The sequence below is a fragment of the Amblyomma americanum genome, chromosome 4, assembly GCF_052857255.1.
Source record: "Amblyomma americanum isolate KBUSLIRL-KWMA chromosome 4, ASM5285725v1, whole genome shotgun sequence".
Taxonomy (NCBI): Eukaryota; Metazoa; Arthropoda; class Arachnida; order Ixodida; family Ixodidae; genus Amblyomma; species Amblyomma americanum.
The window spans coordinates 81,046,159-81,118,247 of NC_135500.1; the positions used below are offsets into that span (position 1 = coordinate 81,046,159).

Sequence of the window (72,089 nt, forward strand, 5' to 3'; positions counted from 1 at the left end):
GAATCACCCGCAGAGGATTCCGCAGCATCGAAAACCGGAGACTCCCGTGTCACTAAAGGCCGAGAGGAAAGGAAAGAAGACCGGAGTTCTCGCAACGCAGGCGAGAAAAAAAGGGCTAGCGCTGCCAGCGGAACTTCCAGGCAAGGCTTCCATTTCAATTTTCGTGTGGCACGTACGCGCACGATGCCCTGCGCAGTGCCCAGGAACTTTCCTCTTTTCTCATGTCGTGTATTAGGGAGCGCGATGACTATGACATACTGCAGGACAGGCCAGATTTGAAAGATCACTCAGCCACAGTTTTTAAATTGGCATGCTCAAGCAATAACATGTATTATACCTTTCAAGAAGGGACGCCTTAAATTGAGTGCTTGTTGGCGACACTCGATGGTACCAGTAAAAGATGGCGTCCTTCGGCTACATGGCAGGTGGTGGTTGAATTAATGATTGTTCGCTCGAGGTTTTTAGGAAAGAGCAACCTGAATCGCACACATTCTACTGGTGCCAGCGCCTGCCACCCCATGGCAATGACGCACCGCTTAACCGCTGCACTACTGCGCCAGGAGTGGTATGAGGACTGCGAGGGATCTATGAATATTAAGTACATAAAGACCAATTCTGCATATATGGGCGATAACTTATTAGTGATCGCGTCATACCCCTCAGCCAGACCGCAGGTTGCGGTATAGAGTGGCGACCGCCTTCACGAAGCTAGCGCGCAGATCAGAAGGAGTGCTCCGGTGTAGCTGCGGCGAATACGCATATGGCCATACAGACGTAGAGCCGCCAGCTGCGTTGAATTCGGTCACATCGCTACGCAGCGTGCAGTGACTGGCCTCAGAAAGTGAGCAGGCAAGTTTACGCCTTCTCAAACATAAGAATTCTTAAGCCTCTCCGCCGACTCTTAGACAGTAAGCATTCGCTGTTATCAATTCTGCTAAATGTCGACAAATGTACATGGAGAGCTGCCCCGCACATAAGGCGCCACTAGCCCCTCTGCGATCATCAGAACCATGGCCCACTAGTCAGACTCGTGATGCACCCGGCCAGGAGAACTGGCAGGTGGCGAGCCCACCATCCTGGCGACAAGGCTCAAAATAGCCACACGATGATGTCGCCCATGTAGGCACTATTTCTGTGGGTGTTTCCTCCTCCTGTAGCCGACAGGATATGATTTGAGAACCCCACAGGGGGGTGGGGGAAATGCACAGTTCTTTACACACAGGGTTAGAAAGGAAGAGTGTGTGAACCGGATAGTTTCAAGGAAAATATAAAGCCATTAGGCCTGTAAAGAACTCGCAAAACAACTCTAGAAGGAATTGTTTTCATACATTAAAAGGGCCACCGCAATAATGCTTTAAGCGATATCAGGTTGCCTTACAACACATAGGTGCAATAATGAATGAACCTTAGATTACACATTTGCAGTGCAATGCTAAATCAAGGAAACAGCAGAACACATTTTGCTGAAATCTGCCAGAATCTATTCATATGGAACGGCTTGCACAATCATATGTACACACACATTCTTTATTTCCCTGAGACAGAAAGAGGCTCCTTGTCAACCAGCACTGCGCCAGTGGCTTGACAAGGCCCGAAGTCCATAGGTTGGGAACAGAGAGCATACATCACTCGTAAAAATAACAAAGTATAAGGTAATGCTACCTCAGCCATGAAACTTCAAAGGGCAATGGAGACGAGACATCTGAAGTAATTCTACCAAATAAATCAGAGTGAAAAAGCACAATGTGACAGGAAAAAGCGACATTACAGGACATCATTATCACACATCATTTACACAATGCAACTAAGCACTTTTGAATAATATAGACCTTAGGACTAAATATCATAAATGATCTTTTTGAGATACTACAGATAGGAGGAGGAAATTCTGTATTCAACGGTGATGCATTCAGACAGGTAGATGAGTACACCACACAGAATAATTAAGAGAAAAACTGTCATCGTGCAACGTACGTCTGAGAGGATTCCTCATCAAGACATTCCTCTTATGGCCGTTATTTTCGCAGCACCATCATTATATTCGATGTCATATAGTACCATCATAACGGGTGTGTTGTCAGTGCATCTGCACTAGTAATACGGCTGCAGAATTGGTGGGCTCAAAGCAGAGAATGGACCCAAAGTCACTAGTTTCTGATCAGATGTTGTTGTAGCATAAAAGTATTAGGATTGTGTATTTAAAGTTTGTGAACTTGTTGATTGTATTTGTATATTTTTCTGACCACGATTTCTGTCTTACTGATACGAAATACCCAGCCTGGCGACACCCGCCACTAGCCCGCCTGAAAGGGTAGTGCCCTAACGTCCATCAGTGAAACCATACTGTGGTACTCTGCTTTTGAGAGAATGGAATCATGCCAGCCAGATGTCTCACTGGGTCCGGGTACTGGACCGTGCTGGTCCCAATTAACTAGCTTTGGTTATTCAAATCCTAATTTTGCTGAAGTCTTCAAGCCATTTTAAAATCTGAGAAAGTTTCTCACTAAAGCTTTGTGGTTTGAATATCTAAAGGCAAATCAAAATATTTGTGCACTTTCTTCCTTCTCCTGCTCCTCCTAAAATGTAACCGGTGTGCCATGGCTTTGTTATATTTCTTTCGATCTGTGGAAGCAGTATGATGAAAAGAATAAAGAGAACAGCGATGGTTGTGTGGTTTAAAGTGTCACTCAAGCAAGCTCCAGGCTCTGCAATGGCAAAGTTCGAATGTCGCACAGAACAGACTATTTTTATGTCATGCGTGCGTAAGGCGTAAAATATCCGCCTCCTTGAAGCGGTATTTTTTGTATAAAAAACCCTAAATAAAGTGTTAGTACCAATTGTGCGGAAAAGGGAAGCGCTTTATCATGGGTCTTACAAATATAATTTAACTGCGGATTTATTAGCGCCCGCCCTAAAGACGGCGTTGAACGATTTTAAGCAACTTGCCAAAGAAAATTAGTCATTTTGGACCCGGTTTTGCGCAACAAGCATGTACCTCTTTGCGTATATTGGCCAATTGGTGCGCATTAATGCACCTTTTTGCCGAAATCTTGAAGCGATATTAAAGTGTGAGAAACTTTTTCACTGTAGCTTTGTGATTTGGATATCAAGATGCAATTAGCAAAAGATTAGAGCGCTTTTAGTTATCGCGCACATCAAAAACACTGCAGTGGCAGAAAAGATTTCATGAAGCGGGCGGCCACCTCATCCTCACTCGTGTTTAAGTCGCCGGACACTATGCTGCGTTAGGCTTCAAACCACAGCCGGTATCCCAGCTCAGAGGCATGCTTTCCGGTCCTTCACAGGTCTCCCGTGGATGGAGAATCAGCCGCAGAGGATTCCACAGAATCGAAAATTGGAGACTCCCAGGCCACTGAAGGCCGAGATGAAAAGAAAGGAGCCCGGAGTTCTCGCAGCGCAGGCGAGAAAAAACGTCCTAGCGCTGCAAGCCGAACTTCCAGGCAAGGTTTCGATTTCACATGTCACATTGCACGCACGCGTACGATGCACTGCGCAGTGCCCAGGAAGTTTCCTCTTTTCACATGTCGTTGTTTTAGGGGGCCTGATGAATATGACGTATTGCAGGACGGGCCAACTTTGAAAAACTACTCAGGCATATTTTTTTAATTCACATGTTCAAGCAATCACACGAAGTAATTTATTTCAAAAATGGACTCGTTAAATTGACTCCCTGTTGGCGACACTCGATGGCACCCGTAAAAGATGGAATCCTCGTGCAACCTGGCAGGTGGTGTTTAAATTAGTGATTGTCAGCACGAGGTTGTTAGGAAAGAGCAACCTGAACTGCACACATTCCACTGGTGCCAGCACTTGCCATCCCAGGGCAATGACGCGCCACTTAACCGCAGCACCACTGCGACAGGAGTGGTATGAGGACTCCCACGGATCTATGAATATTAATTGCGGAAAGACCAATTCTGTATATATGGGCGATAACTCATTAGAGATCGCGTCGTACCCCTCAGACAGAGTGCGGGTCGTGGTAGGGTGGCGACTACCTTCAAGAAGTTTGAGCACAGAACAGAAGGGGTGAGGCGATGTAGCGGCGGTGGATACGCATACGGCCATACAGACGTAGAGCCGCCAGCTGCGTTGAATTCGGTCACATCAGAGCGGAGCGCGCGGTGATCGGCCTCACATAGAAGGCGAGTTTACGCCTTCTCATGCATAAGCAGTATTAAGCCTCTCTGCCGACTTTTAGACCGTAAGCATTCCCTGTTATCAATTGTCTGCTAAACGCCGAGGAACGTACATGGAGTGCTGCCCCGCACATAAGGCCCCGCTAACCCTTCTGCGATAACCACAAGCATGGCCCACTAGTCAGACTCGTGATGCACTCGGTCAGGGTAGCTGGCAGGTGGCAAGTCTTCCATCCAAGCGACGAGGTCCTAAAAAACGCAGGTTGACGTCGCCCATGTAGGCACTATTACCATGGATGTTTTCTACTCCTGTAGCCGACAGGATATTATTTGAGAACCCTCACAGGTGGGGGATGTGGCAGCCGTCCGCGATCCAGCAGCACCGCGGTGCCAGGTTGGCTGAGCCGAGGTTGGGCCTCGGGGTCGGAAATGCATGGCTGTAGAACATGTACTTGTGGAAGCAGCTCGGAACCTGGCCCCAGTCGAGTCGATATGAAGCGAGGCCAATCGCTGGAGTGCAAAGTGGGGATAATTGGAGGTTGTTACGTGTGTGATCTCTCTCCGCACTTTTTATTTTGGTTTCGTAAAAGCATGTTGCATCGTTTCATTTATTTTAAGAGTCGGCTCTGCGATAGGCTTTCTACTATTAATGGCCTCGTCATTATAACATGGCTGTTTACTGCGCATTCTTCGCCTTTGTAGTGCAGCTCTGAACCCAGGTATTTTGTGCCATTTTTCCGACCCTCATTCTTATTCTATTTTCGCTCCTTCTTGCTACGATAGCGATAACAATAACAAAGCATAGGGTGAGGCTATATAATCCATTTCACTTCAATGGGCAATAGAAAGTAAAGTATTTCGACCAAATAAATAGGGGTGAAAATAGCGCAATACGACACCACAGAGAGACAATACAGGGCATCATTAGCAGACATCAATAACACAAGCATTTAAGCTGTTTTATATAATAAAGACCTGAGGACATAATAAGATAAATGATCTCTATGAGATACTACAGTTAGGAAGGTGAAATTTTGTATTCAACTGCGATGCATTCAGAATGCTAGAAGAGTACACAACACGCAATGATTATGAGAATGAACTGCCATCAGCCACTATACCTCTGAGAATATTCCTCATCAAGACGTTCCTTTTACGGACGGTATTTTTGCACCACAGTCAATATACCCAATTTCCGATGGTGCATCTATGACAAAGGTGTATGCAGTGCATCTGCACTAATAAAATACGGTACCAGAATTGATCGATTGAAACGGAGCATGGACCCAAAGACACTGTTTGAGGGTCAGATGTTGATATAGCATACAATCATTGGAATGTATATCTAAATACTGTGAATTTGTAGATAGTATTGGTAAGTTACAGATAGCGGTTACACAACCATGCAGAAACAAGATACCCAGCCTGGCGACATCCGCCACTAACTCGCCCCAAAGTGTACGCTCCTAACGTCCATCAGTGAGATCACACTGTGGTACTATGCCTTTGAGAGAACGGTGTCCTGCCAGCCAGATGTCTCACATTGGGCGGAGTACTTGGCTGTGATGGTTTCGAATAACGAGCTTTAATCGTGCAAATCCTCTGAAATGTGCCCGGTCTATCCTGGACTTGTTATGTTGCTTTGGATCTGTCGAAGCCATGTGATAAAGCGAAAATGAAAAATAGCGATGCTCCTGTAGTGAAAAGCATGACCCAAGGAAGCTCCAGGCTCTGTTGGCAAGGTTCTAATTGTATCATTCGTGCGTAAGGCGTAATATATCCCTTCCTTGTAGCGATATATTTTTTCAGGAAACACTACAATAAATTCTCTTCCTTTCAACAAAAACTTTACTCTATGAATATTGCAAATCAGATCGTCCATCCTTTCTTTCAACCCTCCGTTCAAGTGCTGCCAGCAACCCTGACCCTGTACATGACAGGAAGTTGCCTGCTTTTTCAGAACCTTAAAAGCCAGGTCATGCGGTGAGGATCGTGCGTGACGCTCCTTCATTCTTACCAAGCTTTAGATTAGATTAAAGCTAAGGCTTCCTATTTTTAATATGTAGGGCGGGCTAGCAGTTTTGTACTTTCAAGAGTTTGGAATAGAAACTGGTTCCGTAAGCATGTCGCAGTACCAACTGGGTTGAAAAAGAAAGCACTTTATTATAGGTCTCGAAAAAAAGTTTTTAACTGCGGTTTCAATAACATCACCGCTAAAAACGTTGTTGAACAATATTAGGCAAATTGCGATGGAAATTCAATCATTTTATTCCTCATTTTGCGCTAAAACGCGTAATTTTTAACGTATTCCGACCAATGGGTGCGCATTAATCCTCCTTTGTGCCAAAACCTTGAAGCAATCTTGAAGTGTGAAAAACTTTTTCAATGTAGCTTTGTGGTTTAGATCTCTAGAGGCAATTAGCATAAGATTAGCGCGCTTTTGGTTACCGCGCGCATGAAAGACATTGTAATGACAGAAACGATTTCATGAAGCAGGCGGTAACCTCACCGACACACGTTGTTAAGTTGCCGAACACAATCCGGCATTAGACTTCAACCCACAGCCGGTATCCAAGCTGAGAGGAATGCTTTTCGGTCCATCGCAGGTCTCCCGTGGATGGAGAATCACCCGCAGAGGATTCAACAGCATCGAAAACCGGAGACTCCCGTGCCACTAAAGGCCGAGGTGAAAGGAAAGAAGACCGGAGTTCTCGCAGCGCAGGCGAGAAAAAAGGGGCTAGCGCGGCCAGCGGAACTTCCAGGCAAGGCTTCCATTTCATTTGTCGTGGGGCACGTACGCGCACGACGCCCTCCGCTGTGCACACGATCTTTTCTCTTGGCTCTTATCGTGTTCTAGGGGGCGCGACGACTGTGACCTGTTGCAGGAAGGGCCAAATATGAAACATTGTTGAGCCACTTTGTTGAAATTCAGCTGTTCCAATAATTACTCGCAATACACCCTCCATGAACGGTCGACTTAAATGACGTTCTCGACACTCCATGGTACCCATAAAAGATGTCGTCCTCGTGCTACCTGGCAGGTGGGGGTTATATTAATGATTGTTCGCTCGAGGTTGCTAGGAAAGAGCAACTTGAATCGCACACATCTCACTGGTGCCAGCATCTCCCATCCAAGGGCAATGACGCACCGCTTAACCGCAGCACCACTGCGAAAGGAGTGGTATGAGGACTCCCAGGAATCTATGAATAATAATTACGGAAAGACCAATTCTGTATATATGGGTGATAACTCAATAGAGATCGCGTCATACCACTCGGACGGAGTGCGGGTCGCGGTACGGTGGCGACTACCTTCAACAAGTTTGCACGAAGATCAGAAGGGGAGCGGCGGTGTAGCGGCGGCGGATACGTATACGGCCATACAGACGTAGAGCCGCCAGCTGCATTCAATTCGGTTAAATCGGAGCGCAGCGCGCGGTGACTGGCCTCACATAGTGAGCAGGCGAGTTTACGCCTTCGCACACATAAGTAGTCTTAATCCTCTCTGCCGACTGTTAAACCGTAAGAATTCGCTGTTATCAATTGTGTGCTAAACGCCGAGGAACGTACATGGAGAGCTGCCCCACACATGAGGCCCCACTAACCCCTCTGCAATCACCAGAAGCATGCCCCACTGGTCAGACTCGTCATGCACCCGGCCAGGAGAACGGGGAGGTGGCGAGTCCTCCATCCTGGAGAGGAGGTTACAAACAGGCACACGATGACGTCGCCTATGTAGGCACTATTTCTGTGGGTGTTTTCTCCTCCTGTGGCTGACAGGATATGATTTGAGAACCCTCACAGGTGGGAGATGTGGTCGCCGTCCGCGATCCAGCAGCGCCGCGGTGCCAGGTTGCTGAGCCCAGGTTGGGCCTCGGGGCCTGGAGTACACATGTGTAGAACATGTACAGGTGGAGGCAGCTCGGAACCCGGTCTCAGTATGCAGCGAGGCCAATGGCTGGAGTGTAATGTGAGGAAGAATTGAGGTTGTTACGTGTGTGTTCAAAGTCCGCCCTTTTTTCTTTTTGCTTTCGTAAAACCAGGTTGCTTCGTCTCATTTATTTTAAGAGTCGGCTCTGCGACATGCTTCCTACCATTATTGGCCTCGTCATCATAACGTGGCGGTTCACTGCGGATTCTTGGCCTTCGTAGTGCAGCTCCGTACCGATTCATTTTGTGCCATGTTTCCGACCCTCATTCTTATTTATTTTTTTGATTGAAAGTTTATTTGGCCATATTACAATATGCCCCCGGGGAGAGGCAAAAGGAGGCAGACAGAGCGTGCTTCCTGACGAGGCCTACACCCCGGCTTACACATCTGGGCACTGGTGACTAGAGGGCAAATCATGTTTACAAAAAAACAATCATTTTCAAGAAAATAACAGCACACTTAAGGGTATCAAACCTCTTCACGAGACAAGAGAGAAAGACATTAGTATAATGTTAAAAAAACAAAAACATGACATCGTTATCGCTCCTTCACCCTACGACAGCGATGTTCTAATGCGTAACCGCAAATTCCCTCAATATGTCAGGAGAATTCTGACTTAAGGCACTTTTCCTCATTCAGCACCATGAAACCCACATCAATTTCTAAAACGTGAGGCAATTTTGGTAGTTAAAATTTCCTTAAACTTCATAGGAAACCTTTTTCTGCCAAATATTACTCCTTAAGTTCTCTAACGAGACGAAATGTCCTAAACAGAGCATATACCTGCCCTGACTGCTTGCAAAAATGCTGTAGTCGCCCGACGAAGGAGTTTCATACTGTGGGCCAATTTTATTTGCGGTTCCGCACAGCGACCGCTACGAACCGCGCCGGTTCTGCTTTCAACAGTTCAACGCACTTGCTGAATTGCTCACGCAGAGCTGCGTCAATAAAGTAGGGTAATGCAGGGTCGCCGTTGCATTACCAGACGTTGGAGCTATGCAGTACAGTAAGCAGCTTCACCTCCTATGAGCATTTGAATCCAGTCTCCGCTGCTAGCGCCGCCTCTTGTCATCCACCCACGGGACGTCACTTGGGCAGCGATTAAGATCGAGGAACAAAAAAATAGCTGTCGATTTAGCATTGAAAAGCTCAAAATATTGAACGAAAGCAGTTTTTTCGCAGGTATACACAACCACAGCATACATAAAAGCGTGGTTGAGGTGTCCACTGACAGAGGAAGCGAGTTATGCGCGTCTTCACGGCTGACTGGATATTAGCACTAGGTCACCAGGGCAAAACGGCAACTACGGCAATCAGAGGGAGGATGGACACAGGCTGGACATTGTTTGGAGTGCGGGAAGCACATTGTAAAATATCGTATGATGAACAGCTAAGAAAAGAGAGCACAAAATAGCGGCGCCTCAAGCACTAGCACGGAAATACCGATACTCACAATGGAAGAATAAAACCAGATAACTAACAAGTAGCTTACATGAACGAGAACCGGGAGATACAATTCTTTGCACACAGGGCCAGAAAGGCAGGTGTGAACCGGATTAATAAGGAAAAGATACAGTCTTTAGGCCTGTAGACAACTCAGAAAATAAAAATGTCGAAGGAATTGTTTTCTTGCAGTAAAAGAGCCAGCGCATTAATGCTTTAAAGGGACACTGAGGAGAACCCTATCAAAATTTTTTTATTAGCAATATCTGATAGTGCGGCATTTCATGGCTTTGTAAGACGCTTGTCCGGGAGCGAAAGATGCATTGATTTCAAAGAAATTCGGATTCGAAGTTGAAAAAATTTTTCCCGCCGCTCCGATTCAAACTCGAGAACTCTTATGACGACACGGAGAACTCTTATGACGACACAGAATGGAGTGACGTGAAACGTGACGTAAACGGAGACTCCGTGATTTCTAGTGGCTAGCGGTGCGGTCTAGCAGCTGCCGAAATGAAAGCTACCGCCGCCGCACGTTGAAGGCATCTATCGGGGGTCGCCACCATTGCTTCATTTACGTTTGCACCGGCGTCTTGCCAGCGTTACGATGGATCCCGTTCCCGAACCCGACGACGTAGTTCTCGCAAAAACCCTGGCCTGCATTTCAGCGACCTCTGCCCCACAGAGCGTGCGATGCTTTTGAGGGAACACGGTTAGGTTAGGCGCCGGCAGGTGGTTTCCTGCTTCCTCAGAGAGCAGCCGTTGCAAACTAAATATCATAACCCCAGTGCGGGGTGTCGCGAGGAGTGCGTTGCGCCCATCGGAGGCTGGCCGGGGCTTTGGGGCCAACGGATTGTGATTCCTTGAACGGAGCGGTTGCACGGCGCAGCAAGCAGCGTCGAGGTCTCCCACGGTTGCAAGAGCCAAGTTATTTATTAATTTTTTTCCACAAAAAAAATGGATGCTCGAGGGCGGTCGCGATTAAAGTCGGCGGCGTGAAACCAAAGCCGGCGCATGGCGCTTCAACGACTTCCGCTAGATCCAACGGGTCCACTGGCTCTGGCTCTCTCGCCAACTTGCATGTACCTTCAGATATGTACTGTCAATAGATTAAAATAGCCGAGCTCGAAAAGAACAGCTCCGCCGAACTGCCGCAGCTATTGAATATAACGCGCACCTCGCCGCGGAGCCAAATCAGTCTGGCGGGGCCGGCGGCGGCTGGCGCACTCGGCGCGTAATAGATACATGCTCCAATCTCCCCGCCAATGCGGTCAGAGTGCGCCGAAGCCGCCGAACGCGTCGGCGGTCAAGCGCAGTTGGAGTATAGAGGGTCTCGCTTTGACCGACGTGACTTCGCCGTGCAGGGAGCGCGCGCCTCGCCGCGGCATAAACGCGCCTTAACAGAGCCTGCGCTTAACCGCTAACCAACGTATTCAGCGGCGGCATCCATGGGAGCCACTGAAACCCCCCCCCCCCCCCGCCCACTCACTAAATAAAAGAAAAAGAAGTCCGGTGCCGAGGTTCGGAATCGAACCAGGGCTTTCGGCGTGTGAGGCGGAATACGCTGCCGCTCCGCCACGACGGCTCATGATACAGCCGTCAATAAAGGCGCATCTAGTGAATGCACTCTTCTGATGCATAAATCTCCGCGTTTTCGCTAGGTATATCCTGGCCTAATAAAGCTAGGCAATCACCAATTTTTCTGAACTGCCTTGTACCTTGTCTCCCGTCCCTAATAAACAGTTTCCGTTAAGTAGTTTGAACTCTACTGGCACAGGCGCGAATGTGTCGCCGGGCAAGCGTGCGAATACACAAGTGCTGCCTTGTACGATCACCGATCATCGTCTCATCACAGGTTTTCATCAACCGTGGCGATCATCTGACAATCCTTAACAGGCTCTTTCAAAGGTTAACCAGCAATTGAAGCGGCACTTGGAGTTCCTCTGCTGTTCGGCGCTTGTAAATCGAAGCGCGTCAAAAACAAAACCACGGGGCATGCAAAGCTCATAGACGCGAAGCGCCATAAAAAATCGAAACTCTCCTGGCCGCTTGTGGCGCCGCCAAGCATCCGTTTTCTTTGCTTCCAACATTCAGGTTGTCTTTTGCGTGCCTTCCTTGTGTCATAAGAGTGCTCTATTGGTTTTAAAACAAAACTTACTTCAATATTAATATGCGCAACCTACCTTTTTCAGCCTCAGAGATACGTGAAGCCAAGTAGGATGGAAAATTCCTCCAAGGTAGCGTCTCTTGTCATATGGCGTGACCACGCTTGTACTTGCGAGATTGGCCTGTGGTGGCGATACCTGTATTTTGGTTCTTGCTATTTTCTACCTTACAAGAGCTTTGTTTTAAGTAAGAGCGGCGTTTTTGTGATTAGGAGCTGGTACTCTATCGATACAAGCCAACTTCAATTTCTCCTCAGTGTCCGTTTAAGCGATATCAGGTTGCTTACAACATGTAGCTACAGCTATAAATGAACATTAGATTACACATTTTCATTGCATGGTAAATATATTAAACAGCAGAACCCATTTTAATGAAATGTGCCGGTATCTATTCATATGGAAACGCTTGCACAATCATGCGCACACACATATTCTTTATTTCCCTCAAACAGAAAGAGGCTCCTGGGCAACCGACAACTGCAGCAGTACCTTAACTTGGGCCCAAAACCCTTTGCTTGGCAACACGGAGCATGCATCACTGGTAAAAATAACAAACATAAGTAAAGGCTATATCAGCCATGGAACTTCAATGACCAAATGAGACTAGACATGCGAAGTATATTTACCAAATAAATCGGAGTGAGAATGGCACAATGTGACAGGAAAAAAGATATTACAGGACATCAGCACATCCGTAACACAATGCAACTAAGCAGTTCTAAATAATAAAGACTTAAAGATATAATAATTTAATAATATCTATTATATACTACAGATAAAAAGGTGAAATTTTGTATTCCACTGCGATGCATTCAAAATGGTAGAAGAGTACAACACACAGAATAACTAAGCGAAAGATTGTCATCGTCCACAATACGTCTGAGAGGATTCTTCATCAAGACATTCCTCTTATTGCCGTTATTTTCGCAACACCACCATTATACCGGATGTCATATAGTTTATCCACAACGGGGGCGTCGTGAGTGCATCTGCACTAGTAATATGCGGTAACAGAATTGATGGGTTCAATGCAGAGCATGGACCCAAAGACTCTCGTTCACGGTCAGGTGCTCGTATAGCGTAAAATTATTGAAATGTGTACTTAAAAATTGTGAATTTGTTGACAGTATTTGTAAATCTGAAATAGGCATTAGAAAGATATACAGATAAAAAATATTCAGCTTGGCAACCCCTGCAACTAACCCGCCCCAAAGGGTATGGTCCTCACATCCATAAGTGAAGTCGTGCTGTTTTACTAGGCCTTTGAGAGAATGGAATCATGCCAGCCAGATGTCTCGCTGGGTCCGGGCACTGCACCGTGCTGGTCTCTATTAAGGAGCTTTGGTTATTCAAATCCCACTTTTTGCCGAAATTTTGAAGCCATCTTAAAATCTGGGAAAGTTTCTCATTGGAGCTTTGTCCTTTTAATATCCAAAACCAAAGCAAAAGATTCATGCGCTTTCCTCTTTCTTCTGCTCCTCCTAAAGTGTAACAGGTGTGTCCTGGCTTTGTTATATTCCTTTTGATTTGTCGAAACAATATGATGAAATGAAAAAAGACAACAGCGATGGTCGTGTGATGTAAAGTACCCCTCAAGCAAGCTCCAGGCTCTGTAATGGCAAAGTTCAAATGTCGCGCAAAACACTTTTTTTTGTGTCATTCGTGCGTAAGGCGTAAATTAACCGCCTCCTTGATGCGGTATTTTTTGTATAAAAACCGCAATAAACTCTCAACAAAACCTTGACTCCATGCATAATGCAAATCAGATCGCCCATCCTTTCCTTCCACCCTGCGTTCAAGTGTTGCCAGCAACTGCGACCCTGTACATGAAAGGAAATTGCCTGCTTTTCAGAACATTAAAAGCCAGGTCATGTGGTGAGGATCCTGTGTGACGCTGCTTCATTCTAACCAAGCATTAGATTTGGTTAAAGCTAGAGCTTCACATTTTTAATATGTAGGGCGGGCTTGGAGTTTGTACTTACAAGAGTTTAGAATAGGGCCTTGTTCCATAAACCGGTCCCAGTGCCAGTGTGGCCGAAAAGGGAAGCCCTTTAAAATGGGTCTCATAAATATATTTTAACTGCGGTTTGATTAACGTCCGCCCTAAAGACGGTGTTGAACGATTTTAAGCAGCTTGCGAATGAAAATTCAGTCATTCTGGACCTCGTTTCCCACAGCCGGTATCCAAGCTGAGAGGAATGCTTTTCGGTCCATCGCAGGTCTCCCGTGGATGTAGAATCACCCGCAGAGGATTCCACAGTATCGCAAACCGGAGACTCCCGTGCCACTAAAGGCCGAGATGAAAGGAAAGAAGACCGGAGTTCTCGCAGCGCAGGCGAGAAAAAAAGGGCTAGCGCGGCCAGCGGAACTTCCAGGCAAGGCTTCCATTTCAATTTTCGTGTGGCACGTACGCGCACGATGCCCTGCGCTGTGCCCAGGAAGTTTCCTCTTTTCTCATGTCGTGTTTTAGGGGGCGCGATGACTATGACATACTGCAGGACGGGCCAGATTTGAAAGATCACTCAGCCACATTTTTTTTTAAATTGGCATGTTCAAGAAATCACATGTATTATACCCTTCAAGAATGGAAGCCTTAAATTGAGTGCTTGTTGTCGACATTCGATGGTACCAGTAAAAGATGGCGTCCTCCGGCTACATGGCAGGTGGTGGTTGAATTAATGATTGTTCGCACCAGGTTGTTAGGAAAGAGCAACCTGAATCGCACACATTCCACTGGTGCCAGCACCTGCCACCCCTGGGCAATGACGCAACGCTTAACCGCTGCACTTTTGCGCCAGGAGTGGTAGAGGACTGCGAGGGATCCATGAATATTAAGTACAGAAAGACCAATTCTGCATATATGGGCGATAACTCATTAGTGATCGCGTCATACCCCTCCGCCAGACCGCAGGTTGCGGTATAGAGTGGCGACCGCCTTCACGAAGTTAGCGCGCAGATCAGAAGGAGTGCTGCGGTGTAGCTGCGGCGAACACGTATACGGCCATACAGACGCAGAGCCGCCAGCTCCGTTGAATTCGGTCACATCGCAAAGCAGCGCGCGGCCACTGGCCTCACAAAGTGAGCAGGCGAGTTTATGCCTTCTCGCACATAAGCATTCTTAAGCCTCTCCGCCGACTCTTAGACAGTGGGCATTTGCTGTTATCAATTCTGCTAAATGCCCACAAACATTCATGGAGAGAAACCCCCTCACATTAGGCCCCACTAGCCCCTCTACGATATCAGAAGCATGGCCCACTAGTCAGACTCGTGATGCATCCGGCCAGGAGAACTGGCAGGTGGCGAGCCCATCATCCTGGCGACAAGGTTCAAAATAGCCACACGATGATGTCGCCCATGTAGGCACTATTTCCGTGGGTGTTTCCTCCTCCTGTAGCCGACAGAATATGATTTTAGAACCTCCACAGGGGGGGAGATGTACAGTTCTTTACACACAGGGTCAGAAAGGAAGAAGGTGTGAACTGGATTAGTTTCAAGGGAAAGATAAAGCCATTAGGCCTGTAGAGAACTCGCAAAATAACACTCTAGAAGGAATTGTTTTCTTACATTAAAAGGGCCACCGCATTAATGCTTTAAGCGATATCAGGTTGCCTTACAACACGTAGGTGCAATAATAAATGAACCTTAGATTACACATTTGCAGTGCAATGCTAAATCAAGGAAACAGCAGATAACATTTTGCTGAAATCGGGCAGTATCTATCCATATGGAAAGGCTTGCACAATCATACGTACACGCACTTTCTTTATTTCCCTGAGACAGAAAGATGCTCCTGGGCAACCAGCACTGCGCCAGTGGCTTGACTAGGGCCGAAGTCCGTAGGTTGGCAACAGAGAACATACATCACTCGTAAAAATAACAAAGTATAGGGTAATGCTATATCAGCCATGAAAGTTCAAAGGGCAATAGAGACGAGACATGTGAAGTATTTCTACCAAATAAATCACAGTGAAAAAGCACAATGTGACAGGAAAAAGCGACATTACAGGACATAATTATCACACATGAGTAACACAATGCAACTAAGCACTTTTGAATAACATAGACCTGAGGACTAAATAACATAAATGATCCTTTTGAGATACTACAGATAGGAAGGAGAAATTCTGTATTCAACGGTGATGCTTTCAGTCTGGTAGAAGAGTACACCACACAAAATAATTAAGAGAAAAACTGTCATCGTGCAACGTACGTCTGAGAGGATTCTTTATCAAGACATTCCTCTTATGGCCGTTATTTTCTCAGCACGATCATTATACGCGATGTCATATATTTCCATCATAACGGGTGTGTCGTCAGTGCATCTGCACTAGTAATATGGCTGCAGAATTGGCGGGTTCAAAGCAGAGAATAGACCCAAATACACTAGTTTACGATCACATGTTGTTGTAGCATAAAAGTATTAGGATTGTGTATTTAAAAGTTGTGAACTTGTTGATTATATTTGTATATTTTTCTAACCATGATTTCTATCTTACTGATACGAAATACCCAGCCTGGCGACACCCGCCACTAGCCCGCCTCAAAGGGTAGAGCCCTATCGTCAATCAGTGAAACCATGCTGTGGTACTCTGCTTTTGAGTGAATGGAATCATGCCAGCCAGATGTCTCACAGGGTCCGGGTACTGGACCGTGCTTGCCTCGATTAACTAGCTTTGGTTATTCAAATCCTAATTTTGCCGAAGTCTTCAAGCCATTTTAAAATCTGAGAAAGTTTCTCACTGGAGCTTTGTGGTATGAATATCTAAGGGCAAATCAAAAGATTTGTGCGCTTTCTTCCTTCTTCTGCTCCTCCTAAAATGTAACCGGTGTGCCATGGCTTTGTTATATTTCTTTTGATCTGTCGAAGCAGTACGATGAAAGGAATAAAGGCAACAGCGATGGTTGTGTGGTGTAAAGTGTCACTCAAGCAAGCTCCAGGCTCTGCAATGGCAAAGTTCGAATGTCGCGCAGAACAGACTTTTTTTATGTCATTCTTGCGTAAGGCGTAAAATATCCGCCTCCTTGAAGCGGTATTTTTTGTATAAAAAAACCTAAATAAAGTGTTAGTACCAATTGTGCTGAAAAGGGAAGCGCTTTATCATGGGTCTTACAAATATAATTTAACTGCGGTTTTATTAGCGTCCGCCCTAAAGACGGCGTAGAACGATTTTAAGCAACTTGCCAAAGAAAATTAGTGATTTTGGACCTGGTTTTACACAACAAACATGAACCTCTTTGCCTATATTGACCAATGGGTGTGCATTAATCCACCTTTTTGCCGAAATCTTGAAGCGATATTAAAGTGTCAGCAACTTCTTCTCTGTAGCTTTCTGGTTTGGATATCAAGAGGCAATTAGCAAAAGATTCGAGCTCTTTTAGTTACCGTGCACATCAAAGACACTGCAATGGCAGAAACGATTTCATGAAGCGGGTGGCCACCTCATCCACACACGTGTTTAAGTCGCCGGACACTATGCGGCGTTAGGCTTCAAACCACAGCTGGTATCCCAGCTCAGAGGCATGCTTTTCGGTCCTTCACAGGTCTCCCGTGGATGGAGAAGCAGCCGCAGAGGATTCCACAGAATCGAAAATCGGGGACTCCCGTGCCACTGAAGGCCGAGATGAAAGGAAAGGAGCCCGGAGTTCTCGAAGCAGCGCAAGCGAGAAAAAAAGTGCTAGCACTGCAAGGCGAACTTCCAGGCAAGGTTTCGATTTCACATGTCACATTGCACGCACGCGTACGATGCCCTGCGCAGTGCCCAGGAAGTTTCCTCTTTTCTCATGTCGTGTTTTAGGGGGCCTGATGAATATGATGTATTGCAGGACGGGCCAGATTTGAAAGACTACTCAGGCACATTTTTTTAATTTATATGTTCAAGCAATCACACGAAGTACATTCTTTAAAAATGGACTCGTTAAATTGACTCCCTGTTGGCGACACTCGATGGCACGCGTAAAAGATGGAATCCTCGTGCAACCTGGCAGGTGGTGGTTAAATTAATGATTGTTCGCGCGAGGTTGCTAGGAAAGAGCAACCTGAATTGCACACATTCACTGGTGCCAGCACTTGCCATCCCAGGGCAATGACGCGCCACTTAACCGCAGCACCACTGCGACAGGAGTGGTATGAGGACTCCCACGGATCTATGAATATTAATTGCGGAAAGACCAATTCTGTATATATGGGCGATAACTCATTAGAGATCGCGTCGTACCCCTCAGACAGAGTGCGGGTCGTGGTAGGGTGGCGACTACCTTCAAGAAGTTTGAGCGCAGAACAGAAGGGGTGAGGCGATGTAGCGGCGGTGGATACGCATACGGCCATACAGACGTAGAGCCGCCAGCTGCGTTGAATTCGGTCACATCAGAGCGGAGCGCGCGGTGATCGGCCTCACATAGAAGGCGAGTTTACGCCTTCTCATGCATAAGCAGTATTAAGCCTCTCTGCCGACTTTTAGACCGTAAGCATTCCCTGTTATCAATTGTCTGCTAAACGCCGAGGAACGTACATGGAGTGCTGCCCCGCACATAAGGCCCCGCTAACCCTTCTGCGATAACCACAAGCATGGCCCACTAGACAGACTCGTGATGCACTCGGTCAGGGTAGCTGGCAGGTGGCAAGTCTTCCATCCAAGCGACGAGGTCCTAAACAAACGCAGGTTGACGTCGCCCATGTAGGCGCTATTACCATGGATGTTTTCTACTCCTGTAGCCGACAGGATATGATTTCAGAACCCTCACAGGTGGGAGATGTGGCAGCCGTCCGCGATCCAGCAGCACCGCGGTGCCAGGTTGGCTGAGCCGAGGTTGGGCCTCGGGGTCGGGAATGCACGGCTGTAGAACATGTACTTGTGGAAGCAGCTCGGAACCTGGCCCCAGTCGAGTCGGTATGCAGCGAGGCCAATCGCTGGAGTGCAAAGTGGGGATAATTGGAGGTGGTTACGTGTGTGATCCCTGTCCGCACTTTTTCTTTTTGGTTTCGTAAAAGCACGTTGCATCGTTTCATTTATTTTAAGAGTCGGCTCTGCGATAGGCTTTCTTCTATTAATGGCCTCGTCATAATAACATGGCTGTTTACTGCGCATTCTTCGCCTTCGTAGTGCAGCTCTGAACCCAGGTATTTTGTGCCATTTTTCCGACCCTCATTCTTATTCTATTTTCGCTCCTTCCCGCTACTACAGCTATGTTCTAATGTGTAACCGAAAATTCCCTCAATATGACCGGAGAATTCTGATTCCTGGCCCTTTTTTCATTCAGAACCATGAAACACATCAAGTTCTAAAACGTGAGGCAATTTTGTTCCTTAAAATTTCCTTAAACTTCGTAGGAAGCATTTTTCCGCCAAATATTACGCCTTAAGTTGTCTAACTAGACGAAATGTCCTGAACAGAGCATCACGGTGCCGCGACTGCTTGCTAACATGGCGTAGTCGCCCGACGAGGGAGTTTCATACTATGGGCCAAATTTATTGGCGGTTTTGCGCAGCGACCGCTACGAACCTCGCCGGATGTGCTTTTAACAGGTCAACGCACTTGCTCACGAATGTAAGCCGCAGAGCTGCGTCATTAAGTTAAAGTAATGCAGGGTCGCCTCTGCATTACCAGACGTTGAAGCTATGCAGCGCAGTAAACAGCTTCGTCTCCTATGAGCATTTCCTTCCAGCGTCCGCTACTAGCGCCGCCTGTTATCATCCAGCCCCGGGACGTCGCGTGAACAGCGATTAAAACCGAGAAAGAAAATGGCTGGCGGTTTAGCATTGCAAAGCTCGAAACATTAAGCGAAAGCACAGTTTTTTTGCAGGTGGACACAACCGCCGCGTACCTGAAAGCGTGGTTAAGGTGTCCACTGATCCAGGAAGCTAGTTAAGCGCGTCTTCGCGGCTTATTGGAGACAAGCACTAGGTCCACGGCAAAACAGCAATTAAGTTAGCCCAGAGGGAGGATGGAAACCGGCTGGACATCGTTTGGAGTGCGGGAAGCACATTGTAAAATATCGAATGATGAACAGCTAAGAAAAACACAAGACAAAATATCGGCGCTTACAGCACTTAAGCACTTGTGCAGAGATTGCGATACTCACAAGGGAAGAAGAGAACCAGGAAACTACCAGTAAGCTTAGAGAAAACCAGAGCGGGGAAATGCATATCTTTACAAACAAGGTCAGAAAGGGAGAAGGTGTGAACCAGATTAGTTTCAAGGAAAAGACACAGGCTCTAGGTCTCTATAGATCTCGTAAAATAAAAATCTATATTGAATTGTTTTCTTACATTAAAGCTTTAAGCGATATCAGGTTGCCTTACAAAACGTAGCTACAGTGATAAATGAACCTTGGATTACACATTTGCAGTGCATGATAAATCTAGGAAACAGTGGGACACGCTTTGCTGAAATGTGAAAGTATCTATCCAGATGTAAACGCTTGTGCAATCATACGCACACACACACACACACACACATACACACACACACACACACATACACACACACACACACACAATTTTTTATTCCCTAAGAGAGAAAGAGGCTCCTATGCAAAACGATACCGCGACAGTAGCCTGACTAGGCCCGAAGCCCTTTACTTGGCAACAGACATCATACACAACTGATAAAAATAACAAAGCATAGGGTGAGGCTATATAATCCAAGTAACTTCAATGGGCAGTAGAAAGGAGGCAAGTGATGTATTTCTACCAAATAAACAGGGGTGAAAATAGCACAATACGATATCAAAGAGAGACAATACAGGGCATCATTAGCAGACATCAAACACACAAGCATTTAAGCAGTTTTATACAATAAAGACCTGAGGACATAATAAGATAAATGATCTCTAGCAGATACAGCAGATAGGAAGGCGAAATTTTGTACTCAACTGCGGTACATTCAGAATGACAGAAGAGTACACAACACGCAATAATTAAGAGAATGAACTACTATCAGCCACTATGCGTCTCAGAAAATTCCTCATCAAGACATTCAATTTACGGCCGGTATTTTCGCACCACTATCTATATACCTGATGTCCTAAGGTGCATCCATGACAAAGGTGTAGGAAGTGCATCTGCACTAGTAAAATCAGCAGCAGAATTGATTCGCTCAATACAGAGCATGGACCCAAAGATACTAGTTGAGGGTTAGATGTTGACATAGCATGCAATCATTAGAATGTATATCTAAATATTGTGAATTTGTAGATAGTATTGGTAAGTTACAGACAGTGGTTACACAAACATGCAGAAATAAAATACCCAGCCTGGCGGCATCCGCCACTAACCCGCCACAAAGGGTATGCCCCTAACATCAATCAATGAAATCAGACTGGTACTATGCCTTTGAGAGAACGGTGTCCTGCCAGCCAGATGTCTCACACTGGGCGGGGTACGTGGCGATTCTAGTCTCGAATAACGAGCTTTATTGTCCAAATCCTCTGAAATGTGCCCGGTGTATCCTGGATTTTATGTTGCTTTGCATCTGTCGAAGCCATGTGATAAAAGAAAAATGAAAAATAGCGATGCTCTTGTAGTGAAAAGCATGACCCAAGCAAGCTCCATGATCTGTTGGCAAGGTTCTAATTGTATCATTCGTGCGTAAGGCATAACATATCCCCTCCTTGTAGCGAAATATTTTTGCAGGAAAAACTACAATAAACTCTCTTTCTTTCAACAAAAACTTTACTCTACGCATATTGCAAATCAGATCGTCCATCCTTCCTTTCCACCCTCCGTGCAAGTGCTGCCAGCAATCCTGACCCTGTACATGAAAGGAAGTTGCCTCCTTGTTGGCCAACGTAGAAAACGATGAAAAATATTAAGCGAATTGGGATGGAAAATTCAATAATTTTATTCCCTATTTTGCGCTAAAAACGCGTATTTTTTACGTATTTCGACCGATGGGTGCGCATTAATCCTCCTTTGTGCCGAAACCTTGAAGCGATCTTGAAGTGTGAGAAACTTTTTCAATGTTGTTTTGTGGTTTGGATATCTAGAGGCAATTAGCATAAGATTAGCGCGCTTTTGGTTACCGCGCGCATGAATGACATTGTAATTGGCGGAAACGATTTCATGAAGCGGGCGGTCACCTCATCGACACACGTTGTTAAGTCGCCGAACACAATCCGGCATTAGGCTTCAACCCACAGCCGGTATCCAAGCTGAGAGGAATGCTTTTCGGTCCATCGCAGGTCTCCCGTGGATGGAGAATCACCCTCAGAGGATTCAACAGCATCGAAAACCGGAGACTCCCGTGCCACTAAAGGCCGAGGTGAAAGGAAAGAAGACCGGAGTTCTCGCAGCGCAGGCGAGAAAAAAGGGGCTAGCGCGGCCAGCGGAACTTCCAGGCAAGGCTTCCATTTCATTTGTCGTGTGGCACGTACGCGCACGACGCCCTCCGCTGTGCACACGATCTTTTCTCTTGGCTCTTATCGTGTTCTAGGGGGCGCGACGACTGTGACCTGTTGCAGGAAGGGCCAAATATGAAACATTATTGAGCCACTTTGTTGAAATTCAGCTGTTCCAATAATTACTCGCAATACACCCTCCATGAACGGTCGACTTAAATGACGTTCTCGACACTCCATGGTACCCGTAAAAGATGTCGTCCTCGTGCTACCTGGCAGGTGGTGGTTATATTAATGATTGTTCGCTCGAGGTTGCTAGGAAAGAGCAACTTGAATCGCACACATCTCACTGGTGCCAGCATCTCCCATCCAAGGGCAATGACGCACCGCTTAACCGCAGCACCACTGCGAAAGGAGTGGTATGAGGACTCCCAGGAATCTATGAATGATAATTACGGAAAGACCAATTCTGTATATATGGGTGATAACTCAATAGAGATCGCGTCATACCACTCGGACGGAGTGCGGGTCGCGGTACGGTGGCGACTACCTTCAACAAGTTTGCACGCAGATCAGAAGGGGAGCGGCGGTGTAGCGGCGGCGGATACGTATACGGCCATACAGACGTAGAGCCGCCAGCTGCATTCAATTCGGTTAAATCGGAGCGCAGCGCGCGGTGACTGGCCTCACATAGTGAGCAGGCGAGTTTACGCCTTCGCACACATAAGTAGTCCTAATCCTCTCTGCCGACTGTTAAACCGTAAGAATTCGCTGTTATCAATTGTGTGCTAAACGCCGAGGAACGTACATGGAGAGCTGCCCCACACATGAGGCCCCACTAACCCCTCTGCAATCACCAGAAGCATGCCCCACTGGTCAGACTCGTCATGCACCCGGCCAGGAGAACGGGGAGGTTACAAACAGGCACACGATGACGTCGCCCATGTAGGCACTATTTCTGTGGGTGTTTTCTCCTCCTGTGGCTGACAGGATATGATTTGAGAACCCTCACAGGTGGGAGATGTGGTCGCCGTCCGCGATCCAGCAGCGCCGCGGTGCCAGGTTGCTGAGCCCAGGTTGGGCCTCGGGGCCAGGAGTACACATGTGTAGAACATGTACAGGTGGAGGCAGCTCGGAACCCGGTCTCAGTATGCAGCGAGGCCAATGGCTGGAGTGTAATGTGGGGAAGAATTGAGGTTGTTACGTGTGTGTTCAAAGTCCGCCCTTTTTTCTTTCTGCTTTCGTAAAACCAGGTTGCATCGTCTCATTTATTTTAAGAGTCGGCTCTGCGACATGCTTCCTACCATTAATGGCCTCGTCATCATAACGTGGCGGTTCACTGCGGATTCTTGGCCTTCGTAGTGCAGCTCCGTACCGATTCATTTTGTGCCATGTTTCCGACCCTCATTCTTATTTAATTTTTTTGATTGAAAGTTTATTTGGCCATATTACAATATGCCCCCGGGGAGAGGCAAAAGGAGGCAGACAGAGCGTGCTTCCTGACGAGGCCTACACCCCGGCTTACACATCTGGGCACTGGTGACTAGAGGGCAAATCATGTTTACAAAAAAACAATCATTTTCAAGAAAATAACAGCACACTTAAGGGTATCAAACCTCTTCACGAGACAAGAGAGAAAGACATTAGTATAATGTTAAAAAAACAAAAACATGACATCGTTATCGCTCCTTCACCCTACGACAGCGATGTTCTAATGCGTAACCGCAAATTCCCTCAATATGTCAGGAGAATTCTGACTTAAGGCACTTTTCCTCATTCAGCACCATGAAACCCACATCAATTTCTAAAACGTGAGGCAATTTTGGTAGTTAAAATTTCCTTAAACTTCGTAGGAAACCTTTTTCTGCCAAATATTACTCCTTAAGTTCTCTAACGAGACGAAATGTCCTAAACAGAGCATATACGTGCCCTGACTGCTTGCAAAAATGCTGTAGTCGCCCGACGAAGGAGTTTCATACTGTGGGCCAATTTTATTTGCGGTTCCGCACAGCGACCGCTACGAACCGCGCCGGTTCTGCTTTCAACAGTTCAACGCACTTGCTGAATTGCTCACGCAGAGCTGCGTCAATAAAGTAGGGTAATGCAGGGTCGCCGTTGCATTACCAGACGTTGGAGCTATGCAGTACAGTAAGCAGCTTCACCTCCTATGAGCATTTGAATCCAGTCTCCGCTGCTAGCGCCGCCTCTTGTCATCCACCCACGGGACGTCACTTGGGCAGCGATTAAGATCGAGGAACAAAAAAATAGCTGTCGATTTAGCATTGAAAAGCTCAAAATATTGAACGAAAGCAGTTTTTTCGCAGGTATACACAACCACAGCATACATAAAAGCGTGGTTGAGGTGTCCACTGACAGAGGAAGCGAGTTATGCGCGTCTTCACGGCTGACTGGATATTAGCACTAGGTCACCAGGGCAAAACGGCAACTACGGCAATCAGAGGGAGGATGGACACAGGCTGGACATTGTTTGGAGTGCGGGAAGCACATTGTAAAATATCGTATGATGAACAGCTAAGAAAAGAGAGCACAAAATAGCGGCGCCTCAAGCACTAGCACGGAAATACCGATACTCACAATGGAAGAATAAAACCAGATAACTAACAAGTAGCTTACATGAACGAGAACCGGGAGATACAATTCTTTGCACACAGGGCCAGAAAGGCAGGTGTGAACCGGATTAATAAGGAAAAGATACAGTCTTTAGGCCTGTAGACAACTCAGAAAATAAAAATGTCGAAGGAATTGTTTTCTTGCAGTAAAAGAGCCAGCGCATTAATGCTTTAAAGGGACACTGAGGAGAACCCTATCAAAATTTTTTTATTAGCAATATCTGATAGTGCGGCATTTCATGGCTTTGTAAGACGCTTGTCCGGGAGCGAAAGATGCATTGATTTCAAAGAAATTCGGATTCGAAGTTGAAAAAATTTTTCCCGCCGCTCCGATTCAAACTCGAGAACTCTTATGACGACACGGAGAACTCTTATGACGACACAGAATGGAGTGACGTGAAACGTGACGTAAACGGAGACTCCGTGATTTCTGGTGGCTAGCGGTGCGGTCTAGCAGCTGCCGAAATGAAAGCTACCGCCGCCGCACGTTGAAGGCATCTATCGGGGGTCGCCACCATTGCTTCGTTTACGTTTGCACCTGCGTCTTGCCAGCGTTACGATGGATCCCGTTCCCGAACCCGACGACGTAGTTCTCGCAAAAACCCTGGCCTGCATTTCAGCGACCTCTGCCCCACAGAGCGTGCGATGCTTTTGAGGGAACACGGTTAGGTTAGGCGCCGGCAGGTGGTTTCCTGCTTCCTCAGAGAGCAGCCGTTGCAAACTAAATATCATAACCCCAGTGCGGGGTGTCGCGAGGAGTGCGTTGCGCCCATCGGAGGCTGGCCGGGGCTTTGGGGCCAACGGATTGTGATTCCTTGAACGGAGCGGTTGCACGGCGCAGCAAGCAGCGTCGAGGTCTCCCACGGTGCAAGAGCCAAGTTATTTATTAATTTTTTTCCACAAAAAAAAATGGGTGCTCGAGGGCGGTCGCGATTAAAGTCGGCGGCGTGAAACCAAAGCCGGCGCATGGCGCTTCAACGACTTCCGCTAGATCCAACGGGTCCACTGGCTCTGGCTCTCTCGCCAACTTGCATGTACCTTCAGATATGTACTGTCAATAGATTAAAATAGCCGAGCTCGAAAAGAACAGCTCCGCCGAACTGCCGCAGCTATTGAATATAACGCGCACCTCGCCGCGGAGCCAAATCAGTCTGGCGGGGCCGGCGGCGGCTGGCGCACTCGGCGCGTAATAGATACATGCTCCAATCTCCCCGCCAATGCGGTCAGAGTGCGCCGAAGCCGCCGAACGCGTCGGCGGTCAAGCGCAGTTGGAGTATAGAGGGTCTCGCTTTGACCGACGTGACTTCGCCGTGCAGGGAGCGCGCGCCTCGCCGCAGCATAAACGCGCCTTAACAGAGCCTGCGCTTAACCGCTAACCAACGTATTCAGCGGCGGCATCCATGGGAGCCACTGAAACCCCCCCCCCCCCGCCCACTCACTAAATAAAAGAAAAAGAAGTCCGGTGCCGAGGTTCGGAATCGAACCAGGGCTTTCGGCGTGTGAGGCGGAATACGCTGCCGCTCCGCCACGACGGCTCATGATACAGCCGTCAATAAAGGCGCATCTAGTGAATGCACTCTTCTGATGCATAAATCTCCGCGTTTTCGCTAGGTATATCCTGGCCTAATAAAGCTAGGCAATCACCAATTTTTCTGAACTGCCTTGTACCTTGTCTGCCGTCCCTAATAAACAGTTTCCGTTAAGTAGTTTGAACTCTACTGGCACAGGCGCGAATGTGTCGCCGGGCAAGCGTGCGAATACACAAGTGCTGCCTTGTACGATCACCGACCATCGTCTCATCACAGGTTTTCATCAACCGTGGCGATCATCTGACAATCCTTAACAGGCTCTTTCAAAGGTTAACCAGCAATTGAAGCGGCACTTGGAGTTCCTCTGCTGTTCGGCGCTTGTAAATCGAAGCGCGTCAAAAACAAAACCACGGGGCATGCAAAGCTCATAGACGCGAAGCGCCATAAAAAATCGAAACTCTCCTGGCCGCTTGTGGCGCCGCCAAGCATCCGTTTTCTTTGCTTCCAACATTCAGGTTGTCTTTTGCGTGCCTTCCTTGTGTCATAAGAGTGCTCTATTGGTTTTAAAACAAAACTTACTTCAATATTAATCTGCACAACCTACCTTTTTCAGCTTCAGAGATACGTGAAGCCAAGTAGGATGGAAAATTTCTCCAAGGTGGCGTCTCTTGTCATATGGCGTGACCACGCTTGTACTTGCGAGATTGGCCTGTGGTGGCGATACCTGTATTTTGGTTCTTGCTATTTTCTACCTTACAAGAGCTTTGTTTTAAGTAAGAGCAGCGTTTTTGTGATTAGGAGCTGGTACTCTATCGATACAAGCCAACTTCAATTTCTCCTCAGTGTCCGTTTAAGCGATATCAGGTTGCTTACAACATGTAGCAACAGCTATAAATGAACATTAGATTACACATTTTCATTGCATGGTAAATATATTAAACAGCAGAACCCATTTTAATGAAATGTGCCGGTATCTATTCATATGGAAACGCTTGCACAATCATGCGCACACACATATTCTTTATTTCCCTCAAACAGAAAGAGGCTCCTGGGCAACCAACAACTGCAGCAGTACCTTAACTTGGGCCCAAAACCCTTTGCTTGGCAACACGGAGCATGCATCACTGGTAAAAATAACAAACATAAGTAAAGGCTATATCAGCCATGGAACTTCAATGACCAAATGAGACTAGACATGCGAAGTATATTTACCAAATAAATCGGAGTGAGAATGGCACAATGTGACAGGAAAAAAGATATTACAGGACATCAGCACATCCGTAACACAATGCAACTAAGCAGTTCTAAATAATAAAGACTTAAAGATATAATAATTTAATAATATCTATTATATACTACAGATAAAAAGGTGAAATTTTGTATTCCACTGCGATGCATTCAAAATGGTAGAAGAGTACAACACACAGAATAACTAAGCGAAAGTTTGTCATCGTCCACAATACGTCTGAGAGGATTCTTCATCAAGACATTCCTCTTATTGCCGTTATTTTCGCAACACCACCATTATACCGGATGTCATATAGTTTATCCACAACGGGGGCGTCGTGAGTGCATCTGCACTAGTAATATGCGGTAACAGAATTGATGGGTTCAATGCAGAGCATGGACCCAAAGACTCTCGTTCACGGTCAGGTGCTCGTATAGCGTAAAATTATTGAAATGTGTACTTAAAAATTGTGAATTTGTTGACAGTATTTGTAAATCTGAAATAGGCGTTAGAAAGATATACAGATAAAAAATATCCAGCTTGGCAACCCCTGCAACTAACCCGCCCCAAAGGGTATGGTCCTCACATCCATAAGTGAAGTCGTGCTGTTTTACTAGGCCTTTGAGAGAATGGAATCATGCCAGCCAGATGTCTCGCTGGGTCCGGGCACTGCACCGTGCTGGTCTCTATTAAGGAGCTTTGGTTATTCAAATCCCACTTTTTGCCGAAATTTTGAAGCCATCTTAAAATCTGAGAAAGTTTCTCATTGGAGCTTTGTGCTTTTAATATCCAAAACCAAAGCAAAAGATTCATGCACTTTCCTCTTTCTTCTGCTCCTCCTAAAGTGTAACAGGTGTGTCCTGGCTTTGTTATATTCCTTTTGATTTGTCGAAACAATATGATGAAATGAAAAAAGACAACAGCGATGGTCGTGTGGTGTAAAGTACCCCTCAAGCAAGCTCCAGGCTCTGTAATGGCAAACTTCAAATGTCGCGCAAAACACTTTTTTTTGTGTCATTCGTGCGTAAGGCGTAAATTAACCGCCTCCTTGATGCGGTATTTTTTGTATAAAAACCGCAATAAACTCTCAACAAAACCTTGACTCCATGCATAATGCAAATCAGATCGCCCATCCTTTCCTTCCACCCTGCGTTCAAGTGTTGCCAGCAACTGCGACCCTGTACATGAAAGGAAATTGCCTGCTTTTCAGAACATTAAAAGCCAGGTCATGTGGTGAGGATCCTGTGTGACGCTGCTTCATTCTAACCAAGCATTAGATTTGGTTAAAGCTAGAGCTTCCCATTCTTAATATGTAGGGCGGGCTTGGAGTTTGTACTTACAAGAGTTTAGAATAGGGCCTTGTTCCATAAACCGGTCCCAGTGCCAGTGTGGCCGAAAAGGGAAGCCCTTTAAAATGGGTCTCATAAATATATTTTAACTGCGGTTTGATTAACGTCCGCCCTAAAGACGGTGTGAACGATTTTAAGCAGCTTGCGAATGAAAATTCAGTCATTCTGGACCTCGTTTCCCACAGCCGGTATCCAAGCTGAGAGGAATGCTTTTCGGTCCATCGCAGGTCTCCCGTGGATGTAGAATCACCCGCAGAGGATTCCACAACATCGCAAACCGGAGACTCCCGTGCCACTAAAGGCCGAGATGAAAGGAAAGAAGACCGGAGTTCTCGCAGCGCAGGCGAGAAAAAAAGGGCTAGCGCGGCCAGCGGAACTTCCAGGCAAGGCTTCCATTTCAATTTTCGTGTGGCACGTACCCGCACGATGCCCTGCGCTGTGTCCAGGAAGTTTTCTCTTTTCTCATGTCATGTTTTAGGGGGCGCGATGACTATGACATACTGCAGGACGGACCAGATTTGAAAGATCACTCAGCCACATTTTTTTTTAAATTGGCATGTTCAAGAAATCACATGTATTATACCCTTCAAGAATGGAAGCCTTAAATTGAGTGCTTGTTGTCGACACTCGATGGTACCAGTAAAAGATGGCGTCCTCCGGCTACATGGCAGGTGGTGGTTGAATTAATGATTGTTCGCACCAGGTTGTTAGGAAAGAGCAACCTGAATCGCACACATTCCACTGGTGCCAGCACCTGCCACCCCTGGGCAATGACGCAACGCTTAACCGCTGCACTTTTGCGCCAGGAGTGGTAGAGGACTGCGAGGGATCCATGAATATTAAGTACAGAAAGACCAATTCTGCATATATGGGCGATAACTCATTAGTGATCGCGTCATACCCCTCCGCCAGACCGCAGGTTGCGGTATAGAGTGGCGACCGCCTTCACGAAGTTAGCGCGCAGATCAGAAGGAGTGCTGCGGTGTAGCTGCGGCGAACACGTATACGGCCATACAGACGCAGAGCCGCCAGCTCCGTTGAATTCGGTCACATCGCAAAGCAGCGCGCGGCCACTGGCCTCACAAAGTGAGCAGGCGAGTTTATGCCTTCTCGCACATAAGCATTCTTAAGCCTCTCCGCCGAATCTTAGACAGTGGGCATTTGCTGTTATCAACTCTGCTAAACGCCCACAAACATTCATGGAGAGAAACCCCGCACATAAGGCCCCACTAGCCCCTCTACGATATCAGAAGCATGGCCCACTAGTCAGACTCGTGATGCATCCGGCCAGGAGAACTGGCAGGTGGCGAGCCCATCATCCTGGCGACAAGGTTCAAAACAGCCACACGATGATGTCGCCCATGTAGGCACTATTTCCGTGGGTGTTTCCTCCTCCTGTAGCCAACAGAATATGATTTTAGAACCTCCACAGGGGGGGAGATGTACAGTTCTTTACACACAGGGTCAGAAAGGAAGAAGGTGTGAACTGGATTAGTTTCAAGGGAAAGATAAAGCCATTAGGCCTGTAGAGAACTCGCAAAATAACACTCTAGAAGGAATTGTTTTCTTACATTAAAAGGGCCACCGCATTAATGCTTTAAGCGATATCAGGTTGCCTTACCACACGTAGGTGCAATAATAAATGAACCTTAGATTACACATTTGCAGTGCAATGCTAAATCAAGGAAACAGCAGATAACATTTTGCTGAAATCGGGCAGTATCTATCCATATGGAAAGGCTTGCACAATCATACGTACACGCACTTTCTTTATTTCCCTGAGACAGAAAGATGCTCCTGGGCAACCAGCACTGTGCCAGTGGCTTGACTAGGGCCGAAGTCCGTAGGTTGGCAACAGAGAACATACATCACTCGTAAAAATAACAAAGTATAGGGTAATGCTATATCAGCCATGAAAGTTCAAAGGGCAATAGAGACGAGACATGTGAAGTATTTCTACCAAATAAATCACAGTGAAAAAGCACAATGTGACAGGAAAAAGCGACATTACAGGACATAATTATCACACATGAGTAACACAATGCAACTAAGCACTTTTGAATAACATAGACCTGAGGACTAAATAACATAAATGATCCTTTTGAGATACTACAGATAGGAAGGAGAAATTCTGTATTCAACGGTGATGCTTTCAGTCTGGTAGAAGAGTACACCACACAAAATAATTAAGAGAAAAACTGTCATCGTGCAACGTACGTCTGAGAGGATTCTTTATCAAGACATTCCTCTTATGGCCGTTATTTTCTCAGCACGATCATTATACGCGATGTCATATATTTCCATCATAACGGGTGTGTCGTCAGTGCATCTGCACTAGTATATATGGCTGCAGAATTGGCGGGTTCAAAGCAGAGAATAGACCCAAATACACTAGTTAACGATCACATGTTGTTGTAGCATAAAAGTATTAGGATTGTGTATTTAAAAGTTGTGAACTTGTTGATTGTATTTGTATATTTTTCTAACCATGATTTCTATCTTACTGATACGAAATACCCAGCCTGGCGACACCCGCCACTAGCCCGCCTCAAAGGGTAGAGCCCTAACGTCCATCAGTGAAACCATGCTGTGGTACTCTGCTTTTGAGTGAATGGAATCATGCCAGCCAGATGTCTCACAGGGTCCGGGTACTGGACTGTGCTTGCCTCGATTAACTAGCTTTGGTTATTCAAATCCTAATTTTGCCGAAGTCTTCAAGCCATTTTAAAATCTGAGAAAGTTTCTCACTGGAGCTTTGTGGTATGAATATCTAAGGGCAAATCAAAAGATTTGTGCGCTTTCTTCCTTCTTCTGCTCCTCCTAAAATGTAACCGGTGTGCCATGGCTTTGTAATATTTCTTTTGATCTGTCGAAGCAGTATGATGAAAGGAATAAAGGCAACAGCGATGGTTGTGTGGTGTAAAGTGTCACTCAAGCAAGCTCCAGGCTCTGCAATGGCAAAGTTCGAATGTCGCGCAGAACAGAATTTTTATGTCATTCTTGCGTAAGGCGTAAAATATCCGCCTCCTTGAAGCGGTATTTTTTGTATAAAAAAACCTAAATAAAGTGTTAGTACCAATTGTGCTGAAAAGGGAAGCGCTTTATCATGGGTCTTACAAATATAATTTAACTGCGGTTTTATTAGCGTCCGCCCTAAAGACGGCGTAGAACGATTTTAAGCAACTTGCCAAAGAAAATTAGTGATTTTGGACCTGGTTTTACGCAACAAACATGAACCTCTTTGCCTATATTGACCAATGGGTGTGCATTAATCCATCTTTTTGCCGAAATCTTGAAGCGATATTAAAGTGTCAGCAACTTCTTCTCTGTAGCTTTCTGGTTTGGATATCAAGAGGCAATTAGCAAAAGATTCGAGCTCTTTTAGTTACCGTGCACATCAAAGACACTGCAATGGCAGAAACGATTTCATGAAGCGGGTGGCCACCTCATACACACACGTGTTTAAGTCGCCGGACACTATGCGGCGTTAGGCTTCAAACCACAGCCGGTATCCCAGCTCAGAGGCATGCTTTTCGGTCCTTCACAGGTCTCCCGTGGATGGAGAAGCAGCCGCAGAGGATTCCACAGAATCGAAAATCGGGGACTCCCGTGCCACTGAAGGCCGAGATGAAAGGAAAGGAGCCCGGAGTTCTCGAAGCAGCGCAAGCGAGAAAAAAAGTGCTAGCACTGCAAGGCGAACTTCCAGGCAAGGTTTCGATTTCACATGTCACATTGCACGCACGCGTACGATGCCCTGCGCAGTGCCCAGGAAGTTTCCTCTTTTCTCATGTCGTGTTTTAGGGGGCCTGATGAATATGACGTATTGCAGGACGGGCCAGATTTGAAAGACTACTCAGGCACATTTTTTTAATTTATATGTTCAAGCAATCACACGAAGTACATTCTTTAAAAATGGACTCGTTAAATTGACTCCCTGTTGGCGACACTCGATGGCACGCGTAAAAGATGGAATCCTCGTGCAACCTGGCAGGTGGTGGTTAAATTAATGATTGTTCGCGCGAGGTTGCTAGGAAAGAGCAACCTGAATTGCACACATTCACTGGTGCCAGCACTTGCCATCCCAGGGCAATGACGCGCCACTTAACCGCAGCACCACTGCGACAGGAGTGGTATGAGGACTCCCACGGATCTATGAATATTAATTGCGGAAAGACCAATTCTGTATATACGGGCGATAACTCATTAGAGATCGCGTCGTACCCCTCAGACAGAGTGCGGGTCGTGGTAGGGTGGCGACTACCTTCAAGAAGTTTGAGCGCAGAACAGAAGGGGTGAGGCGATGTAGCGGCGGTGGATACGCATACGGCCATACAGACGTAGAGCCGCCAGCTGCGTTGAATTCGGTCACATCAGAGCGGAGCGCGCGGTGATCGGCCTCACATAGAAGGCGAGTTTACGCCTTCTCATGCATAAGCAGTATTAAGCCTCTCTGCCGACTTTTAGACCGTAAGCATTCCCTGTTATCAATTGTCTGCTAAACGCCGAGGAACGTACATGGAGTGCTGCCCCGCACATAAGGCCCCGCTAACCCTTCTGCGATAACCACAAGCATGGCCCACTAGACAGACTCGTGATGCACTCGGTCAGGGTAGCTGGCAGGTGGCAAGTCTTCCATCCAAGCGACGAGGTCCTAAACAAACGCAGGTTGACGTCGCCCATGTAGGCACTATTACCATGGATGTTTTCTACTCCTGTAGCCGACAGGATATGATTTCAGAACCCTCACAGGTGGGAGATGTGGCAGCCGTCCGCGATCTAGCAGCACCGCGGTGCCAGGTTGGCTGAGCCGAGGATGGGCCTCGGGGTCGGGAATGCACGGCTGTAGAACATGTACTTGTGGAAGCAGCTCGGAACCTGGCCCCAGTCGAATCGGTATGCAGTGAGGCCAATCGCTGGAGTGCAAAGTGGGGATAATTGGAGGTGGTTACGTGTGTGATCCCTGTCCGCACTTTTTCTTTTTGGTTTCGTAAAAGCACGTTGCATCGTTTCATTTATTTTAAGAGTCGGCTCTGCGATAGGCTTTCTTCTATTAATGGCCTCGTCATAATAACATGGCTGTTTACTGCGCATTCTTCGCCTTCGTAGTGCAGCTCTGAACCCAGGTATTTTGTGCCATTTTTCCGACCCTCATTCTTATTCTATTTTCGCTCCTTCCCGCTACTACAGCGATGTTCTAATGTGTAACCGAAAATTCCCTCAATATGACCGGAGAATTCTGATTCCTGGCCCTTTTTTCATTCAGAACCATGAAACACATCAAGTTCTAAAACGTGAGGCAATTTTGTTCCTTAAAATTTCCTTAAACTTCGTAGGAAGCATTTTTCCGCCAAATATTACGCCTTAAGTTGTCTAACTAGACGAAATGTCCTGAACAGAGCATCACGGTGCCGCGACTGCTTGGTAACATGGCGTAGTCACCCGACGAGGGAGTTTCATACTATGGGCCAAATTTATTGGCGGTTTTGCGCAGCGACCGCTACGAACCTCGCCGGATGTGCTTTTAACAGGTCAACGCACTTGCTCACGAATGTAAGCCGCAGAGCTGCGTCATTAAGTTAAAGTAATGCAGGGTCGCCTCTGCATTACCAGACGTTGAAGCTATGCAGCGCAGTAAACAGCTTCGTCTCCTATGAGCATTTCCTTCCAGCGTCCGCTACTAGCGCCGCCTGTTATCATCCAGCCCCGGGACGTCGCGTGAACAGCGATTAAAACCGAGAAAGAAAATGGCTGGCGGTTTAGCATTGCAAAGCTCGAAACATTAAGCGAAAGCACAGTTTTTTTGCAGGTGGACACAACCGCCGCGTACCTGAAAGCGTGGTTAAGGTGTCCACTGATCCAGAAAGCTAGTTAAGCGCGTCTTCGCGGCTTATTGGAGACAAGCACTAGGTCCACGGCAAAACAGCAATTAAGTTAGCCCAGAGGGAGGATGGAAACCGGCTGGACATCGTTTGGAGTGCGGGAAGCACATTGTAAAATATCGAATGATGAACAGCTAAGAAAAACACAAGACAAAATATCGGCGCTTACAGCACTTAAGCACTTGTGCAGAGATTGCGATACTCACAAGGGAAGAAGAGAACCAGGAAACTACCAGTAAGCTTAGAGAAAACCAGAGCGGGGAAATGCATATCTCTACAAACAAGGTCAGAAAGGGAGAAGGTGTGAACCAGATTAGTTTCAAGGAAAAGACACAGGCTCTAGGTCTCTATAGATCTCGTAAAATAAAAATCTATATTGAATTGTTTTCTTACATTAAAGCTTTAAGCGATATCAGGTTGCCTTACAAAACGTAGCTACAGTGATAAATGAACCTTGGATTACACATTTGCAGTGCATGATAAATCTAGGAAACAGTGGGACACGCTTTGCTGAAATGTGAAAGTATCTATCCAGATGTAAACGCTTGTGCAATCATACGCACACACACACACACACACACACACACACAATTTTTTATTCCCTAAGAGAGAAAGAGGCTCCTAGGCAAAACGATACCGCGACAGTAGCCTGACTAGGCCCGAAGCCCTTTACTTGGCAACAGACATCATACACAACTGATAAAAATAACAAAGCATAGGGTGAGGCTATATAATCCAAGTAACTTCAATGGGCAGTAGAAAGGAGGCAAGTGATGTATTTCTACCAAATAAACAGGGGTGAAAATAGCACAATACGATATCAAAGAGAGACAATACAGGGCATCATTAGCAGACATCAAACACACAAGCATTTAAGCAGTTTTATACAATAAAGACCTGAGGACAAAATAAGATAAATGATCTCTAGCAGATACAGCAGATAGGAAGGCGAAATTTTGTATTCAACTGCGGTACATTCAGAATGGCAGAAGAGTACACAACACGCAATAATTAAGAGAATGAACTACTATCAGCCACTATGCGACTCAGAAAATTCCTCATCAAGACATTCAATTTACGGCCGGTATTTTCGCACCACTATCTATATACCTGATGTCCTAAGGTGCATCCATGACAAAGGTGTAGGAAGTGCATCTGCACTAGTAAAATCAGCAGCAGAATTGATTCGCTCAATACAGAGCATGGACCCAAAGATACTAGTTGAGGGTTAGATGTTGACATAGCATGCAATCATTAGAATGTATATCTAAATATTGTGAATTTGTAGATAGTATTGGTAAGTTACAGACAGTGGTTACACAAACATGCAGAAATAAAATACCCAGCCTGGCGGCATCCGCCACTAACCCGCCACAAAGGGTATGCCCCTAACATCAATCAGTGAAATCAGACTGGTACTATGCCTTTGAGAGAACGGTGTCCTGCCAGCCAGATGTCTCACACTGGGCGGGGTACTTGGCAATTCTAGTCCCGAATAACGAGCTTTATTGTCCAAATCCTCTGAAATGTGCCCGGTGTATCCTGGATTTTATGTCGCTTTGGATCTGTCGAAGCCATGTGATAAAAGAAAAATGAAAAATAGCGATGCTCTTGTAGTGAAAAGCATGACCCAAGCAAGCTCCATGATCTGTTGGCAAGGTTCTAATTGTATCATTCGTGCGTAAGGCATAACATATCCCCTCCTTGTAGCGAAATATTTTTGCAGGAAAAACTACAATAAACTCTCTTTCTTTCAACAAAAACTTTACTCTACGCATATTGCAAATCAGATCGTCCATCCTTCCTTTCCACCCTCCGTGCAAGTGCTGCCAGCAATCCTGACCCTGTACATGAAAGGAAGTTGCCTCCTTGTTGGCCGACGTAGAAAACGATGAAAAATATTAAGCGAATTGGGATGGAAAATTCAATAATTTTATTCCCTATTTTGCGCTAAAAACGCGTATTTTTTACGTATTTCGACTGATGGGTGCGCATTAATCCTCCTTTGTGCCGAAACCTTGAAGCGATCTTGAAGTGTGAGAAACTTTTTCAATGTTGTTTTGTGGTTTGGATATCTAGAGGCAATTAGCATAAGATTAGCACGCTTTTGGTTACCGCGCGCATGAATGACATTGTAATTGGCGGAAACGATTTCATGAAGCGGGCGGTCACCTCATCGACACACGTTGTTAAGTCGCCGAACACAATCCGGCATTAGGCTTCAACCCACAGCCGGTATCCAAGCTGAGAGGAATGCTTTTCGGTCCATCGCAGGTCTCCCGTGGATGGAGAATCACCCGCAGAGGATTCAACAGCATCGAAAACCGGAGACTCCCGTGCCACTAAAGGCCGAGGTGAAAGGAAAGAAGACCGGAGTTCTCGCAGCGCAGGCGAGAAAAAAGGGGCTAGCGCGGCCAGCGGAACTTCCAGGCAAGGCTTCCATTTCATTTGTCGTGTGGCACGTACGCGCACGACGCCCTCCGCTGTGCACACGATCTTTTCTCTTGGCTCTTATCGTGTTCTAGGGGGCGCGACGACTGTGACCTGTTGCAGGAAGGGCCAAATATGAAACATTGTTGAGCCACTTTGTTGAAATTCAGCTGTTCCAATAATTACTCGCAATACACCCTCCATGAACGGTCGACTTAAATGACGTTCTCGACACTCCATGGTACCCGTAAAAGATGTCGTCCTCGTGCTACCTGGCAGGTGGGGGTTATATTAATGATTGTTCGCTCGAGGTTGCTAGGAAAGAGCAACTTGAATCGCACACATCTCACTGGTGCCAGCATCTCCCATCCAAGGGCAATGACGCACCGCTTAACCGCAGCACCACTGCGAAAGGAGTGGTATGAGGACTCCCAGGAATATATGAATAATAATTACGGAAAGACCAATTCTGTATATATGGGTGATAACTCAATAGAGATCGCGTCATACCACTCGGACGGAGTGCGGGTCGCGGTACGGTGGCGACTACCTTCAACAAGTTTACACGCAGATCAGAAGGGGAGCGGCGGTGTAGCGGCGGCGGATACGTATACGGCCATACAGACGTAGAGCCGCCAGCTGCATTCAATTCGGTTAAATCGGAGCGCAGCGCGCGGTGACTGGCCTCACATAGTGAGCAGGCGAGTTTACGCCTTCGCACACATAAGTAGTCTTAATCCTCTCTGCCGACTGTTAAACCGTAAGAATTCGCTGTTATCAATTGTGTGCTAAACGCCGAGGAACGTACATGGAGAGCTGCCCCACACATGAGGCCCCACTAAGCCCTCTGCAATCACCAGAAGCATGCCCCACTGGTCAGACTCGTCATGCACCCGGCCAGGAGAACTGGGAGGTGGCGAGTCCTCCATCCTGGAGAGGAGGTTACAAACAGGCACACGATGACGTCGCCCATGTAGGCACTATTTCTGTGGGTGTTTTCTCCTCCTGTGGCTGACAGGATATGATTTGAGAACCCTCACAGGTGGGAGATGTGGTCGCCGTCCGCGATCCAGCAGCGCCGCGGTGCCAGGTTGCTGAGCCCAGGTTGGGCCTCGGGGCCAGGAGTACACATGTGTAGAACATGTACAGGTGGAGGCAGCTCGGAACCCGGTCTCAGTATGCAGCGAGGCCAATGGCTGGAGTGTAATGTGGGGAAGAATTGAGGTTGTTACGTGTGTGTTCAAAGTCCGCCCTTTTTTCTTTTTGCTTTCGTAAAACCAGGTTGCATCGTCTCATTTATTTTAAGAGTCGGCTCTGCGACATGCTTCCTACCATTAATGGCCTCGTCATCATAACGTGGCGGTTCACTGCGGATTCTTGGCCTTCGTAGTGCAGCTCCGTACCGATTCATTTTGTGCCATGTTTCCGACCCTCATTCTTATTTAATTTTTTTGATTGAAAGTTTATTTGGCCATATTGCAATATGCCCCCGGGGAGAGGTAAAAGGAGGCAGACAGAGCGTGCTTCCTGACGAGGCCTACACCCCGGCTTACACATCTGGGCACTGGTGACTAGAGGGCAAATCATGTTTACAAAAAAACAATCATTTTCAAGAAAATAACAGCACACTTAAGGGTATCAAACCTCTTCACGAGACAAGAGAGAAAGACATTAGTATAATGTTAAAAAAACAAAAACATGACATCGTTATCGCTCCTTCACCCTACGACAGCGATGTTCTAATGCGTAACCGCAAATTCCCTCAATATGTCAGGAGAATTCTGACTTAAGGCACTTTTCCTCATTCAGCACCATGAAACCCACATCAATTTCTAAAACGTGAGGCAATTTTGGTAGTTAAAATTTCCTTAAACTTCGTAGGAAACCTTTTTCTGCCAAATATTACTCCTTAAGTTCTCTAACGAGACGAAATGTCCTAAACAGAGCATATACGTGCCCTGACTGCTTGCAAAAATGCTGTAGTCGCCCGACGAAGGAGTTTCATACTGTGGGCCAATTTTATTTGCGGTTCCGCACAGCGACCGCTACGAACCGCGCCGGTTCTGCATTCAACAGTTCAACGCACTTGCTGAATTGCTCACGCAGAGCTGCGTCAATAAAGTAGGGTAATGCAGGGTCGCCGTTGCATTACCAGACGTTGGAGCTATGCAGTACAGTAAGCAGCTTCACCTCCTATGAGCATTTGAATCCAGTCTCCGCTGCTAGCGCCGCCTCTTGTCATCCACCCACGGGACGTCACTTGGGCAGCGATTAAGATCGAGGAACAAAAAAATAGCTGTCGATTTAGCATTGAAAAGCTCAAAATATTGAACGAAAGCAGTTTTTTCGCAGGTATACACAACCACAGCATACATAAAAGCGTGGTTGAGGTGTCCACTGACAGAGGAAGCGAGTTATGCGCGTCTTCACGGCTGACTGGATATTAGCACTAGGTCACCAGGGCAAAACGGCAACTACGGCAATCAGAGGGAGGATGGACACAGGCTGGACATTGTTTAGAGTGCGGGAAGCACATTGTAAAATATCGTATGATGAACAGCTAAGAAAAGAGAGCACAAAATAGCGGCGCCTCAAGCACTAGCACGGAAATACCGATACTCACAATGGAAGAATAAAACCAGATAACTAACAAGTAGCTTACATGAACGAGAACCGGGAGATACAATTCTTTGCACACAGGGCCAGAAAGGCAGGTGTGAACCGGATTAATAAGGAAAAGATACAGTCTTTAGGCCTGTAGACAACTCAGAAAATAAAAATGTCGAAGGAATTGTTTTCTTGCAGTAAAAGAGCCAGCGCATTAATGCTTTAAAGGAACACTGAGGAGAACCCTATCAAAATTTTTTTATTAGCAATATCTGATAGTGCGGCATTTCATGGCTTTGTAAGACGCTTGTCCGGGAGCGAAAGATGCATTGATTTCAAAGAAATTCGGATTCGAAGTTGAAAAAATTTTTCCCGCCGCTCCGATTCAAACTCGAGAACTCTTATGACGACACGGAGAACTCTTATGACGACACAGAATGGAGTGACGTGAAACGTGACGTAAACGGAGACTCCGTAATTTCTGGTGGCTAGCGGTGCGGTCTAGCAGCTGCCGAAATGAAAGCTACCGCCGCCGCACGTTGAAGGCATCTATCGGGGGTCGCCACCATTGCTTCGTTTACGTTTGCACCGGCGTCTTGCCAGCGTTACGATGGATCCCGTTCCCGAACCCGACGACGTAGTTCTCGCAAAAACCCTGGCCTGCATTTCAGCGACCTCTGCCCCACAGAGCGTGCGATGCTTTTGAGGGAACACGGTTAGGTTAGGCGCCGGCAGGTGGTTTCCTGCTTCCTCAGAGAGCAGCCGTTGCAAACTAAATATCATAACCCCAGTGCGGGGTGTCGCGAGGAGTGCGTTGCGCCCATCGGAGGCTGGCCGGGGCTTTGGGGCCAACGGATTGTGATTCCTTGAACGGAGCGGTTGCACGGCGCAGCAAGCAGCGTCGAGGTCTCCCACGGTTGCAAGAGCCAAGTTATTTATTAATTTTTTTCCACAAAAAAAAAATGGGTGCTCGAGGGCGGTCGCGTTTAATGTCGGCGGCGTGAAACCAAAGCCGGCGCATGGCGCTTCAACGACTTCCGCTAGATCCAACGGGTCCACTGGCTCTGGCTCTCTCGCCAACTTGCATGTACCTTCAGATATGTACTGTCAATAGATTAAAATAGCCGAGCTCAAAAAGAACAGCTCCGCCGAACTGCCGCAGCTATTGAATATAACGCGCACCTCGCCGCGGAGCCAAATCAGTCTGGCGGGGCCGGCGGCGGCTGGCGCACTCGGCGCGTAATAGATACATGCTCCAATCTCCCCGCCAATGCGGTCAGAGTGCGCCGAAGCCGCCGAACGCGTCGGCGGTCAAGCGCAGGTGGAGTATAGAGGGTCTCGCTTTGACCGACGTGACTTCGCCGTGCAGGGAGCGCGCCCCTCGCCGCAGCATAAACGCGCCTTAACAGAGCCTGCGCTTAACCGCTAACCAACGTATTCAGCGGCGGCATCCATGGGAGCCACTGAAACCCCCCCCCCCCCGCCCACTCACTAAATAAAAGAAAAAGAAGTCCGGTGCCGAAGTTCGGAATCGAACCAGGGCTTTCGGCGTGTGAGGCGGAATACGCTGCCGCTCCGCCACGACGGCTCATGATACAGCCGTCAATAAAGGCGCATCTAGTGAATGCACTCTTCTGATGCATAAATCTCCGCGTTTTCGCTAGGTATATCCTGGCCTAATAAAGCTAGGCAATCACCAATTTTTCTGAACTGCCTTGTACCTTGTCTCCCGTCCCTAATAAACAGTTTCCGTTAAGTAGTTTGAACTCTACTGGCACAGGCGCGAATGTGTCGCCGGGCAAGCATGCGAATACACAAGTGCTGCCTTGTACGATCACCGACCATCGTCTCATCACAGGTTTTCATCAACCGTGGCGATCATCTGACAATCCTTAACAGGCTCTTTCAAAGGTTAACCAGCAATTGAAGCGGCACTTGGAGTTCCTCTGCTGTTCGGCGCTTGTAAATCGAAGCGCGTCAAAAACAAAACCACGGGCCATGCAAAGCTCATAGACGCGAAGCGCCATAACAAATCGAAACTCTCCTGGCCGCTTGTGGCGCCGCCAAGCATCCGTTTTCTTTGCTTCCAACAGTCAGGTTGTCTTTTGCGTGCCTTCCTTGTGTCATAAGAGTGCTCTATTGGTTTTAAAACAAAACTTACTTCAATATTAATCTGCGCAACCTACCTTTTTCAGCCTCAGAGATACGCGAAGCCAAGTAGGATGGAAAATTCCTCCAAGGTGGCGTCTCTTGTCATATGGCGTGACCACGCTTGTACTTGCGAGATTGGCCTGTGGTGGTGATACCTGTATTTTGGTTCTTGCTATTTTCTACCTTACAAGAGCTTTGTTTTAAGTAAGAGCGGCGTTTTTGTGATTAGGAGCTGGTACTCTATCGATACAAGCCAACTTCAATTTCTCCTCAGTGTCCGTTTAAGCGATATCAGGTTGCTTACAACATGTAGCTACAGCTATAAATGAACATTAGATTACACATTTTCATTGCATGGTAAATATATTAAACAGCAGAACCCATTTTAATGAAATGTGCCGGTATCTATTCATATGGAAACGCTTGCACAATCATGCGCACACACATATTCTTTATTTCCCTCAAACAGAAAGAGGCTCCTGGGCAACCAACAACTGCAGCAGTACCTTAACTTGGGCCCAAAACCCTTTGCTTGGCAACACGGAGCATGCATCACTGGTAAAAATAACAAACATAAGTAAAGGCTATATCAGCCATGGAACTTCAATGGCCAAATGAGACTAGACATGCGAAGTATATTTACCAAATAAATCGGAGTGAGAATGGCACAATGTGACAGGAAAAAGATATTACAGGACATCCGCACATCCGTAACACAATGCAACTAAGCAGTTCTAAATAATAAAGACTTAAAGATATAATAATTTAATAATATCTATTATATACTACAGATAAAAAGGTGAAATTTTGTATTCCACTGCGATGCATTCAAAATGGTAGAAGAGTACAACACACAGAATAACTAAGCGAAAGATTGTCATCGTCCACAATACGTCTGAGAGGATTCTTCATCAAGACATTCCTCTTATTGCCGTTATTTTCGCAACACCACCATTATACCGGATGTCATATAGTTTATCCACAACGGGGGCGTCGTGAGTGCATCTGCACTAGTAATATGCGGTAACAGAATTGATGGGTTCAATGCAGAGCATGGACCCAAAGACTCTCGTTCACGGTCAGGTGCTCGTATAGCGTAAAATTATTGAAATGTGTACTTAAAAATTGTGAATTTGTTGACAGTATTTGTAAATCTGAAATAGGCGTTAGAAAGATATACAGATAAAAAATATCCAGCTTGGCAACCCCTGCAACTAACCCGCCCCAAAGGGTATGGTCCTCACATCCATAAGTGAAGTCGTGCTGTTTTACTAGGCCTTTGAGAGAATGGAATCATGCCAGCCAGATGTCTCGCTGGGTCCGGGCACTGCACCGTGCTGGTCTCTATTAAGGAGCTTTGGTTATTCAAATCCCACTTTTTGCCGAAATTTTGAAGCCATCTTAAAATCTGAGAAAGTTTCTCATTGGAGCTTTGTGCTTTTAATATCCAAAACCAAAGCAAAAGATTCATGCGCTTTCCTCTTTCTTCTGCTCCTCCTAAAGTGTAACAGGTGTGTCCTGGCTTTGTTATATTCCTTTTGATTTGTCGAAACAATATGATGAAATGAAAAAAGACAACAGCGATGGTCGTGTGGTGTAAAGTACCCCTCAAGCAAGCTCCAGGCTCTGTAATGGCAAACTTCAAATGTCGCGCAAAACACTTTTTTTTTGTGTCATTCGTGCGTAAGGCGTAAATTAACCGCCTCCTTGATGCGGTATTTTTTGTATAAAAACCGCAATAAACTCTCAACAAAACCTTGACTCCATGCATAATGCAAATCAGATCGCCCATCCTTTCCTTCCACCCTGCGTTCAAGTGTTGCCAGCAACTGCGACCCTGTACATGAAAGGAAATTGCCTGCTTTTCAGAACATTAAAAGCCAGGTCATGTGGTGAGGATCCTGTGTGACGCTGCTTCATTCTAACCAAGCATTAGATTTGGTTAAAGCTAGAGCTTCCCATATTTAATATGAAGGGCGGGCTTGGAGTTTGTACTTACAAGAGTTTAGAATAGGGCCTTGTTCCATAAACCGGTCCCAGTGCCAGTGTGGCCGAAAAGGGAAGCCCTTTAAAATGGGTCTCATAAATATATTTTAACAGCGGTTTGATTAACGTCCGCCCTAAAGACGGTGTTGAACGATTTTAAGCAGCTTGCGAATGAAAATTCAGTCATTCTGGACCTCGTTTCCCACAGCCGGTATCCAAGCTGAGAGGAATGCTTTTCGGTCCATCGCAGGTCTCCCGTGGATGTAGAATCACCCGCAGAGGATTCCACAGCATCGCAAACCGGAGACTCCCGTGCCACTAAAGGCCGAGATGAAAGGAAAGAAGACCGGAGTTCTCGCAGCGCAGGCGAGAAAAAAAGGGCTAGCGCGGCCAGCGGAACTTCCAGGCAAGGCTTCCATTTCAATTTTCGTGTGGCACGTACGCGCACGATGCCCTGCGCTGTGCCCAGGAAGTTTTCTCTTTTCTCATGTCGTGTTTTAGGGGGCGCGATGACTATGACATACTGCAGGACGGACCAGATTTGAAAGATCACTCAGCCACATTTTTTTTTAAATTGGCATGTTCAAGAAATCACATGTATTATACCCTTCAAGAATGGAAGCCTTAAATTGAGTACTTGTTGTCGACACTCGATGGTACCAGTAAAAGATGGCGTCCTCCGGCTACATGGCAGGTGGTGGTTGAATTAATGATTGTTCGCACCAGGTTGTTAGGAAAGAGCAACCTGAATCGCACACATTCCACTGGTGCCAGCACCTGCCACCCCTGGGCAATGACGCAACGCTTAACCGCTGCACTTTTGCGCCAGGAGTGGTAGAGGACTGCGACGGATCCATAAATATTAAGTACAGAAAGACCAATTCTGCATATATGGGCGATAACTCATTAGTGATCGCGTCATACCCCTCCGCCAGACCGCAGGTTGCGGTATAGAGTGGCGACCGCCTTCACGAAGTTAGCGCGCAGATCAGAAGGAGTGCTGCGGTGTAGCTGCGGCGAACACGTATACGGCCATACAGACGCAGAGCCGCCAGCTCCGTTGAATTCGGTCACATCGCAAAGCAGCGCGCGGCCACTGGCCTCACAAAGTGAGCAGGCGAGTTTATGCCTTCTCGCACATAAGCATTCTTAAGCCTCTCCGCCGACTCTTAGACAGTGGGCATTTGCTGTTATCAATTCTGCTAAACGCCCACAAACATTCATGGAGAGAAACCCCGCACATAAGGCCCCACTAGCCCCTCTACGATATCAGAAGCATGGCCCACTAGTCAGACTCGTGATGCATCCGGCCAGGAGAACTGGCAGGTGGCGAGCCTATCATCCTGGCGACAAGGTTCAAAATAGCCACACGATGATGTCGCCCATGTAGGCACTATTTCCGTGGGTGTTTCCTCCTCCTGTAGCCGACAGAATATGATTTTAGAACCTCCACAGGGGGGGAGATGTACAGTTCTTTACACACAGGGTCAGAAAGGAAGAAGGTGTGAACTGGATTAGTTTCAAGGGAAAGATAAAGCCATTAGGCCTGTAGAGAACTCGCAAAATAACACTCTAGAAGGAATTGTTTTCTTACAATTAAAGGGCCACCGCATTAATGCTTTAAGCGATATCAGGTTGCCTTACAACTCGTAGGTGCAATAATAAATGAACCTTAGATTACACATTTGCAGTGCAATGCTAAATCAAGGAAACAGCAGATAACATTTTGCTGAAATCGGGCAGTATCTATCCATATGGAAAGGCTTGCACAATCATACGTACACGCACTTTCTTTATTTCCATGAGACAGAAAGATGCTCCTGGGCAACCAGCACTGCGCCAGTGGCTTGACTAGGGCCGAAGTCCGTAGGTTGGCAACAGATAACATACATCACTCGTAAAAATAACAAAGTATAGGGTAATGCTATATCAGCCATGAAAGTTCAAAGGGCAATAGAGACGAGACATGTGAAGTATTTCTACCAAATAAATCACAGTGAAAAGCACAATGTGACAGGAAAAAGCGACATTACAGGACATAATTATCACACATGAGTAACCCAATGCAACTAAGCACTTTTGAATAACATAGACCTGAGGACTAAATAACATAAATGATCCTTTTGAGATACTACAGATAGGAAGGAGAAATTCTGTATTCAACGGTGATGCTTTCAGTCTGGTAGAAGAGTACACCACACAAAATAATTAAGAGAAAAACTGTCATCGTGCAACGTACGTCTGAGAGGATTCTTTATCAAGACATTCCTCTTATGGCCGTTATTTTCTCAGCACGATCATTATACGCGATGTCATATATTTCCATCATAACGGGTGTGTCGTCAGTGCATCTGCACTAGTAATATGGCTGCAGAATTGGCGGGTTCAAAGCAGAGAATAGACCCAAATACACTAGTTTACGATCACATGTTGTTGTAGCATAAAAGTATTAGGATTGTGTATTTAAAAGTTGTGAACTTGTTGATTGTATTTGTATATTTTTCTAACCATGATTTCTATCTTACTGATACGAAATACCCAGCCTGGCGACACCCGCCACTAGCCCGCCTCAAAGGGTAGAGCCCTAACGTCCATGAGTGAAACCATGCTGTGGTACTCTGCTTTTGAGTGAATGGAATCATGCCAGCCAGATGTCTCACAGGGTCCGGGTACTGGACCGTGCTTGCCTCGATTAACTAGCTTTGGTTATTCAAATCCTAATTTTGCCGAAGTCTTCAAGCCATTTTAAAATCTGAGAAAGTTTCTCACTGGAGCTTTGTGGTATGAATATCTAAGGGCAAATCAAAAGATTTGTGCGCTTTCTTCCTTCTTCTGCTCCTCCTAAAATGTAACCGGTGTGCCATGGCTTTGTTATATTTCTTTTGATCTGTCGAAGCAGTATGATGAAAGGAATAAAGGCAACAGCGATGGTTGTGTGGTGTAAAGTGTCACTCAAGCAAGCTCCAGGCTCTGCAATGGCAAAGTTCGAATGTCGCGCAGAACAGAATTTTTATGTCATTCTTGCGTAAGGCGTAAAATATCCGCCTCCTTGAAGCGGTATTTTTTGTATAAAAAAACCTAAATAAAGTGTTAGTACCAATTGTGCTGAAAAGGGAAGCGCTTTATCATGGGTCTTACAAATATAATTTAACTGCGGTTTTATTAGCGTCCGCCCTAAAGACGGCGTAGAACGATATTAAGCAACTTGCCAAAGAAAATTAGTGATTTTGGACCTGGTTTTACGCAACAAACATGAACCTCTTTGCCTATATTGACCAATGGGTGTGCATTAATCCACCTTTTTGCCGAAATTTTGAAGCGATATTAAAGTGTCAGCAACTTCTTCTCTGTAGCTTTCTGGTTTGGATATCAAGAGGCAATTAGCAAAAGATTCGAGCTCTTTTAGTTACCGTGCACATCAAAGACACTGCAATGGCAGAAACGATTTCATGAAGCGGGTGGCCACCTCATACACACACGTGTTTAAGTCGCCGGACACTATGCGGCGTTAGGCTTCAAACCACAGCCGGTATCCCAGCTCAGAGGCATGCTTTTCGGTCCTTCACAGGTCTCCCGTGGATGGAGAAGCAGCCGCAGAGGATTCCACAGAATCGAAAATCGGGGACTCCCGTGCCACTGAAGGCCGAGATGAAAGGAAAGGAGCCCGGAGTTCTCGAAGCAGCGCAAGCGAGAAAAAAAGTGCTAGCACTGCAAGGCGAACTTCCAGGCAAGGTTTCGATTTCACATGTCACATTGCATGCACGCGTACGATGCCCTGCGCAGTGCCCAGGAAGTTTCCTCTTTTCTCATGTCGTGTTTTAGGGGGCCTGATGAATATGACGTGTTGCAGGACGGGCCAAATTTGAAAGATTACTCATCCACATTTTTTTTAATTCATATGTTCAAGCAATCACACGAAGTACACTCTTCAAAAATGGACTCCTTAAATTGACTCCTTGTTCGCGACACTCGATGGCACCCGTAAAAGATGGAATCCTCGTGCAACCTGGCAGGTGGTGGTTAAATTAAAGATGGTTTGCGCGAGGTTGTTAGGAAAGAGCAACCTGAATTGCACACATTCCACTGGTGCCAGCACTTGCCATCCCAGGGCAATGACGCGCCGCTTAACCGCAGCACCAATGCGACAGGAGTGGTATGAGGACTCCCAGGGATCTATGAATATTTACTGCAGAAAGACCAAACTGTATATATGGGCGTTAACTCTTTAGAGATCGCGTCATACCCCTCAGAAAAAGTGCGGGTCGCGGTAGCGTGGCGACTACCTTCAAGACGTTTGCACGCAGAACAGAAGGGGTGAGGCGATGTAGCGGCGGCGGATACGTATACGGCCATACAGACCTAGAGCAGCCAGCTGCGTTCAATTCGGTCACATCGGAGCAGAGCGCGCGGTGATCGGCCTCACATAGAAGGCGAGTTTACGCCTTCTCACGCATAAGCAGTATTAAGCCTCTGTGCCGACTTTTAGACCGTAAGCATTCCCTGTTATCAATTGTCTGCTAAACACCGAGGAACGTAGATGGAGTGCTGCACCGCACATAAGGACCCGCTAACCCTTCTGCGATAACCCGAATTTATTTTCGGGAAAGAATGGACTGCTTTCTGGCCATCCAGAAAGCAGCTGCGGAGCCTCCCGAGTGGCTCTCGAGGCAAGAGCCGCTCTGTATGCTTCGTGAATTTTAGAATGACGAAGCCAGACTCATGCTGGCTGACCACGACAGTGTCTTATGTACATAGTGTTTTGTGTGTTTTTTGTTGAATGTTTTTTTGGTTAAATGTTATGAGCCAAAGCCAGGCAATAAAGAAAAAAGAAGCACGGCCCACTAGTCAGGCTCGTGATGCACTCGGTCAGTGTAGCTGGCAGGTGGCAAGTCCTCCATCCAAGCGACGAGGTCCTAAACGAACACAGGTTGACGTCGCCCATGTAGGCACTATTACCGTGGGTGTTTTCTCCTCCTGTAGCTGACAGGTTATGATTTCAGAACCCTCACAGGTGGGAGATGTGACAGCCGTCCGCGATCCAGCAGCACCGCGGCGCCAGGTTGGCTGAGCCGAGGTTGGGCCTCGGGGCCGGGAGTGCACGGCTGTAGAACATGTACATGTGGAAGCAGCTCGGAACCCGGCCCCAGTCGAGTCGGTATGCAGCGAGGCCAATCGCCGGAGTGCAAAGTGGCGATAATTGGAGGTGGTTACGTGTGTGATCTCTGTCCGCACTTTTTTCTTTTTGGTTTCGTAAAAGCAGGTTGCATCGTTTCATTTATTTTAAGAGTCGGCTCTGCGATAGGCTTTCTACTATTAATGGCCTCGCCATAATAACATGGCTGTTTACTGCGCATTCTTCGCCTTCGTAGTGCAGCTCTGAACCCAGGTATTTTGTGCCATTTTTCCGACCCTCATTTTTATTCTATTTTTGCTCCTTCGACAGCGATGTTCTAATGCGTAACCGAAAATTCCCGCAATATGTCCGGAGAATTCTGATTCCTGGCACTTTTTTCATTCAGAACCATGAAACTCACATCAATTTCTAAAACGTGAGGCAATTTTGTTCCTTAAAATTTCCTTAAACTTCGTAGGAAACATTTTTCCGCAAAATATTACTCCTTAAGTTCTCTAACTAGAAGAAATGCCCTGAACAGAGCATCATGGTGCCGAGACTGCTTGCTAACATGGCGTAGTCGCCCGACGAGGGAGTTTCATACTATGGGCCAATTTTATTGGCAGTTTTTTGCAGCGACCGCTACGAACCGCACCGGTTGTGCTTTTAACAGGTCAACGCACTTGCTCACGAATGTAAGCCGCAGAGCTGCGTCATTAGGTTGAGGTAAGGCAGGGTCACCTCTGCATTGCCAGACGTTGAAGCTATGCAGCGCAGTAAACAGCTTCGTCTCTTGTGAGCATTTCCTTCCAGCATCCGCTACTAGCGCCGCCTGTTATCATCCAGCCCCGGGACGTCGCGTGAACAGCGATTAAAACCGAGAAAGAAAATGGCTGGCGGTTTAGCATTGCAAAGCTCGAAACATTAAGCGAAAGCACAGTTTTTTGCAGGTGGACACAACCGCCGCGTACCTGAAAGCGTGGTTGAGGTGTCCACTGACCCAGGAAGCTAGTTAAACACGTCTTCGCGGCTGACTGGAGATTAGCACTAGGTCATCACGGCAAAACGGCAATTAAGGCAGCCCTAAGGGAGGATGGACACCGGCTGGACATCGTTTGGAGTGCGGGAAGCACATTGTAAAATATCGTATGATGAACAGCTAAGAAAAAAACAAGACAAAATATCGGCGCTTACAGCACTTAAGCACTTGTACGGAAATTGCGATACTCACAAAGGAAGAAGAGAACCAGGAAACTAACAGTAAGCTTAGAGAAAACCAGAACGGGGAAATGCATATCTTTGCACACGAGGTCAGAAAAGGGAAAGGTGTGAACCAGATTTGTTTCAAGGAAAAGACACAGGCTCTAGGTCTGTATAGATCTCGTAAAATAAAAATCTAGAACGGATTGTTTCCTTACAGTAAATGGGCCAGCGCTTTAATGCTTTAAGCGATATCAGGTTGCCTTACAACACGTAGTTACAGTAATAAATTAACCTCAGATTACACATTTGCAGTGCATGATAAATCTAGGAAACGGTGGAACACGCGTTCCTGAAATGGGAAAGTATCTATCCAGGTGTAAACGCTTGCGCAATCAAACGCACACTCACACACACACACAATTTTTAATTCTCTAAGAGAGAAAGAGGCTCCTAGTCAAAAAGCTACCATGACAGTAGCCTGACTAGGCCCGAAGCACTTTACTTGGCAACAGACATCATACACCACTGATAAAAATAAGAAAGCATAGGGTTAGGCTATATAATCCATGTAACTTCAATGGGCAATAGAAAGGATACAAGTAAGCTATTTCTACCAAATAAATAGGGATGAAAATAGCACAATGCGACACCACAGAGAGACAATACAGGGCATCATTAGCAGACATCAATAACACAAGCATTTAAGCAGTTTTATATAATAAAGACCTGAGGACATAATAAGATAAATGATCTCTATGAGATAATACAGTTAGGAAGGTGAAATTTTGTATTCAACTGTGATGCATTCAGAATGCTAGAAGAGTACACAACACGCAGTAATTATGAGAATGAACTGCCATTAGGCACTATACATCTGAGAAAAATTCCTCATCAAGACATTCCTTTTATGGACGGTATTTTCGCACCACCATCAATATACCTAATTTCCTATGCTGCATCTATGACAAAGGTGTATGCAGTGCATCTCCACTAGTAAAATACGGTACCAGCATAGATCGATTGAAACGGAGCATGGACCCAAAGACACTAGTTGAGGGTCAGATGTTGATATAGCATACAATCATTGGAATGTATATCTAAATACTGTGAATTTGTAGATAGTATTGGTAAGTTACAGATAGCTGTTACACAACCATGCAGAAACAAGATACCCAGCCTGGCGACATCCACCACTAACTCGCCCCAAAGTGTACGCTCCTAACGTCCATCAGTGAAATCACAGTTTTACTATGCCTTTGAGAGTACGGAGTCCTGCCAGTCAGATGTCTAACTGGGCGGAGTACTTCGCGGTGCTGGTCTCGAATAACGAGCTTTAATTGTCCAAATCCTCTAATATGTGCCCGGTGCATCTTGGCTTTGATATGTTGCTTTGGATCGTCGAAGCCACGTGATAAAATGAAAATGAGAAATAGCGATGCTCCTGCAGTGAATAGCATGACCCAGGCAAGCTCCAGGCTCTGTTGGCAAGATTCTAATTGTATCGTTCGTGCGTAAGGCATAAAATATCCCCTCCTTGGTGCGGTATTTTTTTGTTTTAAAAACTACAATAAACTCTTTCAACAAAATCTTGACTCCATGCATAATGCAAATCAGATCGCCTATCCTTCTCTTTGACCCTCCGTTCAAGTATTGCCAGCAACTGCGAATTTTGCATGAAATGAAGTTGCCTGCTTTTCAGAACCTTAAAAGCCAGGTCATGCGGTGAGGACCGTGAGTGACGTTGCTTCATTCTAACCAAGCTTTAGATTATGTTGAAGCTGGGGCTTCCTATTTCTAATACGTAGGGCGGGCTTGCAGTTTGTACTTCCAAGAGTTTAGAATAGTGTCTTGTTTCATAAGCCGGTCCCAGTGCCAGTGTGGCCGAAAAGGGAAGCCCTTTATCATGGGTCTTACAAATATATTTTAACTGCGGTTTGATTAACGTCCGCCCTAAAGACGGTATTGAAAGATTTTAAGCAACTTGCGAATGAAAATTCTGTCATTCTGGACCCCGTTTTGCGCAACAAGCATGTACCTCTTCACCTATATTGACCAATGGCTGCGTTTAATCCTGCTTTTTGCCGAGATCTTGAAGCGATATTAGAAAGTAAGAAACTTTTCGACTGTAGCTTTGTGGTTTGGATATCAAGAGGCAATTAGCAAAAGATTCGAGCGCTTTTAGTTACCGTGCACATCAAAGACACTGCAATGGCAGAAACGATTTCATGAAGCGGGCGGTCACATCATCGACAAACGTTGTTAAGTTGCCGAACACAATCCGGCATTAGGCTTCAAACCACAGCCGGTATCCAAGCTGAGAGGAATGCTTTTCGGTCCATCGCAGGTCTTCCGTGGATGTAGAATCACCCGCAGAGTATTCCGCAGCATCGCAAACCGGAGACTCCAGTGCAACTAAAGGCCGAGATGAAAGGAAAGAAGACCGGAGTTCTCGCAGCGCAGGCGAGAAAAAAAGGGCTAGCACGGCCATCGGAACTTCCAGGCAAGGCTCCCATTTCAATTTTTGTGCAGCACGTACGCGCACGATGCCCTGCGCAGTGCCCAGGAAGTTTCCTCTTTTCTCATGTCGTGTTTTAGGGGGTGCGATGACTATGACATACTGCAGGACGGGCCAGATTTGAAAGATCACTCAGCCACATTTTTTTTTTTTAATTCGTAACTTCAGGTAATCATAATAAGTACACCATTCAAGAATGGACGCTTTATATTGAGTCGTTGTTGGCGACACTCGATGGTACCCGTAAAAGATGGCGTCCTCCGCCTACATGGCAGGTGGTGGTTAAATTAATGATTGTTCGCACGAGGTTGTTATGAAAGAGCAACCTGAATCGCACACATTCTACTCGTGCCAGCGCCTGCCACCCCAGGGCAATGACGCACCGCATAACCGCTGCACTACTGCGCCAGGAGTGGTATGAGGGCTCTCAGGGATCTATGAACATTAAGTACGGGAGCACCGATTCCGCATATATGGGCGACAACTCATTAGTGATCGCGTCATACCCCTCAGAAAAAGTGCGGGTCGCTGTAGCGTAGCGGCTACCTTCAAGAAGTTTGCGCGCAGAACAGAAGGGTTGAGGCGATGTAGCGGCGGCAGATACGTACACGGCCATACAGACGTAGAGCCGCCAGCTGCGTTGAATTCGGTCACATCGGAGCAGAGCGCGCGGTGATCGGCCTCACATAGAAGGCGAGTTTAGGCCTTCTCACGCATAAGCAGTATTAAGCCTCTCTGCCGACTTTTAGACCGTAAGCATTCCCTGTTATCAATTGTATGCTAAACGCCGAGGAACATACATGGAGTGCTGCCCCGCACATAAGGCCCCGCTAACCCTTCTGCGGTAACCAGAAGCATGGCCCACTAGTCAGACTCGTGATGCACCCGGCCAGGAGAACTGGCAGTTGGCGAGTCCTTTACTCTGGCGACGAGGTTCAAAACAGGCAAACGATGACGTCGCCCATGTAGGCACTATTTCCGTGGGTGTTTTCTCCTCGTGTAGCCGACAGGATATGATTTGAAAACCCCCACCGGTGGGAGATGTGGCAGCCATCTGCAACCCAGCAGCGCTGCGGTGCTAGGATGGCTGAGCCGAGGTTGTGCCTTGGGGCCGGGAGTGCACGGGTGTGGAACATGTACAGGTGGAGGCAGCTCGGAACCCGGCCTCAGTCGAGTCGGAATTCAGCAGGTTGCATGGTCTCATTTATTTGAAGAGTCGGCTCTGCGATAGGCTTCCTACCATTAATGGTCTCGTCATAATAACGTGGCTGTTTACTGCGCATTCTCAGCCTTCGCAGTGCTGCTTCGTACCCAGGCATTTTGTGCCATTCTTCCGACTCTCATTCTTATTCTTTTTTTCGCTCCTTCCCACTACGACAGCCATGTTCTGTTGTGTTATTGAAAATTTCCTCAATATTTTGGGAGAGTTTTGATTTCAGGCCCTTTTACTCATTCGGCACCATAAAACCCACATCAATTTCTTAAATGTGAGATAATTTTGGTCCTTAAAATTTTCTTAAACTTCGTAGGAAACATTTTTCCGCCAAATATTACTCCTTAAGTTCTCTAACAAGACGAAATGTCCTGAACAGAGCACCGCGGTGCAGCGACTGCTTGCGAATATGCCATAGTCGAGCAACGAAGGATTTTCATACTTTGGGCCAATTTTATTGGCGGTTTTGCGCAGCGACCGCTAGGAGGCATGCCGGTTGTTATTTATGCTGGCCAACGCACTTGCTCACAAATTTAGGCCGTAGAGTTGCGTCATTAAATTAAGGTAATTCAGTATCACCCCTGCATTACCAGACGTTGAAGCTATGCAGCGCAGAAAGGAGCTTCATCTCCTATAAGCATTTCATCCCAGCCTCCGCTGCTAGCGCCGTCTCTTACCATCCAGCCACGGGACGTCGCTTGAGAAACGATTAAGATCGATGAACAAAAAAATGGCCGGCGGTTTAGCATTGAAAAGTTCGAATTATTTAACGAAAGAACAGTTTCTTCTCCGATGGACACAACCACCGCGCACATGAAAGCGTGGTTGAGGCGTCCACTGACCCAGAGAGGGAGTTATGAGCGTCTTCACGGCTGACGGGAGATGAGCACTAGGTCACCAAGGCCGAACGCAAATTAAGGCAGCGCAGAGTGAGGATGGGCATCGGCTGGACATTAATTGGCGAGTGGGAAGCACATAGTAAAATATGGTGTAATGAATGGCTAAGAAAAAAGAACACAAAGTAGCGGCACCTCCAGTACTTAAGTACTAGTACGGAAATGTTGATACTCACAATGGAAGAAGAAAAAAGGGTAACTAACAAGTAAGCTTAGAGAAACCAGAACCGGGAGATACATATCTATACACACACGGTGAGAAAGGCAGAAGGTGAGAACCGGATTAGTTTCAAGCAAAAGATACAGGCTGTAGGCCTGTAGAGAACTCGGAAAATAAAAATCAAGAAGGAACTGTTTTCTTACAGCTTGTTTTCTTACAGCCCATTAATGCTTTAAGCGATATCAGTTTGCCTAACAACACGTAGCTACAGTAATAAATGGACACTAGATTACACATTTGCAGTTCATGGTAAATCTAGGAAACAGCAGAATCCATTTTAATGAAATCTGCCAGTATCTATGCATATGGAAAGGCTTGCACAATCATATACACACACACACATTCTTTATTTCCCTACAACAGAAAGAGGCTCCTGGGCAACCAACTACTGCAGCAGTGCCTTAACTTGGCCCAAAGCCCTTTGCTTGGCAACATGGAGCATGCATCACTGGTAAAAATAACAAACATAAGTAAAGGCTATATCAGCCATGGGACTTCAATGGGCAAATGAGACAAGACATGCGAAGTATATTTACCAAATAAATCGGAGTGAAAATAGCACAATGTGACAGAAAAAGAGATATTACAGGACATCAGTATCACACATCCGTAACGCAATGCAACTAAGCGGCTCGAAATAATAAAGACTTAAAGATATAATAATTTAATAATGTCTATTATATACTACAGATAAAAAGGTGAAATTTTGTATTCCACTGCAATGCATTCAAAATGGTAGAAGAGTACAACACACATAATAACTAAGAGAAAGATTGTCATCGTCCTCAATACGTCTGAGAGGTTCCTCATCAAGACATTCCTCTTATGGCCGTTATTTTCGCAGCGCCGTCTTTATACCCGTTGTGATATAGTTCCATCATAACAGAGCTATCATCAGTGCATCTGCACTAGTAAAATACGGTAGCAGAATTGATGGGTTCAATGCAGAGCATGGACCCAAACACTCTAGTTCACGGTCAGATGCTCGTATAGCGTAAAAATCATTGAAATGTGTAATTAAAAATTGTGAATTTGTTGACAGTACTTGTAAGTCTGAAATAGGCGTTAGACAGATATACAGATACAAAATACCCAGCCTGGCAAACCCTGCCACTCTCCCGCAACAAAGCGTATGGTCCTCACATCCATAAGCGAAGTCATGCTGTTTTACTAGGCCTTTGAGAGAATGGAATCATGCCAGCCAGATGTCTTGCTGGGTCCGGGAACTGCACAGTGCTGGTCTCTAATAAGGAGCTTTGGTTATTCAAATTCTACTTTTTGCCGAAATCTTGAAGCCATCTTAAAATCTCAGGTTTCTCATTGGAGCTTTGTGGTTTGAATATCCAAAACCAAAGCAAAAGATTCATGCACTTTCTTCCTTCTTCTGCTCCTCCTAAAATGTAACCGGTGTGTCCTGGCTTTATTATAATCCTTTTGATTTCTCGAATCAATATGATGAAAGGAAAAAAGACAGCAGAGATGGTCGTGTGGTGTAAAATGTCCCTCAATCAAGCTCCAGGCTCTGTAACGGCAAAGTTCAAATGTCGCACAAAAAAGACTTTTTTTGTCATTCGTGCGTAAGGCGTAAAATAAACGCATCCTTGATGCGGTATTTTTTGTATAAAAACCGCAATAAACTGTCAACAAAATCTTGACTCCATGCATAATGCAAATCAGATCGCCCATCCTTCCCTTCCACCCTGCGTTCAAGTGTTAACAGCAACTGCGAATTTTGCATGTAAGGAAGTTGCCTGCTTTTCAGAACCTTAAAAGCCAGGTCATGCGGTGAGGATCGTGTGTGACGCTGCTTCATTCTACCCAAGCTTTAGATTAGGTTAAAGCTAGGGCTTCCCATTTTTAATATGTAGGGCGGGCTTGCAGTTTGTACTTCCAAGAGTTTAGAATAGGGCCTTCTTCCATAAACCGGTCCCAGTGCCAGTGCGGCCGAAAAGGGAAGCCCTTTATCATGGGTCTCATAGATATATTTTAACTGCTGTTTGATTAACGTCCGCCCTAAAGACGGTGTTCAACGATTTTAAGCAGCTTGCGAATGAAAATTCAGTCATTCTGGACACCGTTCTGCGCAACAAGCATGTACCTCTTTATCCATATTGACCAATGGGTGCGTTTAATCCTCCTTTTTGCCGAGATCTTGAAGCGATATTAAAGTGTAAGAAACTTTTCGACTATAGCTTTCTGAGCAGGCGAGTTTATGCCTTCTCACATATAAGCATTCTTAAGCCTCTCCACCGACTCTTATACAGTAAGCATTCGCTGTTATCAATACTGCTAAACGCCGACGAACGAACATACTGCTGGGAATAACAGCGCGTAGACGAGGGATAAAGAAGAAGACGACAGGACGACAGATGTCTCACTGGGTCTGGGTACTGGACCATGCTGGTCTGGATTAACTAGCTTTGGTTATTCAAATCCTAATTTTGCCAAAGTCTTCAAGCCATTTTAAGACCTCAGAAAGTTTCTCACTGGAGGTTTGTGGTTTGAATATCTAAAGGCAAATCAAAAGATTTGTGCGCTTTCTTCGTTCTTTTGCTCCTTTTAAAATGTAACAGGTGTGTCATGGCTTTGTTATATTTCTTTTGATCTGTCGAAGCAGTATGATGAAAGGAATAAAGGCAACAGCGATGGTTGTGAGGTGTAAAGTGTCACTCAAGCAAGCTCCAGGCTCTGCAATGGCAAAGTTCGAATGTCGCGCAGGACAGACTTTTTTTATGTCATTCTTGCATAAGGCGTAAAATATCCGCCTCCTTGAAGGGGTATTTTTTGTATAAAAAAAACCTAAATAAACTGTTGGTACCAATCGTGCTGAAAAGGGAAGCGCTTTATCATGGGTCTTTCAAATATAATTTAACTGCGGTTTTATTAGCGTCCGCCCTAAAGACGGCGTAGAACGATTTTAAGCAACTTGCCAAAGAAAATTAGTGATTTTGGACCCGGTTTTACGCAACAAGCATGAACCTCTTTGCCTATATTGACCAATGGGTGTGCATTAATCCACCTTTTTGCCGAAATCTTGAAGCGATATTAAAGTGTCAGCAACTTCTTCTCTGTAGCTTTCTGGTTTGGATATCAAGAGGCAATTAGCAAAAGATTCGAGCGCTTTTAGTTACCGTGCACATCAAAGACACTGCAATGGCAGAAACGATTTCATGAAGCGGGTGGCCACCTCATCCACACACGTGTTTAAGTCGCCGGACACTATGCGGCATTAGGCTTCAAACCACAGCCGGTATCCCGGCTCAGAGGCATGCTTTTCGGTCCTTCACAGGTCTCCCGTGGATGGAGAAGCAGCCGCAGAGGATTCCACAGAATCGAAAACCGGGGACTCCCGTGCCACTGAAGGCCGAGATGAAAGGAAAGGAGCCCGGAGTTCTCGAAGCAGCGCAAGCGAGAAAAAAAGTGCTAGCACTGCAAGGCGAACTTCCAGGCAAGGTTTCGATTTCACATGTCACATTGCATGCACGCGTACGATGCCCTGCGCAGTGCCCAGGAAGTTTCCTCTTTTCTCATGTCGTGTTTTAGGGGGCCTGATGAATATGACGTGTTGCAGGACGGGCCAAATTTGAAAGATTACTCATCCACATTTTTTTTAATTCATATGTTCAAGCAATCACACGAAGTACACTCTTCAAAAATGGACTCCTTAAATTGACTCCTTGTTCGCGACACTCGATGGCACCCGTAAAAGATGGAATCCTCGTGCAACCTGGCAGGTGGTGGTTAAATTAAAGATGGTTTGCGCGAGGTTGTTAGGAAAGAGCAACCTGAATTGCACACATTCCACTGGTGCCAGCACTTGCCATCCCAGGGCAATGACGCGCCGCTTAACCGCAGCACCAATGCGACAGGAGTGGTATGAGGACTCCCAGGGATCTATGAATATTTACTGCAGAAAGACCAAACTGTATATATGGGCGTTAACTCTTTAGAGATCGCGTCATACCCCTCAGAAAAAGTGCGGGTCGCGGTAGCGTGGCGACTACCTTCAAGACGTTTGCACGCAGAACAGAAGGGGTGAGGCGATGTAGCGGCGGCGGATACGTATACGGCCATACAGACCTAGAGCAGCCAGCTGCGTTCAATTCGGTCACATCGGAGCAGAGCGCGCGGTGATCGGCCTCACATAGAAGGCGAGTTTACGCCTTCTCACGCATAAGCAGTATTAAGCCTCTGTGCCGACTTTTAGACCGTAAGCATTCCCTGTTATCAATTGTCTGCTAAACACCGAGGAACGTAGATGGAGTGCTGCACCGCACATAAGGACCCGCTAACCCTTCTGCGATAACCCGAATTTATTTTCGGGAAAGAATGGACTGCTTTCTGGCCATCCAGAAAGCAGCTGCGGAGCCTCCCGAGTGGCTCTCGAGGCAAGAGCCGCTCTGTATGCTTCGTGAATTTTAGAATGACGAAGCCAGACTCATGCTGGCTGACCACGACAGTGTCTTATGTACATAGTGTTTTGTGTGTTTTTTGTTGAATGTTTTTTTGGTTAAATGTTATGAGCCAAAGCCAGGCAATAAAGAAAAAAGAAGCACGGCCCACTAGTCAGGCTCGTGATGCACTCGGTCAGTGTAGCTGGCAGGTGGCAAGTCCTCCATCCAAGCGACGAGGTCCTAAACGAACACAGGTTGACGTCGCCCATGTAGGCACTATTACCGTGGGTGTTTTCTCCTCCTGTAGCTGACAGGTTATGATTTCAGAACCCTCACAGGTGGGAGATGTGACAGCCGTCCGCGATCCAGCAGCACCGCGGCGCCAGGTTGGCTGAGCCGAGGTTGGGCCTCGGGGCCGGGAGTGCACGGCTGTAGAACATGTACATGTGGAAGCAGCTCGGAACCCGGCCCCAGTCGAGTCGGTATGCAGCGAGGCCAATCGCCGGAGTGCAAAGTGGCGATAATTGGAGGTGGTTACGTGTGTGATCTCTGTCCGCACTTTTTTCTTTTTGGTTTCGTAAAAGCAGGTTGCATCGTTTCATTTATTTTAAGAGTCGGCTCTGCGATAGGCTTTCTACTATTAATGGCCTCGCCATAATAACATGGCTGTTTACTGCGCATTCTTCGCCTTCGTAGTGCAGCTCTGAACCCAGGTATTTTGTGCCATTTTTCCGACCCTCATTTTTATTCTATTTTTGCTCCTTCGACAGCGATGTTCTAATGCGTAACCGAAAATTCCCGCAATATGTCCGGAGAATTCTGATTCCTGGCACTTTTTTCATTCAGAACCATGAAACTCACATCAATTTCTAAAACGTGAGGCAATTTTGTTCCTTAAAATTTCCTTAAACATCGTAGGAAACATTTTTCCGCAAAATATTACTCCTTAAGTTCTCTAACTAGAAGAAATGCCCTGAACAGAGCATCATGGTGCCGAGACTGCTTGCTAACATGGCGTAGTCGCCCGACGAGGGAGTTTCATACTATGGGCCAATTTTATTGGCAGTTTTTTGCAGCGACCGCTACGAACCGCACCGGTTGTGCTTTTAACAGGTCAACGCACTTGCTCACGAATGTAAGCCGCAGAGCTGCGTCATTAGGTTGAGGTAAGGCAGGGTCACCTCTGCATTGCCAGACGTTGAAGCTATGCAGCGCAGTAAACAGCTTCGTCTCTTGTGAGCATTTCCTTCCAGCATCCGCTACTAGCGCCGCCTGTTATCATCCAGCCCCGGGACGTCGCGTGAACAGCGATTAAAACCGAGAAAGAAAATGGCTGGCGGTTTAGCATTGCAAAGCTCGAAACATTAAGCGAAAGCACAGTTTTTTGCAGGTGGACACAACCGCCGCGTACCTGAAAGCGTGGTTGAGGTGTCCACTGACCCAGGAAGCTAGTTAAACACGTCTTCGCGGCTGACTGGAGATTAGCACTAGGTCATCACGGCAAAACGGCAATTAAGGCAGCCCTAAGGGAGGATGGACACCGGCTGGACATCGTTTGGAGTGCGGGAAGCACATTGTAAAATATCGTATGATGAACAGCTAAGAAAAAAACAAGACAAAATATCGGCGCTTACAGCACTTAAGCACTTGTACGGAAATTGCGATACTCACAAAGGAAGAAGAGAACCAGGAAACTAACAGTAAGCTTAGAGAAAACCAGAACGGGGAAATGCATATCTTTGCACACGAGGTCAGAAAAGGGAAAGGTGTGAACCAGATTTGTTTCAAGGAAAAGACACAGGCTCTAGGTCTGTATAGATCTCGTAAAATAAAAATCTAGAACGGATTGTTTCCTTACAGTAAATGGGCCAGCGCTTTAATGCTTTAAGCGATATCAGGTTGCCTTACAACACGTAGTTACAGTAATAAATTAACCTCAGATTACACATTTGCAGTGCATGATAAATCTAGGAAACGGTGGAACACGCGTTCCTGAAATGGGAAAGTATCTATCCAGGTGTAAACGCTTGCGCAATCAAACGCACACTCACACACACACACAATTTTTAATTCTCTAAGAGAGAAAGAGGCTCCTAGTCAAAAAGCTACCATGACAGTAGCCTGACTAGGCCCGAAGCACTTTACTTGGCAACAGACATCATACACCACTGATAAAAATAAGAAAGCATAGGGTTAGGCTATATAATCCATGTAACTTCAATGGGCAATAGAAAGGATACAAGTAAGCTATTTCTACCAAATAAATAGGGATGAAAATAGCACAATGCGACACCACAGAGAGACAATACAGGGCATCATTAGCAGACATCAATAACACAAGCATTTAAGCAGTTTTATATAATAAAGACCTGAGGACATAATAAGATAAATGATCTCTATGAGATAATACAGTTAGGAAGGTGAAATTTTGTATTCAACTGTGATGCATTCAGAATGCTAGAAGAGTACACAACACGCAGTAATTATGAGAATGAACTGCCATTAGGCACTATACATCTGAGAAAAATTCCTCATCAAGACATTCCTTTTATGGACGGTATTTTCGCACCACCATCAATATACCTAATTTCCTATGCTGCATCTATGACAAAGGTGTATGCAGTGCATCTCCACTAGTAAAATACGGTACCAGCATAGATCGATTGAAACGGAGCATGGACCCAAAGACACTAGTTGAGGGTCAGATGTTGATATAGCATACAATCATTGGAATGTATATCTAAATACTGTGAATTTGTAGATAGTATTGGTAAGTTACAGATAGCTGTTACACAACCATGCAGAAACAAGATACCCAGCCTGGCGACATCCACCACTAACTCGCCCCAAAGTGTACGCTCCTAACGTCCATCAGTGAAATCACAGTTTTACTATGCCTTTGAGAGTACGGAGTCCTGCCAGTCAGATGTCTAACTGGGCGGAGTACTTCGCGGTGCTGGTCTCGAATAACGAGCTTTAATTGTCCAAATCCTCTAATATGTGCCCGGTGCATCTTGGCTTTGATATGTTGCTTTGGATCGTCGAAGCCACGTGATAAAATGAAAATGAGAAATAGCGATGCTCCTGCAGTGAATAGCATGACCCAGGCAAGCTCCAGGCTCTGTTGGCAAGATTCTAATTGTATCGTTCGTGCGTAAGGCATAAAATATCCCCTCCTTGGTGCGGTATTTTTTTGTTTTAAAAACTACAATAAACTCTTTCAACAAAATCTTGACTCCATGCATAATGCAAATCAGATCGCCTATCCTTCTCTTTGACCCTCCGTTCAAGTATTGCCAGCAACTGCGAATTTTGCATGAAAGGAAGTTGCCTGCTTTTCAGAACCTTAAAAGCCAGGTCATGCGGTGAGGACCGTGAGTGACGTTGCTTCATTCTAACCAAGCTTTAGATTATGTTGAAGCTGGGGCTTCCTATTTCTAATACGTAGGGCGGGCTTGCAGTTTGTACTTCCAAGAGTTTAGAATAGTGTCTTGTTTCATAAGCCGGTCCCAGTGCCAGTGTGGCCGAAAAGGGAAGCCCTTTATCATGGGTCTTACAAATATATTTTAACTGCGGTTTGATTAACGTCCGCCCTAAAGACGGTATTGAAAGATTTTAAGCAACTTGCGAATGAAAATTCTGTCATTCTGGACCCCGTTTTGCGCAACAAGCATGTACCTCTTCACCTATATTGACCAATGGCTGCGTTTAATCCTGCTTTTTGCCGAGATCTTGAAGCGATATTAGAGTGTAAGAAACTTTTCGACTGTAGCTTTGTGGTTAGGATATCTAGAGGCAATTAGCAAAAGATTCGTGGGCGTTTGGTCACCGCGCACATGAAAGACACTGCAATGTCAGAAACGATTTCATGAAGCGGGCGGCCACATCATCGACAAACGTTGTTAAGTTGCCGAACACAATCCGGCATTAGGCTTCAAACCACAGCCGGTATCCAAGCTGAGAGGAATGCTTTTCGGTCCATCGCAGGTCTTCCGTGGATGTAGAATCACCCGCAGAGTATTCCGCAGCACCGCAAACCGGAGACTCCCGTGCCACTAAAGGCCGAGATGAAAGGAAAGAAGACCGGAGTTCTCGCAGCGCAGGCGAGAAAAAAAGGGCTAGCGCGGCCAGCGGAACGTCCAGGCAAGGCTCCCATTTCAATTTTTGTGCAGCACGTACACGCACGATGCCCTGCGCAGTGCCCAGGAAGTTTCCTCTTTTTTCATGTCGTGTTTTAGGGGGCGCGATGACTATGACATATTGCAGGATGGGCCAGATTTGAAAGATCACTCAGCTAAATATTTTTAAAATTCGTATGTTCAGGTGATCATATGAAGTACACCCTTCAAGAATGGACGCTTTATATTGAGTGCTTGTTGGCGACACTGGATGGTACCCGTAAAAGATGGCGTCCTCCGCCTACATGGCAGGTGGTGGTTAAATTAATGATTGTTCGCACGAGGTTGTTATGAAAGAGCAACCTGAATCGCACACATTCTACTCGTGCCAGCGCCTGCCACCCCAGGGCAATGACGCACCGCATAACCGCTGCACTACTGCGCCAGGAGTGGTATGAGGGCTCTCAGGGATCTATGAACATTAAGTACGGGAGCACCGATTCCGCATATATGGGCGACAACTCATTAGTGATCGCGTCATACCCCTCAGAAAAAGTGCGGGTCGCTGTAGCGTAGCGGCTACCTTCAAGAAGTTTGCGCGCAGAACAGAAGGGTTGAGGCGATGTAGCGGCGGCAGATACGTACACGGCCATACAGACGTAGAGCCGCCAGCTGCGTTGAATTCGGTCACATCGGAGCAGAGCGCGCGGTGATCGGCCTCACATAGAAGGCGAGTTTAGGCCTTCTCACGCATAAGCAGTATTAAGCCTCTCTGCCGACTTTTAGACCGTAAGCATTCCCTGTTATCAATTGTATGCTAAACGCCGAGGAACATACATGGAGTGCTGCCCCGCACATAAGGCCCCGCTAACCCTTCTGCGGTAACCAGAAGCATGGCCCACTAGTCAGACTCGTGATGCACCCGGCCAGGAGAACTGGCAGTTGGCGAGTCCTTTACTCTGGCGACGAGGTTCAAAACAGGCAAACGATGACGTCGCCCATGTAGGCACTATTTCCGTGGGTGTTTTCTCCTCGTGTAGCCGACAGGATATGATTTGAAAACCCCCACCGGTGGGAGATGTGGCAGCCATCTGCAACCCAGCAGCGCTGCGGTGCTAGGATGGCTGAGCCGAGGTTGTGCCTTGGGGCCGGGAGTGCACGGGTGTGGAACATGTACAGGTGGAGGCAGCTCGGAACCCGGCCTCAGTCGAGTCGGAATTCAGCAGGTTGCATGGTCTCATTTATTTGAAGAGTCGGCTCTGCGATAGGCTTCCTACCATTAATGGTCTCGTCATAATAACGTGGCTGTTTACTGCGCATTCTCAGCCTTCGCAGTGCTGCTTCGTACCCAGGCATTTTGTGCCATTCTTCCGACTCTCATTCTTATTCTTTTTTTCGCTCCTTCCCACTACGACAGCCATGTTCTGTTGTGTTATTGAAAATTTCCTCAATATTTTGGGAGAGTTTTGATTTCAGGCCCTTTTACTCATTCGGCACCATAAAACCCACATCAATTTCTTAAATGTGAGATAATTTTGGTCCTTAAAATTTTCTTAAACTTCGTAGGAAACATTTTTCCGCCAAATATTACTCCTTAAGTTCTCTAACAAGACGAAATGTCCTGAACAGAGCACCGCGGTGCAGCGACTGCTTGCGAATATGCCATAGTCGAGCAACGAAGGATTTTCATACTTTGGGCCAATTTTATTGGCGGTTTTGCGCAGCGACCGCTAGGAGGCATGCCGGTTGTTATTTATGCTGGCCAACGCACTTGCTCACAAATTTAGGCCGTAGAGTTGCGTCATTAAATTAAGGTAATTCAGTATCACCCCTGCATTACCAGACGTTGAAGCTATGCAGCGCAGAAAGGAGCTTCATCTCCTATAAGCATTTCATCCCAGCCTCCGCTGCTAGCGCCGTCTCTTACCATCCAGCCACGGGACGTCGCTTGAGAAACGATTAAGATCGATGAACAAAAAAATGGCCGGCGGTTTAGCATTGAAAAGTTCGAATTATTTAACGAAAGAACAGTTTCTTCTCCGATGGACACAACCACCGCGCACATGAAAGCGTGGTTGAGGCGTCCACTGACCCAGAGAGGGAGTTATGAGCGTCTTCACGGCTGACGGGAGATGAGCACTAGGTCACCAAGGCCGAACGCAAATTAAGGCAGCGCAGAGTGAGGATGGGCATCGGCTGGACATTAATTGGCGAGTGGGAAGCACATAGTAAAATATGGTGTAATGAATGGCTAAGAAAAAAGAACACAAAGTAGCGGCACCTCCAGTACTTAAGTACTAGTACGGAAATGTTGATACTCACAATGGAAGAAGAAAAAAGGGTAACTAACAAGTAAGCTTAGAGAAACCAGAACCGGGAGATACATATCTATACACACACGGTGAGAAAGGCAGAAGGTGAGAACCGGATTAGTTTCAAGCAAAAGATACAGGCTGTAGGCCTGTAGAGAACTCGGAAAATAAAAATCAAGAAGGAACTGTTTTCTTACAGCTTGTTTTCTTACAGCCCATTAATGCTTTAAGCGATATCAGTTTGCCTAACAACACGTAGCTACAGTAATAAATGGACACTAGATTACACATTTGCAGTTCATGGTAAATCTAGGAAACAGCAGAATCCATTTTAATGAAATCTGCCAGTATCTATGCATATGGAAAGGCTTGCACAATCATATACACACACACACATTCTTTATTTCCCTACAACAGAAAGAGGCTCCTGGGCAACCAACTACTGCAGCAGTGCCTTAACTTGGCCCAAAGCCCTTTGCTTGGCAACATGGAGCATGCATCACTGGTAAAAATAACAAACATAAGTAAAGGCTATATCAGCCATGGGACTTCAATGGGCAAATGAGACAAGACATGCGAAGTATATTTACCAAATAAATCGGAGTGAAAATAGCACAATGTGACAGAAAAAGAGATATTACAGGACATCAGTATCACACATCCGTAACGCAATGCAACTAAGCGGCTCGAAATAATAAAGACTTAAAGATATAATAATTTAATAATGTCTATTATATACTACAGATAAAAAGGTGAAATTTTGTATTCCACTGCAATGCATTCAAAATGGTAGAAGAGTACAACACACATAATAACTAAGAGAAAGATTGTCATCGTCCTCAATACGTCTGAGAGGTTCCTCATCAAGACATTCCTCTTATGGCCGTTATTTTCGCAGCGCCGTCTTTATACCCGTTGTGATATAGTTCCATCATAACAGAGCTATCATCAGTGCATCTGCACTAGTAAAATACGGTAGCAGAATTGATGGGTTCAATGCAGAGCATGGACCCAAACACTCTAGTTCACGGTCAGATGCTCGTATAGCGTAAAAATCATTGAAATGTGTAATTAAAAATTGTGAATTTGTTGACAGTACTTGTAAGTCTGAAATAGGCGTTAGACAGATATACAGATACAAAATACCCAGCCTGGCAAACCCTGCCACTCTCCCGCAACAAAGCGTATGGTCCTCACATCCATAAGCGAAGTCATGCTGTTTTACTAGGCCTTTGAGAGAATGGAATCATGCCAGCCAGATGTCTTGCTGGGTCCGGGAACTGCACAGTGCTGGTCTCTAATAAGGAGCTTTGGTTATTCAAATTCTACTTTTTGCCGAAATCTTGAAGCCATCTTAAAATCTCAGGTTTCTCATTGGAGCTTTGTGGTTTGAATATCCAAAACCAAAGCAAAAGATTCATGCACTTTCTTCCTTCTTCTGCTCCTCCTAAAATGTAACCGGTGTGTCCTGGCTTTATTATAATCCTTTTGATTTCTCGAATCAATATGATGAAAGGAAAAAAGACAGCAGAGATGGTCGTGTGGTGTAAAATGTCCCTCAATCAAGCTCCAGGCTCTGTAACGGCAAAGTTCAAATGTCGCACAAAAAAGACTTTTTTTGTCATTCGTGCGTAAGGCGTAAAATAAACGCATCCTTGATGCGGTATTTTTTGTATAAAAACCGCAATAAACTGTCAACAAAATCTTGACTCCATGCATAATGCAAATCAGATCGCCCATCCTTCCCTTCCACCCTGCGTTCAAGTGTTAACAGCAACTGCGAATTTTGCATGTAAGGAAGTTGCCTGCTTTTCAGAACCTTAAAAGCCAGGTCATGCGGTGAGGATCGTGTGTGACGCTGTTTCATTCTACCCAAGCTTTAGATTAGGTTAAAGCTAGGGCTTCCCATTTTTAATATGTAGGGCGGGCTTGCAGTTTGTACTTCCAAGAGTTTAGAATAGGGCCTTCTTCCATAAACCGGTCCCAGTGCCAGTGCGGCCGAAAAGGGAAGCCCTTTATCATGGGTCTCATAGATATATTTTAACTGCTGTTTGATTAACGTCCGCCCTAAAGACGGTGTTCAACGATTTTAAGCAGCTTGCGAATGAAAATTCAGTCATTCTGGACACCGTTCTGCGCAACAAGCATGTACCTCTTTATCCATATTGACCAATGGGTGCGTTTAATCCTCCTTTTTGCCGAGATCTTGAAGCGATATTAAAGTGTAAGAAACTTTTCGACTATAGCTTTCTGAGCAGGCGAGTTTATGCCTTCTCACATATAAGCATTCTTAAGCCTCTCCACCGACTCTTATACAGTAAGCATTCGCTGTTATCAATACTGCTAAACGCCGACGAACGAACATACTGCTGGGAATAACAGCGCGTAGACGAGGGATAAAGAAGAAGACGACAGGACGACAGATGTCTCACTGGGTCTGGGTACTGGACCATGCTGGTCTGGATTAACTAGCTTTGGTTATTCAAATCCTAATTTTGCCAAAGTCTTCAAGCCATTTTAAGACCTCAGAAAGTTTCTCACTGGAGGTTTGTGGTTTGAATATCTAAAGGCAAATCAAAAGATTTGTGCGCTTTCTTCGTTCTTTTGCTCCTTTTAAAATGTAACAGGTGTGTCATGGCTTTGTTATATTTCTTTTGATCTGTCGAAGCAGTATGATGAAAGGAATAAAGGCAACAGCGATGGTTGTGAGGTGTAAAGTGTCACTCAAGCAAGCTCCAGGCTCTGCAATGGCAAAGTTCGAATGTCGCGCAGGACAGACTTTTTTTATGTCATTCTTGCATAAGGCGTAAAATATCCGCCTCCTTGAAGGGGTATTTTTTGTATAAAAAAAACCTAAATAAACTGTTGGTACCAATCGTGCTGAAAAGGGAAGCGCTTTATCATGGGTCTTTCAAATATAATTTAACTGCGGTTTTATTAGCGTCCGCCCTAAAGACGGCGTAGAACGATTTTAAGCAACTTGCCAAAGAAAATTAGTGATTTTGGACCCGGTTTTACGCAACAAGCATGAACCTCTTTGCCTATATTGACCAATGGGTGTGCATTAATCCACCTTTTTGCCGAAATCTTGAAGCGATATTAAAGTGTCAGCAACTTCTTCTCTGTAGCTTTCTGGTTTGGATATCAAGAGGCAATTAGCAAAAGATTCGAGCGCTTTTAGTTACCGTGCACATCAAAGACACTGCAATGGCAGAAACGATTTCATGAAGCGGGTGGCCACCTCATCCACACACGTGTTTAAGTCGCCGGACACTATGCGGCATTAGGCTTCAAACCACAGCCGGTATCCCGGCTCAGAGGCATGCTTTTCGGTCCTTCACAGGTCTCCCGTGGATGGAGAAGCAGCCGCAGAGGATTCCACAGAATCGAAAACCGGGGACTCCCGTGCCACTGAAGGCCGAGATGAAAGGAAAGGAGCCCGGAGTTCTCGAACTTCCAGGCAAGGTTTCGATTTCACATGTCACATTGCATGCACGCGTACGATGCCCTGCGCAGTGCCCAGGAAGTTTCCTCTTTTCTCATGTCGTGTTTTAGGGGGCCTGATGAATATGACGTGTTGCAGGACGGGCCAAATTTGAAAGATTACTCATCCACATTTTTTTTAATTCATATGTTCAAGCAATCACACGAAGTACACTCTTCAAAAATGGACTCCTTAAATTGACTCCTTGTTCGCGACACTCGATGGCACCCGTAAAAGATGGAATCCTCGTGCAACCTGGCAGGTGGTGGCTAAATTAAAGATGGTTTGCGCGAGGTTGTTAGGAAAGAGCAACCTGAATTGCACACATTCCACTGGTGCCAGCACTTGCCATCCCAGGGCAATGACGCGCCGCTTAACCGCAGCACCAATGCGACAGGAGTGGTATGAGGACTCCCAGGGATCTATGAATATTTACTGCAGAAAGACCAAACTGTATATATGGGCGTTAACTCTTTAGAGATCGCGTCATACCCCTCAGAAAAAGTGCGGGTCGCGGTAGCGTGGCGACTACCTTCAAGACGTTTGCACGCAGAACAGAAGGGGTGAGGCGATGTAGCGGCGGCGGATACGTATACGGCCATACAGACCTAGAGCAGCCAGCTGCGTTCAATTCGGTCACATCGGAGCAGAGCGCGCGGTGATCGGCCTCACATAGAAGGCGAGTTTACGCCTTCTCACGCATAAGCAGTATTAAGCCTCTGTGCCGACTTTTAGACCGTAAGCATTCCCTGTTATCAATTGTCTGCTAAACACCGAGGAACGTAGATGGAGTGCTGCACCGCACATAAGGACCCGCTAACCCTTCTGCGATAACCCGAATTTATTTTCGGGAAAGAATGGACTGCTTTCTGGCCATCCAGAAAGCAGCTGCGGAGCCTCCCGAGTGGCTCTCGAGGCAAGAGCCGCTCTGTATGCTTCGTGAATTTTAGAATGACGAAGCCAGACTCATGCTGGCTGACCACGACAGTGTCTTATGTACATAGTGTTTTGTGTGTTTTTTGTTGAATGTTTTTTTGGTTAAATGTTATGAGCCAAAGCCAGGCAATAAAGAAAAAAGAAGCACGGCCCACTAGTCAGGCTCGTGATGCACTCGGTCAGTGTAGCTGGCAGGTGGCAAGTCCTCCATCCAAGCGACGAGGTCCTAAACGAACACAGGTTGACGTCGCCCATGTAGGCACTATTACCGTGGGTGTTTTCTCCTCCTGTAGCTGACAGGTTATGATTTCAGAACCCTCACAGGTGGGAGATGTGACAGCCGTCCGCGATCCAGCAGCACCGCGGCGCCAGGTTGGCTGAGCCGAGGTTGGGCCTCGGGGCCGGGAGTGCACGGCTGTAGAACATGTACATGTGGAAGCAGCTCGGAACCCGGCCCCAGTCGAGTCGGTATGCAGCGAGGCCAATCGCCGGAGTGCAAAGTGGCGATAATTGGAGGTGGTTACGTGTGTGATCTCTGTCCGCACTTTTTTCTTTTTGGTTTCGTAAAAGCAGGTTGCATCGTTTCATTTATTTTAAGAGTCGGCTCTGCGATAGGCTTTCTACTATTAATGGCCTCGCCATAATAACATGGCTGTTTACTGCGCATTCTTCGCCTTCGTAGTGCAGCTCTGAACCCAGGTATTTTGTGCCATTTTTCCGACCCTCATTTTTATTCTATTTTTGCTCCTTCGACAGCGATGTTCTAATGCGTAACCGAAAATTCCCGCAATATGTCCGGAGAATTCTGATTCCTGGCACTTTTTTCATTCAGAACCATGAAACTCACATCAATTTCTAAAACGTGAGGCAATTTTGTTCCTTAAAATTTCCTTAAACATCGTAGGAAACATTTTTCCGCAAAATATTACTCCTTAAGTTCTCTAACTAGAAGAAATGCCCTGAACAGAGCATCATGGTGCCGAGACTGCTTGCTAACATGGCGTAGTCGCCCGACGAGGGAGTTTCATACTATGGGCCAATTTTATTGGCAGTTTTTTGCAGCGACCGCTACGAACCGCACCGGTTGTGCTTTTAACAGGTCAACGCACTTGCTCACGAATGTAAGCCGCAGAGCTGCGTCATTAGGTTGAGGTAAGGCAGGGTCACCTCTGCATTGCCAGACGTTGAAGCTATGCAGCGCAGTAAACAGCTTCGTCTCTTGTGAGCATTTCCTTCCAGCATCCGCTACTAGCGCCGCCTGTTATCATCCAGCCCCGGGACGTCGCGTGAACAGCGATTAAAACCGAGAAAGAAAATGGCTGGCGGTTTAGCATTGCAAAGCTCGAAACATTAAGCGAAAGCACAGTTTTTTGCAGGTGGACACAACCGCCGCGTACCTGAAAGCGTGGTTGAGGTGTCCACTGACCCAGGAAGCTAGTTAAACACGTCTTCGCGGCTGACTGGAGATTAGCACTAGGTCATCACGGCAAAACGGCAATTAAGGCAGCCCTAAGGGAGGATGGACACCGGCTGGACATCGTTTGGAGTGCGGGAAGCACATTGTAAAATATCGTATGATGAACAGCTAAGAAAAAAACAAGACAAAATATCGGCGCTTACAGCACTTAAGCACTTGTACGGAAATTGCGATACTCACAAAGGAAGAAGAGAACCAGGAAACTAACAGTAAGCTTAGAGAAAACCAGAACGGGGAAATGCATATCTTTGCACACGAGGTCAGAAAAGGGAAAGGTGTGAACCAGATTTGTTTCAAGGAAAAGACACAGGCTCTAGGTCTGTATAGATCTCGTAAAATAAAAATCTAGAACGGATTGTTTCCTTACAGTAAATGGGCCAGCGCTTTA

At 46.2% G+C, this 72,089-nt stretch overlaps 1 protein-coding gene and 1 long non-coding RNA gene across 2 annotated transcripts in view; both read left to right on the top strand.

Annotated features, from left to right (window-relative positions):
- The window catches only part of LOC144130201 (uncharacterized), an 8,366-nt gene extending 8,246 nt beyond the window's left edge, over positions 1-120 (top strand). The window contains exon 3 of the long non-coding RNA XR_013314002.1: positions 1-120. This exon is cut by the window's left edge and continues 16 nt beyond it. This is a non-coding gene — a long non-coding RNA (uncharacterized LOC144130201).
- Positions 121-6,138: 6,018 nt separating this feature from the next.
- LOC144129611 (uncharacterized) lies at positions 6,139-48,313 on the top strand. The gene is made up of 11 exons (XM_077663733.1): positions 6,139-6,143; positions 6,767-6,922; positions 13,916-14,071; positions 17,238-17,396; positions 21,876-22,031; positions 28,995-29,150; positions 32,315-32,473; positions 36,921-37,076; positions 44,071-44,226; positions 47,389-47,547; positions 48,307-48,313. Exons 1-11 carry the CDS (start codon positions 6,139-6,141, stop codon positions 48,311-48,313), a joined length of 1,425 nt encoding a protein of 474 aa, XP_077519859.1.
- Positions 48,314-72,089: the final 23,776 nt, after the last annotated feature.

Coding starts and splice junctions, on each gene's coding strand:
- LOC144129611 (XM_077663733.1), top strand. Junction 14,072..17,237: donor GCGGCCAGCGGAACTTCCAG/GCAAGGCTTCCA, acceptor GGTCCTTCACAG/GTCTCCCGTGGATGGAGAAG. Junction 17,397..21,875: donor ACTGCAAGGCGAACTTCCAG/GCAAGGTTTCGA, acceptor GGTCCATCGCAG/GTCTCCCGTGGATGGAGAAT.